The sequence below is a fragment of the Panthera tigris genome, chromosome E1, assembly GCF_018350195.1.
Source record: "Panthera tigris isolate Pti1 chromosome E1, P.tigris_Pti1_mat1.1, whole genome shotgun sequence".
NCBI classification, from domain to species: Eukaryota; Metazoa; Chordata; class Mammalia; order Carnivora; family Felidae; genus Panthera; species Panthera tigris.
In genome coordinates, this window is record NC_056673.1 from 1862551 (window position 1) to 1925647 (window position 63097).

Below are 63097 nucleotides of genomic sequence, written 5' to 3' on the forward strand. Positions count from 1 at the left end.
ATACGGCCTTTTGAACGGTACCTGATTGTATGCTAATGCAGTGACTCTTGGCAGCTGATGGCTGGCTTCCAGATTATTCCCCGGGGAATGACTTCCTGCCTGTCTGGATTGTGTAAGGACACCTGTGGTTGTTCCATAGGGAGCTGTGGGTCCCACATCGCCCCAAACATGCTCTCCTACCCTGCAGCATTTAAAACCAAAGATAGGGGGCGCCTGGGTGGCTCAGTCGGTTAAGGGTCGGACTTCGGTTTCAGGTCATGATCTCAGGGTTAGTGAGTTCAAGCCCCGTGTTGAGCTCTGTTCTGACAGCTCAGAGCCTGGAGCCTGTCTCGGATTCTGTGTCTCCCCCTCTCTCTCTGACCCTCCCCTGCTCACTCTCTGTCTCTTGAAAAGAAATAAATAAGTGTTAAAATTTTTTTTCAGAACTCTTTTTAAAATTTCATTTTAGCTATTATAGATGCAAACCAGGGGATTGTGTATTTCACTTTCTTTTTCTTATTAATTTGCATTTCCTTATGCAGCCAGTGAACCAGCTCCCTGGAGCCTACTTGGAGTTCTGTCTCCCTCTCTCTCTCCCTGCTGCCCCTCCCTTGTGTCTCTCTCTCTCTCTCAAAATACATAAATAAAACATTATAAAAAATGAAATAATTTTTAGATTTATAGGTGAGCTACAAAGACAGAATGTTCCTGTACCCCTTCACCCATTTTCCTTTAACGTTATGTCTTAAACCACCACAGTGTGTTTATGGAAACTGAGACATTAGCACAGACGCCATACCGTTAGCTAAATATAGATTTTATTTGGGTTCCCCAGTTTTTTCCACCAAAGTCCTTTCTTTGCCCCAGGATCTGACCCAGGATACGTCATCTTTAGACATCATGTCTCCTCTGTCTCTTCCAGTCTGTCAGTTTCTTGGTCTTTCCTCGTCTCTGGTGACTTTCACACTTTGGCAGGAGTGGTCATGCGTTCTGTAGACTGTCCCACAGGATTCGTCCGATGTTTTCTCAGGATGAGACAGAGCTCAGGGATTCTTAGGAAGAACACTAAGGTGATGGGGCCTCATTGCAACAAGTCGGGGAGCACATGACGTCAACATGACTTACTCACTGGGGGCAAGTGGTGTGTGCCAAGCTTCTGTTACTTTTCCCTTTCTGTACTTAGCCACGGAGGCACTAAGCCCAGCCCACACTCACGGGGATTTTAAGAATGGAGGAAAGGGGATTGAAGCAGGGGACTAATGCCGTAGAGGGAATTCTCTGCCTGGTGAACGAACAGGTGAACCTGAATGCCTTTGGCAGGCTGACTCAGAAGTTGGCCCTTCAGTGGATATGCTGAACGAGAGAAGGTGGAGACCGGACGAGGAGGGCCCAGGGTTGGGTGGCCTGGGGCCCTTCGCTGCCTCTAAACCACGGGGTCTGTGCGCCCCTCGGAGCCTGTATGCTTTTGCCCTGCCTGCTAGTGAGAAGCCACTTTCCCCTTCTCGGGTCTTGCGTTGGGGCAGGTCCCCGAGGGTTACAGGGGCCTGGAAATGACTTACGCCCCCCCTCCCCCCACACACCAGGAGTTTGGGATTGCCAAGGAGGGTCGCAGCCACGGGGAAGGGAGGCGACAGCCATGGCGGGGCGGAAAGAAGCTGGAGGAAAATGAGTCATCCCGAAATCCTTTCCTCTCCTCCGCGTTTAAGGACCCCGTCCAGGGCGTATAACCGGAAGGCGCGTGACTCAGTGGTGTCAAACGAGCCCTTTTATTTACCTCCGCGCGATCCGCCAAACGCCTCCCCCCGGCCGTGCGCGGCTCCGATCTGCTTTCGGGGGCGTGTTGGGCGGGGTGGGCCGGGCGGCCACACCTGGGCCCTCACCTGCGCCGGCGGGCCCCCCGCCCAGGTTTCTTCTCCCCTCGGCGTCTGCGGGCGGGGGCGGGGGGCGCGGCGGGGGGCGGGGCCTGGGGCGCGGGACCCGGCGCCGGGCGGGCCCCGCCCCCCTGCGGGGGCTTGTAGACCAGGTGGAAGATGAAGGCGTTGCAGTACCTGAGGGGGCGTGGCGCCGTCAGGGAGGGGCGGGGCGGCCCGGGCGGGGGGCGGGGCGGCCATAACGGGACACGCCCCCGGGGCGGGGCGGCAGGTGCAAGCGGCGGAAGCCCGCGGGGGCGGGGCCGGGGGCCGGGGGCCGGGGGCCGAGCAGGGGGTCCCGGGAGGAGGGCGGCGGACCCCGCGGGGGTCGCGGGCAGTTACCAGGGCATGCAGTTGTCGGCCGCTCGCAGGCGAAAAGGGGAGCGGAAGGGATTGGGCCTCGGGGGGCTGGTGCCCCCTCCCGTGGCCACCGCCATGGTCTGGTCGTCCATCACACAGCCGTACTCGCTGCTCTCGGTGAAGAAGGCCGGCACTCGGAGGGACTAGGGGTGGGGGCGGGGCGCGGGCCTCAGACTCTCCCAGCGGCGCCGCACCCCAATCCCTCCCCCGGCGCCAGCGGCAGAGTCAGGTCACGAGTCAGGCAGACACACAGACAGACAGACGGACAGACAGGGCCAGGAGGACCCTGGGCGCGCCCCGTGTCCGGAGCGGATGGTGGGAAGAAGAGGCTTTCGGAAAAGGAGGAGGGGTCGGGGCAGGAGGAGAGAGCAGGTCCCTTTTGCCCCATCCCCCACCTGGAGCCGGGGCAGCGAGCTCAGCCAGGTGTCCTTGAGACCGAAGCCGGAGTTAAACCCTGCAGATAGAGGGAGAGCGGGCAGATGCTGTCGCCCGTGGCCTTCTCCCGCCTCCCCACACGCCTACCCCAGGCTCTTACCGATAACCACGTCAGGTTTGGGCCCCTGGAGCAGGTGGTAGGGCCGTGCAGACACCTTGATCTGCAGGTCCCTGCGGCCCCCCTTCTCCTTGGTCCCGGAGCTGAGCCGCCCCGATACCCCGGAACCAGGACGGACAGACACTTTTGGGCCATCCTGGGGAGCCAGGAGCGGAGTGGAGAAAGGGCTAGACGTTAGGGCACTGGGAAGCTGCCTTAGGCAAGACAGGGGAGAGCAGGCCCCACCCCCACCCGCCCACCAGCCCTCACCCTCTGCAGGGTAAAATGCTGCTGGTCACTCTCGGGGGGCAGGCCGTCGCCCACAAACTGCAGCTCTAGGGCCACGTGGGGGAGCAAGACCAAGAGCTCCTGAAGGACAGAGAAGACAGATCAGGGGCTCACCTTGCGCGCACCTCCACGTACCCAACCTTCTGTCCCGGAGGGACTTACCCAAAACACCATGACCAGGTCAAACTCCTTCCCGGCCTCCACCACGTGGATTTTCAGTGACTGCTTGTTCTGGATGTTGAGCTCAGGGACTGGGGGAGAAGCTGGCCACTTAAGAAGATGGTCTCCCTTCCCCTCGTCCCCCTCCAGCCCCCTGCCCCCCTGCCCCCTGCACTTCTGTCCCCCTGCTCGGCTCTCCTTACAGGACTGGGGCACCAGGTGGGTGATGACATAGTACACAGTCAGCGGGTAGGTGAGAAGCACGGCCATGGGCGAGTCCAAGCCGAGGCCCCTCCACGTGTAGTAATCCTGCCATGAGCCTGGGGAGAGTGGGTTACTGAGGGACCTGGTCCAGGCCTGGACCCCAGCCCCTCCAGTCTAACAGCCCCCTTTTTCTCCGCCACCCAGACTGCGTCCTCCAGTCTCTGTCTCTATCTGTGGCTCCCTTAAGGCCCCCCCAGCTCACCAAAGAGGCTCCTGGGCGGATCTGGGGGCACAGGAGGCATCAGGGCAGGCCCATCCCCCTGGAGAAGCTGGTAGGGATCTCCTGAGAGGAAGGAAGGAAGATGATCCTGGTGTCAGAGAGACCCCCGTCGAGCCCTTCCCCCTCTTCCTTCCAAAGGAGTTGTATTCCCTGGAGCTGCAAGCAAGAGCCGTGGACAGTGGCCTGTGGGCGAGGCTCCTGGAAGGGGCGGGCAGGGGTGACTTCCCTGAGGACTGGGGATAGGTCTACGATAGCCCTGGGGATGATGGTGGAGTCTGGTGCTTATGCAGAGGCGTTATCTGGGATCCGGACAACTTGTTTCTCTCCCGTCCTTCCCTCTAGGCTGAGGGGCCCGTGCCTGAAGAGAACCCCACAAACCACTGAGAAGAAGGCTGAGGGATGGCGTGCTGCCCCGGGGGTGCCTGGGCGTGCCAGGGCCTGGAATCAGCATGCTGAGCTGGGTCCAGTAGCCACGAGTGAGGCCCCGTGAGGCCAGGAAGGCCTCCTTGTTGAAGGTTTCACTGGTCACCTCTGCAGAAGGAGGAGGGGAGGGGTTGAGGGCCTGGTGGCCAGGACCCCAGACTACAGCTCTGCTCCGTTTCTCCCAAGGACCCTGGGTCTGAATCTGGTTCTGAGTGTCTACAGCATAGCAGGTGTGAACACCACAGAATCCTTAGAACGATTTTCCGGGCTTGAGCATTTGTTAATATACTTATATTGCAGATGGGGAAACAGAGGGTCTAAAAAGTAAAGTCACCAGTTAGGGGTGGAGCTGGGCTGCCCGGATCCCCTGAGCTCTCTCAGGGACCCGGGCACACACTCCTCAGCCCCAGACCCCGTGTTCAGCTCCAGGGGTCTAGTCCCCAGCCCTTGTTTCTGGGATCCAGCCCCCAGCACTACTAACCCGTCAGCCCCAGGACCCCGTAGCCGGGCACCCGGCCCCAGTTCCTCCCACCCCATCTTGATCTCCTCGTGGTACCTGTGGCGTAGGTAAAAGGCAGAGTTGCCAGTTCTCCGGCACGTTCCATGAAGGCCGCGAGCCTCGGGCACCAAAGCCGGTGGCTCACGTCATCCGGACATCGCCGCCAGTCGGCCCGGAGACAAGACTCTCCGCAGTACAAGACCGCACTACACTGGGGGCTGGGGGTACGGGGGGTGGGGACACCCGGCGTTAATCTCTGGAGGCCCTCGGCCTGCTGTCTGTCCGTCCTGCAGCTGCCCGTATATCACCTGGTCTGTTTTCCTGTATATTCTGCTCTTTCCCTCCTTTTACTTCCCTGTCCCCCATTCTGTCTCCCGGGCCCCCCAGCGGCCAGCTTTGTCTTGTTTGCCTGACTGTTGGGGTCTTCCTCCCTGTCACCCCATCTTTCTGGCTGCTCACCAAGGTGTCAGCTTCACTTCAAAGCTATGTCTGTGACAGACGTGGCAGGTTCGAGCCCGAAGGGAGGCAAACGTGAAGCCTGGCCGGGGACCCCATGTCCGCATCGGCGTCTTGGCTAACTTCACTCCCAGCCTCGGGACCAGACTCTCCAGCTCTCTGAGTGGGGGTGGAGACGGAGTCAGCCTCGGGGTTGCTCAGGAGTCCAGACCCCTAGCTCCCCCCACCCCTCGGTCTCAGATACTGGATTTCTGTACCGATGCAGCTGGGCATCTCCCACAGTCAGCTGTCGGGGCTTTCGAGGGTCTCCGGAGCCCATGGGGCAGGCCATGCTGTGGCAGAGGAGAGCATAGGCCCGAGGGGCCAGGTTCTCTGGCCCTGAGCCCTTGCCTGCACTGCCCTGGGCTCCATCCATTAGTAGGTCAATGCCCAAGATGGTGCCGTGTTCGTCTGTTACCAGTAAGAGGCAGGAAAGGTGCAGGGGGGCAGCCTCTGGGGAAGAAGGGGAAAGTCAGGGGTGTGAACATCAGGCCTAGGGGGGCTGGGCAAGTCAACAAAATGAACAGGAGGGACCAGGGAGAGAGGACGTGACTCATCTGCCGGGGCCAACTGCCGCACAGGCAGAAATGCAGGCCTGCTGTTGCAACTTTAAGTGTTTCTTGAGTTTGTTTGGCTTTTAATTTCGATGTATAAATGTTGACTCAAATTTAAAAAACAACAACAAACAAACCAAAAATGAAAAAACATTGTGGGTCAATGAAAACACCTTTTCGGGCGACATCAGCCTGCAGGCCACCGTCAGTGACTCCTGGCCAAGCTCTGAGAGGTATAGGAGGTCTTCCAAAGTGGGGGGGGGGGGCGTGCAGAGAGGAGTCAGGGCAGGGCCAGGCCCCCACCCTGGGGTCTTACCACTTCTCCGCCCCTTCCTCCTCTCAGGGACTGCTTCGTCCTCTGCCTTGTCTTCTCGGCAGCAATCCTGGCCACCTCCTCCACCTCCTGCCTCTTGCTCAGGCTCCTCTGGCCTCCCTGGAGGGTTTGCTTCCTGGGGGGAGTCCCTGCTGGTAGGGGCAGGGGCCCCATTTTTGTCTGGATCTACCTTCTCCAAGCCTGCACCCTCCTCCTCTCCATTCTCTTCCTCCTCCTCCTCCTCCTCTGCTTCCTCCCCTTCCTCCAGGCTGACAAAACTGACATAGGGGCTTAGGTCTCGCAGGTGGAGTGGGGGCTCATCTCCCAGGAACTGGGCAGCCCCCAGGCCCGATCCAGGGCCTGGCTCTGCTCCTTGCCCCAGGCTGATGCCCACATTACGGTTGGGCAGAACATGCAGCACCCAAAGGGCGGGGTCCTGGGGCAGCCTTCTGATCTGCGTCTCCAGCTGGCGCCAGCGGCCCTCAAGGCTGGCCCCCACAGCCCTGCGCTCGGTCGCGAACTTTCGGAACCAGCCAAACAGGAGGGCAGCGAAATCAAGGAATTCATCCCGGTATCCAGATACAAACTCCATGTCTTCAGGGCCACAGGGGCCTGGGCCCAGACTGAGCAGAGGAACGGATGTACGGTGAGGGGAGTTTGGGGCCGGGTCACAAGACGGGGAGGAGGTGGGTCTGAGGGTCACCTACGAGGGGAACCTCTGGATTGGAGGGATGTTAGGAGCAGAGGCTAGTTTTCGGGGCTCAGGGTGGGAATGGGGAATAGACTTGGAAGGGGGCGAGGAGGCTTTAAGATGAGTAGTCACGAGAGAGGCGGTATTGGGGTATTGGGGGTTCAAACCCTCAGGACCGGGGTTCGAGCGGTGAGTAGGTTTGGAGGGCTAACCCGAGGGGAAGGGTTTGGGCAGGAGGCAAGACTCTGGGATCCGTCTGAGCCGGGGCATCCCTCCGGCTTGGATCGGTTCGGCGGGGAGCCCCAGGGGACCCAGCCCCTCCCGGCCGCTCCGCTCCTCCGGTACCTGCAGCCGCCACCACTTTTCGAAGGTAAATACCTCGGGGCTGGCTGGGGGGTGGGGTGGGAGGCGCGGGTGTGACGTCAGGGCCGCCCGAGCCCGCCCTCGGTGGCCACGCCCCGCGCGTCGGGAGCGCGCGCCGAGGGGGCCCGGCCGGTGTGCGGCCCCCGCCCGGACTTCCCCGGCCGGCATCACCGGCATGTGACCCGGGCGCGCCGGGAAGCGAAAGCGGGTCGGAGTCCTGGCGTTCGAGGCCTGACCTGGGCGGGCGGACGGCAGCCGGAGTCAGCCCGTCGGGCCTCCCGCCCCCCGCGCAGCCGGCTTTTCCTTTGCTTTCGGCGCGCGTTCCCGGCGGGCGCGGGGGCGCGGGGGCGCGGGGGCGCGGGGGCGCGGGGGCGCGGGGGCGCGGGGGCGCGGGGGCGCGGGGGCGCGGGGCCCCGCCTCCGGGGTTTTCCCCGCGGCGGGAGGCGCGGTCCGCGCGGTCCCCGCAGTACCGACCGCGCTGTCGGTTCGGACGGTGCGTGCGCGGCAGGAGGGCGCCGCCAGCTCGCGCAGCCCCCCGACCCGGACTCGCGCCCACGGGACCGGGAGGAACTCTCTGGACGCCGCGCTCCGGTGCCGCCGGGTCCCCGACATGAGGCGGCCCTGGGGACTCCGGTCCCTCGCTCTCCTCCTCCTGCTGGAGCTGCTGCCTCGGCCAGGTTCGTCCGGAGCGGGGTGGCGCCCAGACCCCCGAGTCCGGGAACGGGACGGGAGGGGAGGGGGGCGCCGAGGACCGCAGGGTTGTGGTGGGTAAGTAAGTGCCGAGCCCGGGTCCCCAGGCCGTCGGGGCAGTGAGGGGGCCAGCTGCCTGAGGTTGGGGACAGGCTGGGGGACACCTGGGCTGGGGGACGATCAGGGACGCGTTTGGCGGTGTGATGGCTGGGTTGTGCCCGGTGGTCAGATCCCGGGATCTAGCGAAGAGGCTGCAACGGAGCAGTGGGTTGGAGCTTCGGTGCAGCCGGGGGAGCCCCGCCGGCCGGAACCTGTGCCGACTACCTCTGTCCTGTCCCGCTCAGGCGATGGCAACGAGGGCAGCGTCACTGGCAGCTGTTACTGCGGGACAGCAATTTCTTCCGGCTCCCCTCCAAAGCGTCAGTTACTGGCACATCTCCGAAAGCACCTGAAAGTCTATCATCGCTGTAACTCCTACATCCGGTAACCTCACTGACCGCTGGGGAGCGCAGCGCCTCCGGGGGGCGCGAGGACCCCCTCTGGCCAAACTGGAACCCCTGGGAGCCCCCTCTCTGGGTTGTGTTTGTTCCACATTGTCCACAGCTTTGTTTTTCCCTGTCTTATATACGTGGGAATTTCCTGTTCTGGGAAAAAGGCCTCACTTGCTCTTGGCGATGACCTCACATCTTTGGAATGAGGAAAGGGTTGGGAGAAGGGGTGCAGCTTGGGAGACCCCGCCTTTCCTCGGCAGGTTCCAGCTACCTGCCCGGAGTGTGTGTGGGGGCAGCAGAGACCAATGGGTTCAAGAACTGATGAACTGCTTTGATCTCAGAGGTACGAGCTTTCCCCCCTCCTCCCTGAGATCTGTTTCCAGGGCTGCGTCCTCCCCCTTACAGTCTTCTTTACCTGGCTCCTCTCCTGTGACACCTCACTTTTCTATGGTTTCTGGTGCCGGCCAGAGCCCCTTCCGTCCCAGTTCCCCCAATATCATTCACTGTGACTTTATTAAGGAAATTTAAAGATATACACAAAAGTTGAAAGAACTGTATGGCGAGCATCCAGATACCCATGGCCTGGGTTCTACGGTGTGTGGCTTTTGTAAATTTATATTTTATGCATTTTGTGTAGTTTGTACGCATAAATATAGCTTATATTTTACAATATCAGGTTTCCAACACGGAAGCCATATTTGCCTTAGTGTGTGTCCATCCGTCTGTCCGTCCTTCTGTCCACCATCGGCCCACCTTACTTTCCGATGCATTTCCAAGTCTGCTGCAGGCACGACGTCACATCATTTCAGCATGTACGTTAGGCTCCAGAGACCTACATTATTGCGTTTAAGCCTCCTAGCTACTGCGGCTGTCGGTACTAACGTTATCCCTGCTTTACGACTGAAAGAAAGGAGTCCCAGAGAGGCTGAGAGGCAAGGGACAGGTCACACAACTGCTTTGTAGCAGAGCCAGGGTCCCCCCACCCCCACCCCTGGGGTCGCTCTACCTCCCAGTGCACAGCGCATGCCTGTTCCAGTGGTTCCCTGTTGAGGTCGGCTTACTTCCTTGCCCCCCACTTTCCCTTCTGCCTCTGCCTTCCTCTTCTGGCCTTCTGCTGTTACCTTGATGTTCTCCTTGATCAACCACGCTTCCCTCTGCGTCGTCACCTTGTCCCTCATCTCAGAGCCCTGATCCCTTACTTCTTGCCTCTCCAGAATGTGGACATGTGGACGCTGGGACCGCGGCCTCCCGGCAGCACTCACCTCCCCCCAGCAGCCAGGTTCCTGAGCCCACAGAAACGGCCCCTTTAGACCTGGGCTCCCCTGCCCAGACGCACCTGCCACCTGCCGTGTGGTCCACCCAGGCACCCACGCTTCCAGGAGGAGCGCCGTCCTCGGATGAAAAGCTCGCCCACATCAACGAAACCGCTACACCCACTGTGGGCCACGGGTTCGGGGCTGGGCCTGAGGCTGGGGAGAAGCAGAAGCAGTTGGAAGACAATGTGGGACCTACATCTGGGACATCAGCTACGATCCCTGTGGTATCCCTCCTGGCCATCACCCTCGCTCTCACCGTTGTCCTCTTGTACATCCTGTGCCAGAGGAGGAGGGAGCAGTGCCGGCAGCACCCTCCAGGTAAGCTGGGCCTCTAGGCCCCTCTCCTGGGGACCCAGAGCCTCCTGGGCAGGGATCCTGCCCCTGGTAGCTCCTAGTTGGCTGGAAACCTGCCCCAGGCAGTCAGTTCTGAAGGCTGTCTACACTGTGGATCATAGGCAATGAGAGAAGAGTCAGCTAGAGACTATAGACTAGAGAGGGAGATGAGGCAGGGTTGGGGCGCCTGGGTGGCTCAGCCGGTCAGGCATCCGACTTCGGCTCAGGTCATGATCTCGCAGTCTGTGAGTTCGAGCCCGCGTCGGGCTCTGTGCAGACAGCTTGCTTTGGATTCTGTGTCTCCCTCTCTCTCTGCTCCTCTCTCACTCGTGCTGTCTCTTTCTCCTTCAAAAATAAATAAAAACATTAAAAAAAAAATTAAGACAAAAAACAGGCCGGGTTTGGAGCAAGATCAGGAAGATAGCAGAACGTGGGAGCCATTCGTTTAATTCACAGATCTTTACTGAGCACCTGTTGTGTCACTAGGTCGTATGGCTAATGTTTTGGGCTCGAACTCCCCAGGTCAAGCTATTCCCCTAAACTTCTCTTGATCTCAGAGCTCATCTCGAAATCTCCTTATCTTTTCCAGATCTACAGCTTCATTACACACCTTTGGCATCAGACTCCAACGCTTGAGCTAAGAATGGAAATCTCCGAGGGCAGCCATTGTGATTTATTCAGCCCCCTGTGCATTGAATTGATACATTAGAATGATCTCTGGCGCCTGGTAGGCACTCTAGCTGTTTTCTGGTTCACGTGCAAGTAACCAAGCACTGCCCTCTTGTGGACCCTTCCTATTTTTTTCTACACAATCCTGTAAAATCCATCTTCTAATGTGATCTCTTGGATAAAGTCTTCATGTATGTTTTTAATTACTAAAGATTATTTTTATAATTACTGACTCTTCCTTCTGCAAACATGGCCTTCAACCCCTTGCTCCCTCACCGCAGTTCTTGGCTTCAACTTCTCCGCTGAGGGTCTCCCCACTTGCCACCGTCTCTCTTCACACACCAGCTGTTCCTCCCTCCTGCTTCCTCTCCCACAGTGCGGGCCTGGGCTTTCCCACCCCTGCTCCCCGGCGGGGGGGGGGGGGGGCCCACGCAGTTTTGTTTCATTTCCCCCAATCCCTGTATCACCCACGTATGTTCCAGTGAGAGTCTGGGCTCCTTGCTTTTCTTGATACTGTTTTTATTATTAAAACCCCTAGTTCTTGTTTTTGCTTCTTTCAATGAAGAACGTGTCTTCATTGGTCCCGTCTGCAGAGGCCTGCGACAGGGTCACACGGTGTTGGAGGAAGTGGGTTTGGTGTCTGAATCTCCGTCTGTCTGAGCTCGCCAGCACTTTCATGGAGGGCAGGAGCAGGAACCAGGGCAGAGTTGTGGCAGGCTTGGTCTGCCAAGTTTCTCCACCCCCCACTTTCAGTCCCTTTGTCCCCATATCCTCTGGCCAGCAGGGCGTGTATGTGGCGGCCCACACTACCCATTGCACAGGTGTCTGGGTTCTGTCCCGGGTGCAGAAAGGCCCTGTCCCGGGTCCTCCTCCGAGCTCTCACTCCACCTGCTTGGCCTAGTTTTCCAGCATCTGCTCACAGGTTCGGGCCACATCACTGAGCTTGAGGCGAGCGTAGTCCACTCGCTTCAGGGCCATCTGACAGTCCTTCCTCGAAGAGTAGCTGGAACCCTCATGGGGCTGCCCCGTGGCCACCTAGGGGACATTCACATTGATCGGTGAAGCACCCCTTCCCTTCCCCATCTCCCCACCCAAGCATCCGGTCTCCTGTATCATTTTCTTCCTTGAGTGTGAATCCATTATGGCACATGGGCGGTGGCTGGGTGACCTCGGGTAAATCACTTAACTTCTTTTAACCTCATCTGTAAAATGTGGGTAACAACAACTACTTCCTAGAGCTGTTGTAGGAATAGATAATGCAGCGTCTGGCATGCTGCAAAATCTTAGCAAATGGTTGTTGCTGTTGTAATGACTTCAGAACCCTCTCGACCCTGTCCCTTTTCTCCACGTAACCACTTCAAACCCACGAGGTCAGGTCAAGTTTCTAAGTGCAAAGTCCTGTGGGTTTGGCATTGTTTACAAGTCCTTGGGAATTCCCTGTCCCAGTAGCTCATGTGATGCAGAGCAGTGAGGCAGGCGGGCCTGCCTTCAGGACTTTCTTTTTAGAAGGAGAAGCCAGCCCTGGAGAGGGGAGGTTCTGCCAAGGGTCATCCGGCTGGGTCGTGGGTGGTGCCAGTGTGGACGGCCAAGTCCCGTCTGGCTCCAAAGGTCAACGATCCCCGAAGGCTAACGCTTAGGCGGAGGGCCAGGCGGGCGCGCAGGACCTCCCAGCACACACACCTGGGTGAGGTAGCGGATCTGAGCCGACAGCTCCGCTTCCACGTGTTGCACCGACGCCGTGAAGGCCGCCGCCTGCCGGTCCAAGAGCCGCTCGTTGCTTTTCTCCTTGGACAATTCCAGGATCACGGTACCTGCGGGGCGGAGAGAGGGCGGGGCTGGCCGGGTGCTGCCCCGCCCCGGGACCCGCCCCGGGACCCGCCCCGCAGCGCGAGCACTCGGGCTCCCTCCCGTCCCCACTGCCTGGCGGCGGGCGGCGCAAGTACCGCCGTCGCGTCCCGAACCTGCATTCTGGAGGATGGCGCCGATTTCCCGCTCGATGTCTTCCAGGGCCCGCAGCCTCTCGTTCGCCAGGCTGTAGGTCGCCATGGTCACTCCGGGACTCCTCCGCGGGGTTTTCTTCTTCGGCGAAACTCGACGCTCGAGCCCGGAAGTGGCTGTCAGCTTGCGCCTGCGCAGGTCGCTCTCTAGCTGAGACTACAATTCCCAGGATGCTCAGCGCAGCCTCGCCTTGCTGGGGCGGGGGTAGTCACCCGGTGAACTACAACTCCCAGGGCGCCGTGCGCACGCCCCGGTCTGCGCCGCCGCCGCCACCTCGCGACCACCTGTGGTAAGAGGCGGTGGTGAAACATTTCGTTCCTTGGACTGAGGTCATTCAGACCTGTCCGCTTTCGCGACACTGCCCTGGGGTATCTATTTGATTTCTTCTATGAGAATTTATCGCGCGTCTGCTGGTGCCGGGTGGCGATGGCGGCAGCTCTGGGGTGTCCCTCCGGACTGGACGGCCGTGGGCTCCGTCGGCGTCCGGCGAGGCCGGGGCAGAGCCTGACTTGGTGAGTGTTGCGTTGTTCGTCCTAGCGCTTCCTCCTGGGCTGCAGCCCCACCGAAGCACAGGCTTGGCAATCTCAGCCTTTCCCCCTTTCCGCTTCCCTATTACGCGGTGGGGTCTGGGGGTCCGGAGGTGAAGGGGATGGAGCCCCACGTGACAGTGAGGTCGATGTTTGCCGAGAGGCACGCTCAGGGTGCACCTTCGGGAGCACAGAGCGAGGATTTGGGGACGCAGCCTTGCCAGAATCGGGTCTTAGGGGTTAATTAACCCGGTGACCGGGAGGTTGGATGGAAAAGGGGATCAGCGCGGCAGGTGCATGGTGCTGAGAAGGGGCCTGCCCGGCCCAGCCCGAGTACAGCAAGGCGTTCGGCCCGGCCCCAGTGAGTGGAGTGTGGCAGCGGCCAGACTGAAGTGCGAGCCGGATCAGGAGAAGGCGGCTTGCAGGCTGAGTAATTTGGACTTTGTTCTGAAAGCACTTGAGAGCGCTTAAAGGATCTCCGAGAAGTGGATTATGACCAGGTTTACCTTTTTTGGAAAGATCCACCTCGACGGCCTATGGAAGGTTGAGAATGAAGCTAGTTCACACGGGGTTAGCAAATGGAGACTTTCAGATCAACTCGGGGATCCGGCATTCAACTCCACTCCTTTTTAAAATCCTAAGGAAATAACAAGGAGGATCGTATTAAGGGGTCAAAGAGAGAGGGGAACTAATTGCAAAACTTTAGATAGAAGCTGGAAAACAGAGGATCAGTGGTAACCGATTTAGTAGTGAAGTGGTAATTAAGCCGGCAGTAAAGAAAACCCTAAAGCAACTTGATTCACTCTTTTTAGTAAATTTTTTAATGTTTGTTTGTTTTTGAGACAGAGACAGAGTGCGAGTTGGGGAGGGGCAGAGAGAGAGAGAGAGAGAGAGAGAGAGAGAGGGAGACACAGAATCTGAAGCAGGCTCCAGGCTCTGAGATGTCAGCGCAGAACCCCACGCACAGGAACCTTGAGATCATGACTTGAGCAGAAGTCGGACGCTTAACCGACCGAGCCATCCAGGCACCCCAATGTTTATTTTTTTGAGAGGGAGAGAGAGAGAGAGCGAGCATGAGCAGCATGAGCAGGGGAGGGGCGGGGGGGGGGGGGAGACAGAGGATCCAAAGTGGGCTCTGAGCTGTCAGCACAGGGCCTGACACGGGGCTGGAACTCATGAACCGCGAGGTCATGACCTGAGCAGAAGTCAGACGCTTTACCGACTGAGCCATCCAGGCGCCCTGTAACTTGATTCACTCTTAAATTAATGGTATCATCATGCACAACTGGGGTAGAGGTGATACTAAAGTGAAGCGGGTTATTTGAGGTAGTTAGGACCCCCACCCCCACCTCGTGCCCCGTCGTTTCCTTACTGCATACATCTCTGCAGCTACTCAGCCCCATCCCGTTACTGGAGGTTTCTTTGTTGAAGATGGAAACAGAGGGTCTTTGGTTCTGGAAGGCGCCCAGGGCACAGTTGTATTGAAAAACAAGATCAGGGGCGCCTGCCTGGCTCATTTGGAAGAGTGCACGACTCTTGATCTCTGGGTAGAGAGTTTGAGCCCCATGTTGGGTGTAGAGATTACTTAAATGGACAAGTGTAAAAAAAAAACTTAAAAAAAAAAAAATAAAACAAGGAAAGTGAAAATAAGTGAAGGTTTATGTACTGAGCTGTTCCGATCTGGGATTCTGTCCTCCAGCTGTGCTAGGATAGAGGCTAAGAATGCAATGACACAACAAAACAGAACTTCCTTTTTCCCCAGAGAACGGTCCAGGCGTGGGTAGTTCAGCACACTCCACGGATCGTCCGAAGATCAAGGCCAGCCCTGCAACTCTGCCACTGTGTATCCCACAGTGTGATCTGCAGGCCAGCAGTGCTGATGGTGTTGTTAGGAATGCAGATCTCAGGCCCAACCACAGAGTTTTGTTTTGTTTTGTTTTGTTTTGTTTTGTTTTGAGAGACAGTGCGAGCAGGGGAGGGGCAGAGAGAGAGGGAGCACAGAATCTGAAGCAGGCTCCAGGCTCCGAGCTGTCAGCACAGAGCCTGACGTGGGGCTTGAACTCATGGACCGTGAGATCATCACCTGAGCCAAAGTGAGATGCTCAACCGACTGAGCCACCCAGGCGCCCCCCCCCCCATTTTTTTTTTTTTTTTTGGTAAGTTTATTTACTTATTTTGAGAGGGAGACAGGGAGAGAGAGAGAATCCCAAGCAGGCTCTGCATCACCAGCACAGAGCCCGAGGCGGGGCTCGAACCCACAAACCGTGAAATCATGACTTGAGTCAAAACCAAGATTTGGACACTCAACTGACTGAGCCGCCCGGGCACCCTCCCCCCGCCCCTCCCCAACCACAGAACTTCAGAATCAGTATCTGTGTTTGAAGGTGCTCAGGGGATGTGTGTGCACAGTGACGTCCGAGGAGCCCTGCTGCTCTGGGGCATTGCCATCTGCCCTGTCACAACTGGGCTGCTGATGTCCCTGGGTCGTAGCCGGCAGCGAGGGGCAAGGAGAAGTGGGGAGGGGGGTGCACCTGGCTCCGAGGTCTGACTAGGAAGTAGCCCGGATCGTTTCTACTCACATTCCACTGAAGAAGACAGTCAGACGGCCTCACCCGGCTCCTGGATGCTAGGAAATCCAGTCCTTCCCCAGGTGGCCAGCTACCGTTCTCGAACATGTTAGGGGAGTCGTGGGCCTCACAACAGCCAGAACGAAGATGGAATAAAGACCTGAAGGTCTCAAAGTTCTCTACCCAGTTCCCTTTCTCAGGAGGTATTTAGAAGAAGACGTGGAAGAGGAAATTACGGGATCCAGGTCGTGGGGAAGGCCTTCAACACTGGAGAGGCGCAAACAGGAACACCAGCTGAGGGGAAGTCTGGGGTGACGGGCATGGAGAATGGCCCGCTCAGCCCGGAGCAGGTGAAGGAGGCTTCTGGAAGGCTGTCTTCATGGAGGCGGAAGAGACAAGCGTCTGTTTTGTTTTGCACGTCCTGAGAGGATATATGGACTTTTGGGGGGAGAGTACAGGGCAGCCTTAGTGATGAATTCAGAGAAAAAGCAGATGCTTGAAATGATAGTTATTCAGGGGAAACAAGAAGAGAGAGATCATCGATATCCCGCGCGTGACAACTGTAGATGACGGATGTGTGAGCATAACAACGGAAATATTGAGTATTGACCCAACCACCCCCCCGAGTATGGGATGCCCGAGTATGGGATGCCCGGGCAGGATGGCGAGGGTTCCCCGGCGGGGGGGAGGGGCAGACGGGAGCTCAGTCTTCACCACGTGTGCTGGGACGCCGGTAGGGGATGCTTACAAATCAAGAAGTAGCAACGGAAGCACATTGTTTGGAGATCTGGAGGTGAATACCGAAAGAAACATCCGAAGGGGGTGCAAGCGGTTGCCCGTGAGGAGAAAGGAGCCGGAGAGGGAAGGGGTATAGGCCTTGTTGCACCCGACTTCCTAAGCTGTGTGCACATATAACTTGGCACATAACAGCGCAGTAAAAGTGAGATGGTAAGGAGGAAATGACTAGGGATTTGCTTCGTGTGGAAGAGTGTCTTTTCTCCGGTGTCCTTCCTCCCTTGAATAGAAGCGACTTGCGAGGGTTTACGGACCTTGGAGGAAGAACCAGTAGAGAGGGGCAGCGGTTGAAGTTGGGGGGGGGCGTGGTTTGATGAATCAGGGTCTCAGACGACTTGGGAGGGGAGAGATCTGAGCACAGGGGGAGGGGTGAGCTTTGGACGGGAGAAGGCAGCTTGACCTCGGCTGTACAGAGAATCGGGATCGATGTCCGTGTTCGTGGGGAGGAGGCGGGAAATTGAAATCATTCGTCCCCGTTAGCCTCATCTCCGTGAACAACCGAAGGTTGTTCGCTATGAGCGTGAGGAAGGTTTGGAATGTAGTGAGTGGGACTCGAGCCCGAGAGGGAGGTGACCAGGAACACGGAGAGGGGTGAAGGGTCATCAGGAATTGAGGGCCCGGCCGAGGTGAGAGACCATAAACTGGCAGTGGCCCCAAATGTGTACCCAGTGCCCCGCAGTGTTGGTACGTAGCATGTGTTAAAAAGCGTTTGTTGAATGAATGAGTGAATGAATGAATGCGTGTGGTTGTGTGATTTTTCTCTGGCAGCGCTCCCTGGCCCTGTGTTGGAGCGGGGCGCTCAGGGTGGTGGGTGGACAGAGCCGGGGGCTGGGTGGCGGCGGGTGTTGAGAGCAGGTGTTTGAAAGAGGTTGAGGGTGCTGATGAGATCCGGTTGGTATCGTGGGCTCCAAGTTCAATCTGGAAAGAAAAGCTCCAATTGCAAGGGAGCAGAAGGGCCAAGAGCTTTGCGACAAAAAAACCCAAGAAGCCATTAAGAAGTGAATTATTAAAAATGTCAGAAGCAGGGGTACCTGGGTGGCTCAGTTGGTTGAGCATCCGGCTCTTGATCTGGGCTCAGGTCACGATCCCAGGGTCCTGGGATTGAGCCCCGTGTCGGGCTCCGCGCTGAGTGTGGATTCTCTCTGCCTCTGCCCCTCTCCCCTGCTTGCTCTCTCTCTCTCTCTCTCTCTCTCTCTCACTCAAATAAAAATAAAATATCAGAAACAAAATACTTTGAAACTAGAGGCGATGACCGCACAACATTGTGAGTGCACTAAATGCCACCGAACTGTATACTTTACAATGGTTAATTTTATGTTATATGAATTTTACCTTAGTAAAAAAAAAAAAAAATCCCCCCCGCCAAAAAAAAAAACAACAACAAACAAACCCTAGAAACAAATTCAAAAGATAATGACAAATCGGGAAAAATATTTACAAGATATATGACCAAGGCTCTATTTTTTTAGTATAGAAGAGCCCTGAGGGTACATTAAAAATGAAGTGCCCCAATAAATTGGGTTTTATCCTCACTCATCATCAAACAAATGCAAATTAAAACTCAGATGATACCATGTCTCTCACCTGCTTGGTTGGTAGAATCCAAAAGACGCTCACCTTCTTTGACCCAGCAAGTCTGCTTTTAAGAAGTTGTCCTGGGCCGCCTGGGTGGCTCAGTCGGTTCAGCGTCTGACTTCGGCTCGGGTCATGATCTCGCACTCTGTGGGTTCGAACCCCCCTGTCGGGCTCTGTGCCGACAGCTCGGAGCCTGGAGCCTGCTTCGGATTCTGTGTCTCCCTCTCTCTCTGCCCCTCCCCCACTCGTGCTCTGTCTCCCTCTGTGTCTTGAAAACAAATAAACATTAAAAAAAAAAAAAAAGAATGAGGGAGATCTATATGTATCGCTGCAGAAAGGAATGCTCTCCCCGCCTCACCACCAGGGAAAAAGGCAGGTGTAGAAAAGGGCTCACGGTATGCTGCTGTCCGTTCAAAACAGTGCAAAATATGTATTTCACTCAGACAGGTGTGACTGAGTCTGAACAGCATCTTCGGAAGAATAACCAAGGAATGGGCCATAGTGATTCCTCTGGGAACGAGGAAGGGGTTGGCTGGGGATCAGGACGGGAGGGAGCCTTCTCTTCACTGTTTAGCGTCGCATACGGTTCCGATGTTTGTTTGTTTAAATCATGTGCCCCTTTTTCCTTTTTAAAAACATTAAAAAACATAAAAAGCTTAAAAAAAAAAAGACACTGTTTCTCAAATCGTGTGTCAGTTCCCCAAATCCACACTGGTGGGTTCCTCCTGGGACCTGCCGAACCAGAGTCTGGGAAGGGAGAGCCTGGGGCACGTTTTCATTGTGCCTCCCAGAGGGCCCGATCCCCCTGAGAAGGTCGAGAGGTCCTTGGGTTGCCAGCATTCCTCCTCTGTGACAAAAGGCCAGGGTGGGCGGGGCGGCGGCCTCTGCAGAGGGGCGCACGAGGTCACTGGCGTTTTGACAGGACTCAGACCTGTGGGTAAACGGTGGTCTGACGTGAGGCGGTGAGCCGTAGGCTAGAGGCCTGTGTGAGCTGCCCCGCCGGCCCCCCAGCCCCATCTGGAACTACTCTGCCCTTGGCCACCTCTGTCCCTCAGTCCCTCTGGCCTCTTTTAGTGCCTGGAACGCGCCCTGTCCCCGCGCTCTCACTCCGTGCCCTGGATGCTCCGGCCCCTCCTCGCCTGTGGGTTCCCTGCTCAAAGGTCACTTCCTCCGGGGAGTCTTCCCCAGACCCCAGCCTGGGTCAGAACTCCCTGTCGCGCGTTCTCGTGGCTCCTGTGCTGCTCCTTGGTAGCACACATGCTGTCATCAAATAACTAGGGAGTGGTTTCGTGTTTGCTTTGGTCCCTGCCACGCCCCTCTCCTCGGCCCGGCACCTAATAGGGACTTAACGCCAAGATCTCGTTCAATCACGGATGATTGGGCCTTAAGAGAAAAAGGGGAGGACGGGTGGGCGACAGAGTGGGTGACGGAGGTGAGGCACGCCAGTGGGGTGGCGCTCAGTCCCCGCCGCCCAGCCTGGGACAGTGGCCAAGCCTCAGGGAGTGCCTGATGAGCACCAGGGGGCTGCCTCTGGGACCTGCCCACAGTGGTGACCCCCGCCGGCCACCCAAACCTTGGCTTCTGGGTTAGAATGAGGGTGGCCAGGCAGGCCCCGCAGGATGTCCGGTGAGGCCAGGGCGGGGGGGCTCCCACCAAGCCCCAGGAACGGAGTGGGTGAGCAGTCACACAGCAGTGGAGATGGACACACTGTCACAGCAGGTCACTGCACGGTCACATGTGTCAGCGGCAATAGGGAAGCGTCTGTCCGCCCAACTCCCAAGGGTGGCTGGTCTACAGGGAAGTGAGGTTTTTTTTTTTTTTTAATTTTATTTCACTAAAATTTTTTTAATGTTTATTTGAGAGAGAGAGAGAGAGAGAGAGAGACAGAGAGAGAGCGCATGAGTGGGGGAAGGGCAGAGAGAGGGAGACCCAGAATCCAAAGCAGGCTCCAGGCTCTGAGCTGTCAGCACAGAGCCCAATGCAGGGCTCGAACCCATGAGCTGTGAGATCCCGACCTGAGCTGAAATCGGATGCTAAACTGACTGAGCCACCCAGGCGCCCCAAATTTTATTTCATTTTAGAGAGAGCAAGTGAGCAGGGAAGAGGGGCAGAGGGAGAGAATCTTAAGCAGGCTCCAAGCCCAACATGGGGCTCGACCCCACGACCCTGTGATCATGACCTGAGCTGAAATCAAGAGTCACGCTCGACCGACTGAGCCACCCAGGCGTCCCAGGAAGTGAGTTTCTATTTCCCCTACAAATGACTAAGTGTATTTCGTGGCTTTACCAAACGGTACCTGTGAGTCTGGACTGACCGAGTCAGTTTCTGTGTTGCCCTTGGAACACAGTCACAGCCCATTCGATGGGACGTTTGTTGACAAGCCTTGTGCCCGGCACTGTGCCGGGACACAGGAGAGGCTGGCTGGGTGCTCGGCCACGAGCACAAGTCACAGACGAGCACCTGTGTGTCCTCACCAGCTGCACAGAAAGCACATACACTCGCGCCTATTAAAACGTTTATTTTCTTCTTTATGCTCAGAAACAAAGAAGTGGCCTTGCCCCCCACCCCAAGGTCTCCTCGTGAAGGAGAAGGAGGCAGAGTGTGTGTGTGTGGGGGGGGGGGGGAGGGAGGATGTCGGATGTGGGAGCTCTCTCCCCTTCTCCCTACTGTCATTCCCCTTTCCAGGACCCCCTCCAGAAGATGCAGGTTTGAGCCACCCGCTGGGGGGGCTGTGGAGGCACAGCTGGGGTCAAACAAGTAATGCCCACGGTCAACAAGAGAAGGGTCCAGTGCGTGTCCGGGAGCCACAGGCGAGGGAGGACGGAGGGGTCCGCCAAGGACTCGGTGCTGAGCGCAGGGAGGGCGGCCGGGCTGGGACCCTCCCCCTCCGGCCCCGCCCCCTCCACCCCCTCTAGCAGAACTGGTCCTCGTAATCCTCGTCCTTCATCCCCTTCAGCCGCAGGCGGGCGAAGTCCTCGAACACGATGTCGTCGTCTGTGGCGTAGCTTGACGGTGGGAAGCAGGGGTGAGGTGAGGGCTCGAGACCCTCTTCTCGGTGCCCCCGCCGCCCTCCCAGAGACAGGGGGGCCCCAGCAGCAACAGGACTGGGCGTGTGGGCGAGAAGGGACAAAGAAGGGACGGTGGCAGGCAGCCTCCCACGGAAGGCTAGGCCCTGGGGAGGTGATGTTTCAGCCCTCGCCCGCCCCCACAGGGGACCGTGGGGAGAGGGCAGGTCTGGGAGTCCCGGAGTCCCTGTCCAAAGGGTTCAGACTAGGAAGGCAGGGGAGGGTCTCTTACTTGGTGTCAAATTCAATGAGGTTGGTGTCCACGGGGGCGTCTGTCTCAGGAGCAGCTGAGGCGAGGAGAGGGGGCGGGTGGGTGGGTGCTGGAAGGGCCAGCTTTTCTCCACCGGCCTGGCTTCAGGCCGTCCCTTTGGGGGCTCGGGGTGGGTGGCATACTCACCTGTCTGGGGCCTGGGGAGGGTGATGTGATCGTGGGGCTTGGGGTGCATGAGGACAAAAGGCAGCTCCACAGAGACATCCCTGGGTTGTGGCGGGGGGGGGGGGGGGGGAGACACAGCATGAGGGGCCAGCACGGCCACGCCCGGGAAACAGTGCGACCCCGCGCTGCCCCGCCGCACTCACCCGCCACGAGCCACCACCAGCTTCACCTTGACCCTGTAGGACACCAGGATTCCCAGCACCTCCTTGTTGGCGCCCTCCTTCACACTGCAATCAGGGGGAGGAGCTAGACCACGGCCCCCCGCACCCCTGCGCCCCGAGGTCTCCCCCGCGGGCTCCCATCAGTGTCCGGGCGCTGGCCACCAGGGCTGTGCTGTCCTCACGGCCGGGCACCCCTCTGCACAGAACCCTCTGGTGGCTTCTCATCGTTCGCAGTAAAAGCTGAAGTCCTTGTGACCTGACAGTCCGCGCTGTCTAGTTCTGTTACCCTGACCCCACCCCGACCCCTGTCCTGTGGTTCGCTGTCACCACGCTGGCCTCCGGCCCGCTGTGTGTGCTCATGCAGTGTGCCCTCGCACACGGGCGCCAGCGCGGGGGGGGGGGGGGGGGGGGGGACGGACCCAGCCCTGACTCTGCGAAGCTGTGGCCGTTGGGGGCTGCCCCCGCCCAGAGGCGCCACAGCCCCTCCCTCTCGCTTCCTCCCACAGACCGGGCCCGGGCCACCTTGGAGTGGGCCTGCCGCTCCCTCTGCCCGGAACACCCCTTCCTTGCGTAGGCACGTCTCCTATGCCTCTGGGTCCTTACCGAATTCACATCAGGGTTATGGCTTCCCCAGCCACCCTGCTTAAAGTTAACACCCCCCTGCCCACACCCCTGCCTTATGTCTGTCTTCTCTGCCTTGCTTTTTCTCAACGCCGGTCTCCGATCTGCCCGCCCGCCCTGCCTAGCATCTCCGGTCTGTCCTGTGCCCGGACACAGCCCTGGCTCCCAGGACAGAGCCCGAGGCGCAGCTGGCACTGACCGCGCCGGTGGCTCCTGGTCTGCAGGACAACCCCCTGCCCCCACCCCGCCCCCCTCACATGGTGCTGGAAGCCAGGTTGGTGTCCTCGTGTTTGAGCTTCCCGTCCAGGGCAAGACCCCGCTTCTCCCGGTTGTCGCTGAGCAGCGGGGTGATGGTGTATACCTTGCAGAACGTGGAGCTGGGCGACACCTGGTCACTGGGGAGCGGGGGCGAGAGGACGAGGCTCCAGGAGGGGCCGGGCCAGGTGACGAGGTCGCTCCCACCCCCGGGGGCTTCGACCCCACGCCAGCCCTTCTCCCTTTGGGCACAGCTCGACCCGCCCAAGGAAACGAACGGCTCAGAGCCACCAGCCTGCGGAGGGAAGGCCCCCGTAGGTGGAGACAGTTGGGCACAATGCCATCCCCACCTCACACCCTCCGGGGCCTGCTGTTCTGCTCTGAGGCGGGGCCCGAGGCCATTCTGATACTCACTCTTGTTCGATCTGAGCCACAGGACACTTGTACTGGGCGGTGCTGAAGAGGCAGATGTCGGCATACTGTCTCACTGTGGGGTGTGGGGGGTCAGCGGCTGAGCAGGGGGCGCAGACTGCCGCCCGCCGCACTCGGACCACCGGCCGGCCCCCCGCCGCCCCCCGGCTGGGCCTCTCACGTCAGGGTATGTCCTGGGGCTGAAAATCGCTCCCCCGAGACCCCCTTCAATCCCCCACCTCCTACCAGAGACTTTGATCTTCTTGACGGTCTTGGTGGAGTTGTTGGTGACGTGGACGTTGACGTTCAGGGGCTCCCCGTGGTAGTACAGCTTTTGAGGGGATGCGGTCGATTTTTGCGGGTCCCTGTTGTTAGCGTGCCCCCCTCCCCCCACGCAGACACGTGGCTCCCTCTTCCTCTAAACCCAGGCCCAAGCCCGGTGGACAGCGTGCTGCCCGGACAAGCGGCTCCAGCCCTCCCCCGGGGATCCCTCTGCACTGTAGCACCTGCGTCACCCTCCTGCACCCCACCTCCTTGTCCAGGGAAGCCTCGAGGTGCAGGGACCGGTCAGACATGAGGAAGTGGCGTGTGGTTTCTGCTGAGGGCTGGGGGCCGGGTTTCTCTGGGGCAAATTGCACCTTTCGGATCACCAGCCGCACAGAGTTCCTGGGGGTGGGGAGGAGGGGTGGGAGGGGCCGGGCCTCAGACACCCAGACCGCCCCCCCCGCCCCTCCCCCCCCACGGGCCTGGGGCTCCTGGGAGAGGGGAGGACGCGATCAAACCATACAGGGGCTCGGTTCCCTCACCTTTTGTGGCTTTTCTCTTCTAGCGATTTGGCACAGAAGGCTCGAATCTCAAAGTCTACTCCACAGGCCTCAGGAGGAGGAGAAAAGGTCACGTCTTACACAAGGTCCCCTCTGCCACCACGCCCTTCCTTCCCTCGTCTTCATCAGGGACTCTTGCCTCATCACAGTCTGAGGAGTGTGGGGCCTGGGGCTCCGTCCCCCCGCCTCTGCTAAAAGCCCAGTACCTGGCCGAGTGAGCCCCCGTACTCCCCGTGGGCGTGCGGCTCCCGAGTCACACGTGAGCAGTGACCCTCCCCCACACACCGTATTTCCACTGGGGACGGTTCCCACCCCGCTCCTCCCTGACAGCCCCCCTCTCGGGTGTGCCCCGGGCTCCTACTGGGCCCTGGTCTGCCCCGGGAGCCCTCAGAGCCCTTCCTGCCGCACCTTCCCCGTGTCCTCTGGGCCCGGCTGCAGCGTGACGGAGCAGGGCAGGTTCTGGGGGATCTGCGGCAGAGGAAAGGGGAGGCTTCAGTTCTCCCAGAGAGCCCCCAGATCTCTCTCCCAGTCTCAGCTCAGAGGCTGGAGGAGGCCGGGGGGTGAGAAGGTAAGAAGGAAGGGGCCCCTGGGAGGAGACAGAGACAAGGGCTTCCTGCAGGCAGGCAGAGGGAGGGAGGTGGGTCTGCTCCCCCTCCCACCCTTCTTCCAGATCTGCACCTGACAGGCGCCTGGCCACCCCCTCCCCCCACCTCAGTCCCAGACCCCTTGCCCTGCAGAGGGTGAGGGACGTCCTCACTGTGAAGAAAAAGGGGTGGGCGTGCTGGCCCAGCTTCCTCAGCAGCCGGTCCTGAAGGCGGGTGGGGGGCCGGGGCGGGTTGGGCATGGGGGGGAAGGCCTGGTAGGTGGCGACGAACAGGTCTTTGCGGAAGGACAGGCCCAGCACGTCCAGGTCCTCGCGGCCATAGCGGAAGGCGCAGGTGAGGGTCACGAACACTGGCGAGGGAGGGCCGGGCGGGGCGGTCAGGACCCCCCCTTCCCCAGCCCCCCAGCACCTAGCCGCAGCGGCTCCTTCCTGGGCAGCGCGAAACCTGCCCGAATCCCACTCCCACTGCCTTCTCCGGCCTCTTTCTGGGGCCCCGTCCTCCTCTGCCGCCCCGACCTCCCCTCGGCCGGTACCTTTGCGGTCCTTCAAGTAGTCAGGGTCCACGAGCACCACGCCATCTGGGAAAGGGACGCCGCTGCATGAGCTCTTTTCCTGTCAGGGCCTCTCCTCCATCCCTCGGCCCCGGGGACTTCTTCCCCTCTTGGGGGATGTGGGCACACTTACCTACAGGGTCCACTCTGTCCAGGTGGTCTACAAAGTCCCGCTTGCCCAAGTACACGGTGAGCTGAGGATGCAGAAGGGACACAGGGAAGACAGGGCAGGTGGGTGCAGGGCAGCAGAACCCTGGAGGGGCCGTCCTGCCCGTGGCCTCCCCAGGCTGGGGTGTCCCCCCGGGTTTCCTTCAGAGCAGGGGACAACAGTGGGGTTTCCCAGACTACCCAACCTTGAGGCTTTTGTCACACCTCTGCCCCACAAGTCAAGCAAGTGTGTGTGTGTGTGTGTGTGTGTGTGTGTGTGTGTGTGTGTGTGTGTGTGTGTGGGGTGGGATGGTGGGGCTTGGGGAGGACTTGCCCCAGGCAGCCAGTTAGAAAGCAGGCTGTGGTGTCACTCCTCTGGGATACACAGGTCATAGCCTGGGGGGTGCTAACTGTTCCCACCCCAGGCACCCTGAGCTCGGCTCCTAAGAGGGTCACAGCTGGGGCTTGGGGCTCCTCCCCCTTCATCTGGCCTCAGGCCGGTCCCCACCCAGCCCATGGCTGAGTGCAGGGGCGAGCAGCCTTTGCGGCGGCAAGGGGCTTCAGGAGGGAAGGAAGTGGGCTCTCAGCTGTCACAGGAAGTGGGGGCTAGAGGTTGGGGATCATCTAGGCGCGGGCCGGGCCTTGCTCGGGCCCACAGAGGGCTGGGAGGAGAAGCAGCATGGCAAACCGACTCACCTTGCAGTTAGGGCTCGACTTCTTGAAGACCCTAACAAAACAGAAAGGGAAGCCCCACTGCCTCCGTCAGACTCGGCAGGGACCTCCCGAGCCGGCCTGAGAAGCAGGGTTCGCCCGCCCCCAGGATTCAGCCCGGAGGCTTCCGGGCTTTGCCAGCCCTACCCCTCCCACTTCTCACCAGAAGGGCGGCCATAGGTCCTTAATGTTCCCGGGCCCCCCTCCTCCGTGCACTCTCACTCTAGGTCCCCTCCTGTGGCAGTCAGTAGTCACTGGTTGCCCAGAAACCACCCAGGCTCTTCCCAGAGGACATCCCCCGGAGGGACCCGAATAGGCAGGCGGCAGTTGTGTTGGTCTAAGACCGAACCCTCCACCTGTCTTCTCTGGGCTCCAAAGACAGCCAGAGTACCTGGAGGGCAGTGGCCCTGGCTTTCGCTCCTGAAATGGTTTCTACCTGGAGGCTCTACTTAAGCGCGGCCCTACTCTGTTAACCTCCAAGGGTTCCCCATCCCTGATCTCAGCAGCCTCAAAGCTCACTTGTCTTTGAAGGCCGAGCCCAGATATCACCTCCTCCAGAAGGCAGAGCCAGCCCGGACTCCCGTTACCCCCCTTTTTTCAGGGGGTTCCCGTCACACTTGATGTTTCACTGGTGGTAAAACTTGTGATAGCATGTCCGGGCAGTTAGCTGTGGACCGTGTGTCACTAGGTAGACCGTGGACGTCACAGACCTCATCCAGTCGGGCATCCCCAGCACAATGCCCGCCGGACCATGAAGATGATGGTGCGGGCTGACATTTAGCGGGGGCATGTGTTATCTCATTTAATAGTCTTAGCAACCCAACGATGGAGGGCCTAATAGTTCTATTTCACAGGTGAGGAAAACGAGGGCACAGGAGAGGGGAAGGATTTTGCCTAAGGCCCCAGAGCAAGTAAATGGTGGGATTCAGATGAATCAGAGGCAGTCTGGCTCTGAGCCCATGCTCTTTGTCAGTAAGCCGTTACACTCTCCTGTCTCTGCAGTTGGGCTTAAGTTCCTTGAGTTGAGGGGGATTCTCGCTTCCCAGAGCTGAAACGCTCGAAGCCCGGACTCTACCCGTTGCTGAGAGGGTAGGTAGGTGTCCAGAGACCCCTGTGCTCTGGCCACTTGCGGGCCTGACATCACTTATCCCAATCCGCTCAGCCGCGATCCCTGGAAGGGTCCTCGGATATCCTGCCAACCTGCCCATCCTTCCTCCAACCCTGCCTTCTCCCCACCTAGTTTTGCTCTTACAACTTCACTTCCCCCTTCTTCCCAGAAGGTCAAGATATCCAAAGGCCATAAGGCAAAGGGTATGGAAGTCCCTGGGTATCCCCATGCAATTAGGGAGAGTAAGCGCTGATACGGCGGCAGCTAGAATAAAGCACCACCTCTTGACCCAACCTGGGGGCTGACTGCCGTGGCATCCAGCTCTCCCTCCCCCTTGCTTCTAGTTTTCCTCCTTGTCCCGGTGTTTCTCCCTATTAGGAGGAAAGCCACCGGGCTGTGGTTTGAGGTAATTGCCCCGGAGCGGCTGCTGGGCACCTGCCCTTTGGAGCCCGGGCTAGGGAGGCACGGCACGTGCACACCGAGGCTGGCCAAGGAGGCAGATCCATGGGGGTGACCGGAGGGGGCCCGCAGAAGCAGATGTTCTCTCCATTTCCTGTGGCCCAGAACTGGATGGGGGTGGCGGGAATTGTGCCAAGTCAGCAGTCCCCCCTCTGGTCCATCCATTCCCCTCCCTGAACCACATAACGGAAATTGGGGGCCTCCCTCAAGTCAGTGACTTCCCCTTTCTCCGGGGGGTGTTTGAGCCCTGATCCGGGACATCAGGCCTCCCTCTGGTCATCTCTCTCCACTACTGCTCGACTTGCTGCTCAGAAGCCTGGGTTCTCCTACTCTGTGGCTGGGGAGCGGCGGGGCTCCTATGATCATCTTTGGCGGAACAAGTGACAGCCCGGTACCAGGGCCCTGTTCCCGATCCCTTCTGGACAGAGGCACACAGCCCCAATCTTCTCCTCTTTTCCTCCTGCTCCCCAGGGACTCAGGCATTCACCCACTGCCCCCTTGGGGGTGCTGGGCCACAACAGGAAGTGGATTTTGCTAGAGACCAAAAAAGAGAACTCGGGGTATCAGTGGAAGGAAGGAGCCTCGATTGCACAGAAAACATCCGGGGAGTGGATGGCGTGCCCAGGGCAGATACTGGCTTCCCTCACCTCCGGGAAGAGGAGTGAGGCCCAGAAGCGGGGAGGGTCGTCATGCACTCCGCTCCCCCAAGATGAAGCTGTTGCTCCTGGCAACCTGGGGTAAGGCAGAAGTTTGGAAGCAGAGCCACCTGGCCCTTGGGACAGCCCGACTGCCCGTGGGGCATTGGACAGGAGGCTTTCCAGCAGCTCGGGACGAGTCTGGGGAGGGGGGATCCCCTCCCGGCATCCAGCCTTCCCATACCCGACCCCTCGGGGCTGGCCACCTGCTCCTCCTTCCTCCGCCCCTGCATCGCAGCCCGCACCGGAGAGCCCAGTCGCTCGGCCCCCACATCCCTGCGAGAACCCAGGCGCCGGTTTCCTGGTCCCCTTCAGCCCTCGCTTTCTGCACAGGGGCCCGGCACGCGTCCCCCTCGTTATCCTCGAGGACCTGGGCGTGCGGCCCCGGATGGCTGCCCCCTAGGGACCCAGGCGTCCGGCCCCCGGATTCTCTCCCGGGTGTCCTTGTCTGGGGACCGTCCCGGCACCAGCTCCGAGCCGCCGCCCACGTCCCGCCGCGTGGCCCCACCTCCCTTACCTGGTGCCCGGTTTCTCCCCCATGGTGCGCGCGCCCGCCGCCTGCCCGGTCCGCGGCTCGCTCGCAGCCTCGCAGCCCTGCTGCCAGGTCCCCGCTCCTCCCCGCGCCACTGCGCACGCGCGGCTCTTTCTCCTCCCCCCCCCCGCCCCTCCGGCCCCCCTCCGGGTCCGGGGAACCGCGGCCAGATGCGTCAGCCCGGCTCGCGCGCGCCGCGCCGCCGCCCGCCCACTCCGCTCAGACCCGCGCGCTGATTGGCTCCGCCCCCGCGCCCGCCCCTCCGCAGCCCCTCCCGCCGTCCCGAGCGGTAGGAAGGGGCGGGGGTCCCTCCCGCGCGCGCGGTCCCTGCTCCCCGCTCTGCCCGCCCATCTCTCCGCCCCTCCGCACCCGCTTGGGAACGATTGGGCCCCCCGGAACGACGGCGCCCGCCTGCCGGGAGCTTAGAGCCCGCTGATTGGCTCCCCGCGTCCAGGACGCGGCGGGGGTCCCCTCCCCTTTGTTTGCTTTCTCGGCGGCGGCGGAGGCGAGGGAGGCGGCGGGGGCGGAGGAGCGGGCGCCGGCACAGTCTGGGAAGGAGGGCTCGGGGACGCACACGTGGGTGAGCGGTTCCAGTTGCGTGATGCTCCCTTCAGCGCGCGCCGCTCGCGCGTGCTCGCAGCCTTGGCCCGCCCTCCCGCCTCTCGGTCGTGGTGTGTCAGCGCCCTCTGGTGTCCGTCTTTGGTCTTCGCGGGGTTCCTTTGCCTAATTTCTCTGACCACCCAGGCCTTTCCATCTGCAGTCTTTGCAGCGAGCATCCGTGCGTCCATCCGTGCCTGTAATGTGCTAGTCACCGTGCTGGGCGACGGGGACACAGACACGAGTTAACATGGCCCCCGCTTCCCTAGTACAGTTCGGGAGACCCATAAACAGGCATCATGATCCCAAGAATGCGAGAAAAGAGGTATGACTCAGAAGACACAGCGCCTGCCAGCGCTTGACTGGGGCAGGGACGGAGGGGACTGTACGCTGTCCGAAGGAGGAGACATTTGAGGACAATCTTTCTGACGGGTGGGCAGAAAGGGTGCTCCCCCAGGGAAAGGCAAGGCGCGTCCTGTTCTGAAGTGTTTGTGGGGGTCGATAGGAGGAGAGCGACTGGAACAGAGTGTGAAGGATTCTGCAGAGCCGGTGAAGGAACGAGACTGAGGTCCTCCCTGGAGGAGGCGGGGCGGGGGAGGACACATGGATCCAGTGGTGGTTTTTTTCAAGCGAAAGACTGGCATGATGAGACTTCTCCTTTAGGAGGATAATTCCGGGCAGGGTGGAGGATGGAGAGAGCGGGGCAGGGTTGTCTAGACTAAAACTAGTCAAGAGATGGTGAATGATGGAGTGAAAGGGAGGAGGGGCTGGGCCGAGGGTCATTTCTAGAGGCGGGGGGGGGGGGGGGGGGGGGCGGGGATGGTAGATTCCTGACATTTCTGGACTTAAGGGGCTCGTGTATTTCTCCTTCTTCCTTCCATCTCTTTTCCCATTCTCCCCCTGTCCTTCCCAGCCAGGTGAACTAACTTCACACTCCCCCCTCCGTTTTCGATGTGACAAAAAGTAATATGCACAATACCACAGTTTCCGAGATCACCTTTAAGGTTCAAACACAGGCTCTCAGTTCCATCACCACCTTCTAAGCTCGCTTTTCACACCTTTCAAGCTGTAGATCAGACACTTCTTTTAGACTCACAAATCACAGGGTGCCTTCGGCTCAGGTCATGATCTCACACTCCGTGAGTTTGAGTCCCGCACCGGGCTCTGTGCGGACAGCTCAGAGCCTGGAGCCTGCTTCGGTTTCTGTGTCTCCCTCTCTCTCTGCTCCTCCCCTGCTCGTGCTCTGTCTCTGTCTCAAAAATTTAAAAAAAAATGTAAAAAATTAAAAAAAATTTAGACTCACGAATCACTTTTGTCAAAGGGTCATGACCAGAAGGTAATGAGACCTATATTGCTACCTCTCTAAAGTGATTTTGGAACTGAAGGGTAGTGGTCTTATGGCACGAACGTGACTGCATTAAAAGATACTAATATAGGGGCGCCTGGGTGGCTCAGTCGGTTAAGCGGCCGACTTCAGCTCAGGTCACGATCTCACGGTCCGTGAGTTCGAGCCCCGCGTCGGGCTCTGGGCTGATGGCTCAGAGCCTGGAGCCTGCTTCCCATTCTGTGTCTCCCTCTCTCTCTGCCCCTCCCCCGTTCATGCTCTGTCTCTCTCTGTCTCAAAAATAAATAAACGTTAAAAAAATTTTAAAAAAAGATACTAATATAAAGAAAATTTCAGAAAGATACTAAAGAAGACTAGAAAGAATGAAAGAGATACACCATTTTACTTTATAATGATGGGAAAAACCATCAGTATAAAGATGTCATTTCTTTACAAGTTGTCCTTAGATTTAACACCATATGAAAATAGCAGTGGGAGGCTGGTCCCAAGGTCGTGACTTATCTCAAGCGATTGTTCCCAGTCTGATCAAACTCCTCATTTGACTCCCTCCCCCCAACCCTTTCTCACTACTGCACCTGATTAGAATTTAAAAATAAATAAATAATGGGAATGCAAGCTGGTGCAGCCACTCTGGAAAACAGTATGGAGATTCCTCAAAAAACTAAAAGCAGAACTACCCTACGACCCAGCAACTGCACTACTAGGCATTTATCCACGGGATCCAGGTGTGCTGTTTCGAAGGGACACATGCAGCCCCATGTTTCTAGCAGCCCTATCGACAATAGCCAAAGTATGGAAAGAGCCCAAATGTCCATCGATGGATGAATTGATAAAGAAGAGGTGGTGTATATATATGTGTGTATATCTATGGAATATTACTCAGCAATCAAAAAGAATGAAATCTTGCCATTTGCAACTACATGGCTGGAACTGGAGAGTATTATGCTAAGTGAAATTAGTCAGAGAAAGACAAAAATCATATGACTGCACTCATGTGAGGACTTTAAGAGACAAAACAGATGAACATAAGGGAAGGGAAACAAAAATAATATAAAAACAGGGAGGGGAACAAAACATAAGAGACTCATAAATATGGAGAACAAACAGAGGGTTACTGGAGGGGGTGGGAGGGGGAATGGGCTAAATGGGGGAGGGGCATTAGGGAATCTACTCTCGAAATCATTGTTGCACTATATGCTGACTAATTTGGATGTAAATTTAAAAAATAAATAAAATTAAGAAATAAAATTAACTAAAAATAAAAAAAAATTAAATAAATAACAATGGGACTTTTTGGGGGGAACTTGATTCTAAACAGAAGAATCAACTTGCAAGTGTAGCCAGGATAATTCTGAAAAAATAAGAATAAAGCAGGCATTTGTCTTACCGCTAAGGTAACTTATTATGTCACAATAATTAAAATTGTGTTATCGGTGCAGTAATACTAAGCAATGAAACAGAATAGAATGTCCAGATACAGACACACAGGGCAGCATTTCCAGTCAATTCGGGAAAGAATGGCATATTCACTAAATTGGGTTGAGACAGTTGGCTATTCATTTGGGAGAAAAAAGTTCTGTCTCCATCTCACACCTTACACAAAATAAATTCCAGTTGGGTTAAAGATCTAAGTGCATGGAATAGAACTATAAAAGTATAAGGAGAAAGTATAGGAAAATATTTTTATAATCTCGGAGGTTGGGAAAAGCCCCATAAGACATCAGACCCCAGGGCTGTAAATAATAACAGCTAGCACTTTATAATACTTAACCACATGCCAAACATTGTTCCAAGCCATTTACAAATATCAGTTCATTTAATGCAGCCCGATGCATTAAGGGTTTATAATTATCCTTATAATTATCCAGGGGGAGGGGGCGCCTGGGTGACTCAGTTGGTTAAGGGTCTGACTCCTGATTTTGGCTCAGGTCATGATCTCATGGTTCGTGAGTTCCAGCCCGGGGTTGGGCTCCCAGCTGACAGTGTGTGGCCAGCTTGGGATTCTCTCTCTCTGCCCCTCCCCCACTCACTTGCCCTAAAAAATAAACATTAAGAAATGAAGAAATGGAGGCTCAGTTAAGGAACTTGCAGGCTCACACAACTAGCAAGAGGCAAAGCTGGTGATTGAACCCAGCAGTCTAGCCCAGGGCCTGTGGTCTGTACCGTTAACACCTTACTTCTAAGAGCCTAAGAGGGTAAAATAAATAAAATGACAAATTGGAAGAAGCCTCTTGCAACCTTGCAACACATGTCACAATCAAGAATAAGTCTCCACATCTACAAAGAGGTCCTACAAACGAATAAACCTGGTATTAATTAGGATTATGTACAAGGCACTATTTTACATGGTCGGTAGGGTGTTAAGTCAATGCAACCTTTCTAGCGGGCATTTGGCCGGTTCCCGTCAAAATTAAAAGTAGGTTTTCTCTTTTATCCAACTCTCATTTACACTCAACAGATATCGAGCACCTTTTATGTGCCAGGCACTGCTCTAGGTGATGGGGAGAAGACTCCTCTCCTGAGATTTGTCTTTTAGCTAGAAGAGATTGTCAATAAGAAAAGAAATACATGTTGGATAGTGTTAGGAGTTAGTTATTAAGAAAAGATAAGCAGGGTGACATGGTAAAGGATGATGGGGGTTGGAGAGCTTCATAAGACATCAAACCCCAGGGCTATAAATAATAAGGGACTACTTTAAAGGAACTACTTAAAAAGAAGCCCTCTTTGAGGATGGGAAGATGATATCAGTCACAGGGAATGAAAGAAAAATTTCTCTAGGCAGAAACAGCAACATGGGCGAAGGTCCTGAGGTGGCAGAGGGCTAGCTGGGGGATAGAAAGAAGGCTAGTTTGGCTCAAGGATCAGAAAAAACCAGGGAAACTGGGGATACTCGTGGTATACTTTGAGGACAGAGAAGTAGGTAGGTATGGGTCAGATCACACGGATTCCAAGTGGCCCAGGTGAAGAGATGGGGTTTCATTCACATCAGATTTGGGAGCCACTGCAGGACTTCAAGCCCGGAGTGACAAGAACTGACTTGACATGTGAAAAGACCCCTTTGGTTGCTTTGCAAAGGGAGTACACAAGGCCAAGAGGGAAGCAATGAGGAGGCCATTGTAAGAGGCCAGATGAGAGAGAATGGTGACTGGGACCACAGTGGCACCGGAGATGGAGAAATAAAAAAAAAGTAGTTGTACTGGGCTAACGTATTTTGGACTTGACGAAGGATTAGACAGAGGAGCAAGCAGAGAGGAATAAAGGCCCTTAGACTAGGATTTTTTTTTTTTTGCCAGTTCAAATTATTAATTATCCTTGTGCACAAAGAGGGAAGTATGAGTGTTCAGGGAAGTGTATTAGTGAAAAGCCGGAGCAGCTGGAAATACCATATCGGGCCACAGAACTAGACCACGGTGCACCCATTTCATCGCACCCCGCAGCTTAAAAAGCGGCGTAAAGGCGCCACGACGCGCGCCTAGTGAGACGAGTCGAGCGCAGACCCTGCTGTTGTGAAACAAACTTTGCGTTCACGTGTCTGTGCACCGACTAAGGTCAGGAGAGCACACACACTCCCCTGGGGCACGGAGCTGGGAAGACCGGAGGCGGCTCGTCCTTCAGGCCGCGTGCTGCTTACATTCGCGTTTGCAGGGCGCCAACGGCCGTCCCAGACTCCAGGCGAGAGGCCGGGTCCCAGGACGCCGGCCGCGCCGAGAGCGGAGGCGCCGCGAGCCCCGGGCACAGCCCGCGGAGGCCCGGGACGCTGGCGCCTTTTGTCCCGACCACGTGGTCCGCCCCGCGAGCGCGGCGCTCCGCTGCCCGCGCATGCTCCCTCGCAGCCCGCGCCGCGAGCCCAACCTCCGCCCGCCCAGTGCGCGGGGCCGCGGCCCCCTCCTCACGCCCCCTCCCCACCCGGCGCCCGTCGCGGTGCGTTTGCGTCATCGCGCCACGCCACCACGGAGCCCGGGTGAAGATGGCGGCAGCCGTTCTCAGCGGGCCCTCGGCGGGCTCCGCGGCCGGGGTTCCCGGCGGGACCGGGGGGCTCTCGGCGGTGGGCTCGGGCCCGCGTCTGCGCCTGCTGCTGCTGGAGAGCGTGTCCGGGTTGCTGCAGCCGCGCGCGGGGAGCGCCGTGGCTCCGGTACATCCCCCGGTCCGCTCGGCCGCGCACTTGCCCGGGCTCATGTGCCTCCTGCGGCTGCATGGGACGGTGGGCGGGGCCCAGGTGAGTGCGGCCCGCGGCCCTGGAGGAAAGCGGGCGCAGCTCCCGGGGTCCGGGGTCGCGGGGCCCCGCGCCGCGCCGGGGAGGTGGCGGGCAGGGGGGGCTGGGGCGGAGAGCGGAGCCCGTGTCGCTCTGGGCCACATTCACGCCCTGGGAAAGCCGTCGGTAGAAACTCAGGCGACAGGAAGGGCCTCGTTTTTCTCCACCGCTAGGCTCTTGGTGGTTCGAGCGGGTTCGAACAAGAGCGGGTTCGAGTCCAGGCCCCGGCGTATCTGGTTTTGGGGATTGTTTCGACGGCGTGAGTGAATGTAGTCGACAGATACTGAGCTCTTACGAAGGGGTGAGCTCAGGGTGCGCCTTTTTACAGATGGCAGTGGCGAGGAGCAAAATGCTTTCAAACGCTGTGAGAATTGTATGGTTGGGACCCCTAAGCTAACCTGGAGAACTACAGAGATTTTCCCGAGGCCCTAAGCTGAGACCCCTCCCCACCCCCCGGATGAGTAAGGGTTGGGTAGGGAAAGAAAATGGGAGAAGCGGTTCAGGCAGTGGAAGGCTCATGTGGTAGGAAGGAACTGAAAAGAAGGGCGTTGTGTCTGGGCCTCAGAGGTGGTGGGGGAAGAGAGTGCACACGATGAGGCTGGTGAGGTGAGTAGGCGGTGGGCAGGTCATGCAGAGCTTTCTAGACTGGCCTAGAAGGGTCCTTTGGGTTATACTAAGGGAAGAATCTAACATCCCTGCAGTTCTGCAAACTAGAAACCCAGATGTCATCCTGAACTCTTGCTCACATGCCTCATATGCAGTCCTGCTGATTTTAATTATTTAACTAGCTTCCAGACCTGCCCACTCCTTTCCGTATCCTTCCCTTTGCCCCCATCCTCGCCTGAACTCCCATCCTCTTGCCCAGGTGAAGGCACTGACTAAGAATGCATAACGTGTCCAACATGACGTCTTCTAACGTCGGGCGCTCCTTTAACATCTCCTCTCCATCCTCTCCTAACCCGCCCCCCCAGATTGTACCCATCCTTCAAGATGGTCTTCCTTGACTGGTCTTCGTTACTGGGACCTTCCCAGCCCTGTGCTTCCTTCCAGGAAGAGGGTGGTCACAACCCGCTGGATGGTTCTACAGTCTTCGCCCCACTTCTTTCAGGGACAGTCTCATCATTGATTTTAACATTACTCCTTGCTATTGACTGTGACAGAACTGGGCCTCTGCTATCTCAGCCCACTTTTGGAAGCAGGAGCCGATGATGCGTTTTCTCTTCTAAGTCCTCCTCGTCTAATTCGTGTGGTTTTAGGTATTTCTGAAATATTATGTATTCTGCCTAGACATGCGTGCTTTCTTTCATTGTCTTTCAAGTTTTCACTCCTCCCTCAAGTGCCCATTAAGTCCATGAACTTACCGTCTTTCTTATTTTCTGCGAAGTGTCTAAGTGTAGTAGAATTTTGAGCAAAGCTGAAAGTGATGCGGAAAACTAGACCCCTTTTAATATTGCTTGTGTTGCCTTTTTTGTGGGGGGGGGTGGCATATTCTGCCTTCACTTTTTTCCTGCTTGTGTGTCTCATATTGGACCCTCAGTACACGGGTTTTCTTAGCTTCCTCGTACACTTGTATTCAACAGACCTTTATCAAGTATCTGTTATGGGCTAGCTATTGTTTCTCTACCCTAGGCAGATAAACAGGCATGATCTTTTCCCTCAGAGGCTTTCTAGCCCAGTCGAGATGAGAACTGAGGGAAAGTAAATGGGCCGGAGCTTATTGGAAAGACGGATAGATCCCCTGATTGGACTGTCTGTGTTGACCCACTCAATGACTCTGCTTTCCCGCAGGTAACCCGGTAGCCCCACAGTGAAGCTGGATTGGTTCACAGTTTCTGGCACCGATTCCAGCCACAATCCCCTGCCTCGTCTCCTTGCCTCGTCTCCTTGCCTCGTTCTGTTGTATCTCAACCGTTTCTCACACAGCAGCTGCAGTGAGCTTTTCTTTCTTTTTCTTTTTTTTTAAGCTAATTTTTTTTTTTTTAAATTTATTTATCGAGAGAAAGTGTGTGTGTGTGCACACGAGGCAGGGAGGGGCAGAGAGAGAGAGAAAGAGAGGGAGAATCCCAAGCCGCGCTGCCAGTGCAGAGCCTGATGGGGGGGGGGGGGGGACTCGAACCCACGAACCGTGAGATCATGACCTGAGCTGAAGTCAGACGCTTAACCTTCTGAGCCATCCAGGCACCCCCGGAGTGAGCTTTCCAAAGTAAAATTCTGATCCCGTTTGCCGTCTTTTAAAATCTTTCAGGGGCGCCTGGGTGGCTCAGTCGGTTGAGCGTCCGACTTCCGCTCAGGTCATGATCTCACAGTTCATGAGTTCGAGCCCCGCATTGGGCTCTGTGCTGACAGCTTGGAGCCTGGAGCCTGCTTCCGATTCTGTGTCTCCCCCTCTCTGTCTGCCCCTCCCCTGCTCATGCTGTCCGTCTCTTATGAGTGAATAAATGTTAAAAAACATTTTAAATCCTTCAGTAGCTGGACTTTCTCGGCCCTTGGCCTTCGTACTTGTAGGTCTCTGCTCGGGATCCCTCCCTGTCCTGCTTCCCCGCTCCCCACAAAAATCGTTTCAGTTCTCTTTTATTTGTCACTGCCTTTGGGAAACCTTTCCAAACCACCCTATGATTCACTGTCCATTCTTAGACCATATTGAAGTGATCTATTTATTCGTTTCGCGTGTATACAATCTCCTTCCCTCCCATCTACACGACTAGGCTTTGATTTTTTTTTTTTAACACGTAATTGAAAAAGATGTAGGGAACTTACTTCAGATTACACAAAAGTAGAGGGAATAGTATTTTGAAGTATCCCATCCTGTGCTGTCCCCATCACCCCAATTTAACAAAGAACGTTTTACCAACATTGCTTAATGGCCACCCTCCCAGCTCTTCTCCCTCCCCCGCACCGGGCATCTTGAAGCAAATCCGAGATCTCATTTCCGATCTCATTTCCCCTATGGCCGCGTGTTCTTAGAAGGACAGGGGTCTTATTCTGCCTTGTACCCCAGGGTTTTACCCTGTTGCGTTCCGCAGCCAGTCGCGCCATCTGCTTAAAAACGTCATCAACAAGGTGACAGCATGCTCGCTCCAAACCATACATTTACCTTTGCGTGAGGCCCCACCCTGTGTGACCTCTGCTTGCCTCTCGGCCTCATCCCGTACAGCTCTCCGTGTGTCTGGACTGTGGCCGCCCACGCTAACCTCTTGATGTGAAACTTCCGGGAAGGTGAACTTCTCCCTTAGGGCTCAGCTTATCTGCCCCTGTTTCGCAGGAGTCTTTCCTGACCACCCTGTGCCAGTCCTTCCCGTCCCGAGCGTTCTCTGTCACCTTGTCCCGTTTCATTTTTCCTAGCACTTCTCACTCCTTGAAAGAAATTAACCTGTTTGTTATCGGTCACATTCTCCCTTCTCTTCGTACCCGGTTTAAATTCCATTATAATCACTTTCTTGCCCCTCTCCCTACACCGTGCTTGCCCCGCGATACCACGTCTGTGTCCAGTTCAACTCTGTTTGTTCTGTGCCTACACCCGCGCGGCTCGGTATAGCTGGAGAGGAACGCGTAACCTTGCTGACTGGTCTCAGTTAAGACTCCTGGCTGTCATCACGGCAAGCGGACCCTTAGTGTTGCCCAGCAGTCCTGCTACGTTTCCGCTCTCCTGGACAACCTCCGATTACTTCTCTGCACCCTCAGTCTTAGCTGATCACCTGCTTCCCACTTCTCCGAGCCGGTAGGCAGTCGGCGGGCAGTCCCGTAGGCTCCCGCCACCACATCTGCCAGGGTAACCGTAGCTGGCTCTCTGCCTTCCCTCCTGGGGCGAGGGACGAGCTGGCCCCGGCGACTGCTTGTGCACTAGGGCTAGCCCGTGCCCCCTCCTTCGTCCGATCTTCTTCTCTGTCGGGGCCTTGCCTCCGCACGCAGCTCCAGGCGGCCTTTAGCCGTCCCCACCTCGTGCCCCATTTCTCCTCTCGTCTTCATGGCAACGCTCCTCAAAAGAATTGTTCGTACTTCCCGCCTCCGACTCTTCACCCGTTTTTCTTTTGTTTAATAATGTTTTGAGATAATTAAAAAAAATTTGTTTTTTTTTTTAATGTTTATTTATTTTTGAGAGAGAAAGAGAGCGTTGAGTAGAGGAGGGGTAGAAAGAGAGGGAGACAGAGTCTGAAGCAGGCTCCAGGCTCTGAGCTGTCAGCACAGAGCCCGACATGGGGCTCGAACCCCCCAACCATGAGATCATGACCTGAGCTTAAGCTGGACGCTTAACCGACTGAGCCACCCAGGCGCCCCACGTTTTGAGATAATTTAAAGTTTATGCTCAATTTGAAAGGATAATAGACTTCTTGTGTATCTTTCCCCCAGATGCCCCAAATGTCAACGTTTTATTTTTTTTAATTTTTTATTAAAGAAACTTTTAAAAAAATGTTTGTTTATTTTTGAGAGAGAGAGAGAGACAGAGCACAAATGGGGGAGGGACAGAGAGAGAAGGGAGACAGAATCTGAAGCAGGCTCCAGGCTCCAAGCTGTCAGCACAGAGGCCGACACGGGGCTCAAACTCGCAAACCGTGAGATCGTGACCTGAGCCAAAATCAGACACTTAACCGACTGAGCTACCCAGGCACTCCCCTCGCCCCCTTTTTTTTTTTAAACTTTCCATGACCATTCAGGCCCTTAGGATTAGGTCTCTTTTTAAAAAAAATTTTTAAAGTAACAATCAGTCTTTTTTTTTTTTTTTTTTTTTTTTTTTAATGTGTTTATTATTGAGAGAGATAGCAAGAGGGAGGACTGGAGAGAGAGGGAGAGATAATCCCAAGCAGGCTCTCCACTGCTAGCTTGGAGCCCAATGTGGTGCTTGAACTCATGAACCATGAGATCATGACCTGAGCTGAAATCCAGAGTTGGACGCTTAACCTCCCGAGGTACCCAGGCGCCCTGAGATTGTTTAAAGTACTCTAACCCCAGGGGCGCCTGGGTGGCTCAATGAGTTAAGCTTCTGACTTCGGCTCAGGTCATAATCTCACGGTCTGTGAGTTTGAGCCCCGTGTCAGGCTCTGGGCTGACAGCTCGGAGCCTGGAGCCTGCTTCGGATTCTGTCTCTCTCTCTCTCTCTCTGTCTCTCTCTCTCCTTCCCCTGCTCATGCTCTGTCTCTGTCTCAAAAATAAGTAAAAACATTAAAATAAAGTACTCTACCCCCATTGTGGGGCTTGAGCTCACAACCCCGAGGTCAGGAGTCGCACGCTCTTTTGACTGAGCCAGCCAGGTGTCCCCTCTTTAGTCTTCTTTAAACTGAAGCAGTCTTGGGGCGCCTGGGTGGCTCAGTTGGTTAAGCGTCCAACTTCAGCTCAGGTCATGATCTCACACTCTGTGAGTTCGAGCCCCGTGTCGGGCTCTGTGCTGACCACTCAGAGCCTGGAGCCTGCTTCAGATTCTGTGTCTCCCTCTCTCTCTGCCCCTCCCCTGCTCATGCTCTGTCTCAAAAATAAATAAAAACATTAAAAAAAAGAAAACAAAAACTGAAGCAGTTTCTTCGTCTTACGATCACAACGGTTTTGGAGAGCCGCAGGGCAGTTCTGTTTGAGGACGCCCCTCGGTAACGGGATTCGGCAGGAATGATGCGGCCGTGTGTCATTTTTGGCGTGTCACATCGGGGGCACATGGTGTCTCTCTGCCCCTCCACCGGTGGTGGTGACTTCGGTCACTGGATCAGGACGGTACCTGCCCGGTTTCCTCACTGTGAAGTGTGGCTTGTCTGTAACTGGTACGTGTGCCGTGCGGAGATCACATGCACGTCTGTGTCTTGTCAGCCTTCTGCCCCGCGATTCAGTGTCCGTAGAAGCGTCTTCTCATTTGAGTCCTGGCTCCGGTGGTCACCTCCCGAACTTGTTCTCCTGGGGCTTTCGGCCTCACCCCTTCACCGAATCACCCCTCTGCAGGGGCCCGTGGCGGTTCTTGAAGACCACCCGTGCTCTTCAGGGTGTGAAGTTCAAAGGTCATTGTTGCCCCCCCCTCCCCCCGCCGGTCCTTTTCAAGGCATTTCATACAGTTGGCCCCTCCTTCCTTCTTGAGACTTTCCTCTGCTTCCGGCACAGCATCCTGATTTCTTTTTACCCGTTCTGCTCACTCCTTTCCAGCCTTTACCGGGTCCTCCTCGCTTCCCACCTCTGGATGATTGACGGTCCGAGAACCCGGGCCGATTTCCTCTGCGTGGGCGCTGTCCCTGGAGAGCTGACCCAGTCTCGTGGCCGACAGCTTCCCGGATCCGTGCTCCGACCCAGCCTTCTCCCTCCCGACCCACCTGCCCGGTGCCTGTGTGGCACATCCATTCTGCTGTTAAGTAGGAAGCCAGGTTCCACACTTGTGACCCAGCCCGCCCCTCCCGCGGGGCCCCTGCTAGCAAACCTCCGTTGTCTCTGCGTCTCCCTGTCTCGCGCCCCTGTCGTTTGCCAGCACACCCTTGGGCTCTGCCTTCAGAGTACATCCGGAATTCGACTCTGTACTGAGCTGGTTAAGCAGCACCACGTCTCGGCCTCCTCCTGTCTGCGTCTGCCACCCAGCGAGGCAGCTCGGCCCTGGGGCTGCGTTTTCAAAAATAAGTCAGACAAGGGGTGCCTTGGTGGCTCAGTCAGGTAAGCATCCGGCTCTTGATTTCAGCTCAGGTCACGATGTCACAGTTCGTGGGTTGGAGCCCCGCATCGGGCTCTGACCGGACAGTGTGGAGCCTGCTTGGGACTCTTTCTCTCCCTCTCTCTCTCTCTCTTTTTTTTTTTTTTAACATTTATTTATTTTTGAAGGAGAGAGAGCGTGAGCAGGGGAGGGGCAGAGAGAGAGGGAGACACAGAATCCGAAGCAGGTTCCAAGCTCTGAGCTGTCAGCACAGAGCCCGACGCGGGGCTTGAACCCACAAACTGTGAGATCATGACCTGAGCTGAAGTCGGACGCTCAACCGACTGAGCCACCCAGGTGCCCCAGCCTCTCTGTCTTTATCCTACTTGCTCTCTCAAAATAAACTTAAAAACAAAACAAAACAAAAGTCAGACGATATCACTCCTCTGCCCAGTCCCCCCCCCCCCCAGTCTTTATCTTCTTCAGAGTAAGAGTCACCAGGTGCCTGCATGGCGCCAGGCGCTGGCCCGGCCCCAGGGACCTGCGTCTTCTATGACTCTGGCCTCGCACTCTCCTTGAGACAGTTCACCTCCTTGCTGTCCTTTACCAAGAAGAACAGGGCGCACCTGTCACCGCGATCAATTTTATTGATTGATATTGTTATCATTAAAGGCTGTATTTTTAAGTAATCTCTGTACCCACCGTGGGGCTCGAACTCACAACCCTGAGATCAAGAGTTGCACGCTCCACTGACCGAGCCGGGCCCGGGCGTCCCCGCTCTGACCAATTTGAGAACACTCCAGAAGGAAGCCCGGTACCCGCTGGCAGTTACCACCCGTTTCCCCGCAGCCCCTCTCTGGCCCTCAGCCCGAGGCGGCCGCTCTCTACGTTTTGTCTCTGTGTTTGCCTGCTTGGACCATTTCGCGTAAACGAGTTCAACAACATGTGCCTTCTTTCACTTAGCGTCACGTTTTTAGAGGTTCACCCGTGTCTCAGAACTTCCCTTTATGACCCTCCGCCGTGTGGGCACGCCACACTGTGTTTCCCGTACAGCAGTTGGCGGGCGGGGGGTGGTTTCCACCTTGCGGCTCTCGGGGAGGATGCTGTGAACCCTCACGCGCAGGTGTGGGCGCGCACGTTTTCAGGTCGCTGGGGCAGGAGCCGAGGAGGGGACCTGCTGGGTCGTGCGAGCCCGCACGACCTCGCGAGGAACCGCCCGACGGTTGACGTTCTCCCCAGCAGCGCGTGCGGGCGCGACCGTGTCTTGCTTTCGCTGGGCCCAGATGGGGGTTCAGCGAGGGCTTCGGTGCCCCCTCCGCACGGAACGCCGTCTCCCTTCCCTCCCCGGCCGCCGCTTTCCTTCCCGAGTCCGCTCTTTCGGGCCCCCTGGTGCTTCGCGCCATCCCGCCCGGTTTCTCGTCTGGGTGTCCGTGTCTCTTATGTCGTCTGCACCTAGAACGTCGGCTCCGCAGCACCGAACACCGCGTCCCCCGTGAAGCGGATGTGGGGTGAATATTTGCAGGATAAGCGAGTAAATGTTTTCTTTCGTGAGAACGGGGCCACTAACTTGTCCAGCTCTGTTCCTCCGTCCGCCTCCGTGCGGAGCAGGTGTTGTTGGCAGAAGGAGCGGCGAGCGCGGTCGTGGGTCCGGGGGCTGTGAGGGGGCCTTCCAGGGGTCGGGAAATGACTCGTGGGAGGGCTGGGGGACACCCCTCTCTCAAGGCCCCCAGAGTACGTGGATGGGAGACTCTGGCCGACTCGGTCTGCGTTGGCCTTAGTGGCTCTCCGGAAGCCGGGAGCAGAAGGGGTTGGGGGTGAAGGAAGAAGGGGGTCCCAGGTAAGCCCGCGTCCGATCAGCAAGCATTTGTGGGGTCTCCTCCGTGCCGGGTGCCCTTCAGGGTGACCGGGCTGAGGGAGCCGCGTCTTGGCAGGCCGGTCGCTGGATGAGTTGGGCTGCCCCCGTGTGGCGCTCCCGTTGTCGGGCGGGGAGCCGGGACGGGACTCGGCTGCTGGAAAGCGGGCAGAGGCTGAACTCCTTGAGGGACGGCGGTCCGGGCTCAGAGGAGGTGTGACGTCAGGAAAGGGTCCGTGGGGCCGAGAGGGGTTGGGAGAATCCTGATCCCAACGCGCTTCCCTGCTTTCTCTCCCCCAGAACCTTTCGGCTGTCGGGGCGCTGGTGGGTCTCAGCAATGCCCGTCTCGGTTCCGTGAAAACTCGGTAAGTGTGCGCCCCGTTCTTCCTCTAGGGGGAGGTTTCCTTAGGAAGTGGGCCGTGCGTCTGTCCTTCTGTCCCTCTATTGTCACCACCCCGCGGATTCCGGAGACTTCTCCGTTCCCAGCGCGGGGAGGACTTCGTTCTTTCCACGGGCTCCCTTGAGTTGAGTGCCCCCCTCCCCCTTCCAGCTCCCGAGTTTCCTCAGCCCCCCCCCCCCCCCGTGGGACCACCCGGGCCCCCGCGTCCCCACTGCGCACCCCTCGCCGGGAGCCCTCCCGGCGCTGCGGCAGTTAGAGCGCCCGGGGGTCTGCGGCAGCGCCTGGCTCTGCCCGGTTAGCATAGGACAAGCTTCCTCCGCGGCCGGGCTTGTCCTCACGCCCTCGTCTCCTGCAAGGTTCGAAGGGCTGTGTCTGCTGTCCCTGCTGGTGGGGGAGAGCCCCACGGAGCTGTTCCAGCAGCACTGTGTGTCCTGGCTTCGCAGCATCCAGCAGGTCCTACAGGTGAGGCTGCCCCCCCGCCCCGCCCCCGCCCCGGCTCCATCCCCGTGCTCCCGGTGCACTGTGGGCGCTGGGCCTGGGCTCGGGCTCGTGAGGACAGAGAGGACTGGCGGTTCCCCGCGAACGGGGAGCACGGCTGCACGTGGGAACGTTGCAGGAGAGCGTTGGATATTTTTATCCACGGGGTTGTTTTAATTCATTTGACCTTTCGCACCCCGCGACCCTTGACCCTTTGCACTTCCTCGCTAGCCTTTCTAACACGTGACATCTCGAAAGTTCCTTTTCCCCGGTATTTTATTTTTGTTTTTATTTGTTAGCATTCTTATTTTTTGCTGCTCCTTTCTTCCTCTCTTAACATTTTAATTTTTTTTCTACTCTTACGTCCTCTGATGGCCTCCCCACCCGGTTCTTCAGTGAGCATGTTCCGAGCACTTGCGGCCGAGTGCCGAGCTCTGGGGGACAGTGGTAAGGCGGACTTGAACCCTGCCTTCATGGTCCCTGGAATCCAGGGGTCAGGGAGCTTTCTGTGGAGTGAATGTCTACAGATGGAGGAAATGAAGAAAAACAGCAACTTTTATTTGGAAAAGACAGCATATAAACCATCCCCTGAGTTCATTCTCATGAGTTGGTACTCATATTTTTAGAGGATGTATTTGGAGCAGATTGATGAATCTTACCTCTGTGGTGGCCTTAAACAGTTTACCCCTTCATAGAAATCCGTGTATCTGAGTGAAGGATGTTCTTCTTAAATAGACTCAGTTGTGGTCATTCTAATTTTCCCCTGAAACCAAAGCATACTTACATCCATCTTGCTCTTGAAACGTACCGTAGTTTGCGGATCCTGTCGTAAATTCACGTGAAAGCTTTCAAATGTCAGCGAGTTAAAATTTTTTTTGTTTTTTATTTTTTGAGAGAGAGAGAGAGAGTGCGCTCATGCACGCAAGCTGGGAGGGGCAGAGACAGAGGGAGAGAGAATCCTAAGCAGGCTCTACACTTTAACCATAGAGCCTGATGTGGGGGCTCGAACCCACGAACTGTGAGATCATCACCTGAGCCGAAATCAAGAGTCGGACGCTGAACGACTGAGCCACCCAGGCACCCCAGATCTCAGCTAGTTTTAATTAGCTTCTGAATTTTTAAACTACTGAAAACTTTCTCAAACACTTACACGGAGTAGATACCAAAGGCCTTAACGTAATTGTATTTCTGTTTCTTCAGAAGCTCTCTAGATCGTGCTGTTTATCGTTAAGAGTTATTTTGAGTGCGTCATTTCAACGTAACTCCTTTGATTTCTCCCTCAACAAAATAACCGAAGGGCAGTTTTTTATCCTATCTTGGGCCACCTTTTTAAATAGTGTTTTATTAAAATATGTATTTCAATAAAAACTTATTTTTATTATTTTTAAAATTTATCTTGCAAGTGAGAGAGAGTGCAAGCAGGTGAGGAGCAGAGAGAGAGGGAAAGAAAGGCTCTCAAGCAGGCTCTGCTCTGTCAGCACAGAGCCCAACGTGGGACTCAGTCTCACGAACCGTGAGATCATAACCTGAGCGGAGCTCAAGAGTTGGGACACTTAACCAACTGAGCCACCCAGGTGCTCCGTCTTATTTTATTTTTTAAGTAAGCTTCACGCCCGCAGTGGAGCCCAGCGTGGAACGTGAACTCACGACCCCGAGACCGAGACATGAGCTGAAACCGGGAGTCGGATGCTTCTCTGATTGAGCCACCCAGATGCTCCCCCGGGCAACCTTTTTTTTTTTTTCCCCCAAACTGTATTATCGAAGTGCGGTTGACCTACAGTGTCGTAGCAGTTTCAGGTGTACCGTGTGGCGGTTGGAAAATTCTGTACGTTCTGTGATACAGATGGTAAGTGTTTTAGGCTGTGCAGACCACACATGGGTGTTGTTACGTTTTGTTCCTTTTTTTTTTTTTTTTTTTTTTTTTTTTTGTTTCCTACCCATTTAAAAACGCAAAAGTCGTTTTTAGCTTGTGGGCCTTGCGAAAACAGGCACCGGGCACCCACAGACCGTAGAGTCTGGTGACCCAAGAGACTTTGCTCGAATGATTGTAAGTCGGGGCTCCCGGCCGGCTCAGTCGGTAGAGCGTATGACTCTCAACCTCAGGGTTGTGAGTTCAGGCCCCGCGTTGGGCGTGGAGCCTACTTGAAACAAAAATCAAGAACTATTCGACGCGCGTGAGATGACGCACGACGGCGGGTACTGTCGGAAGTGAAGGGGACGGTTCTCTTGAGAAGGCGTGACGAGAGTGTGGCCCGGGCTGGGGTGACGTGGGCACCTTTGCGATCAGGGCCAGTAGTTCGGGGAGGGTTTGTCGGAGCGGATTGGACTAGGAAAGGGAGAAAAGAGGAGTTTGGCCCCTCTGAAGGATGCTGAGCAAGCTGCTGTGGCTGGGTGGGGTTGGCGAGGCGTGACTGGGGAGGCAGGCGGGCGGGCGGGCGGGCCCAAACCACGTGTGGCCTCGTAGGCATGTGAAGGCGTTGGGTGTTTATTCTCGCAACGGTGGGAGTTCATGGAAGGTTTTGCGTAGGGGTGAGGAGAAGGAGGCGGTGGTGGCAGTGACGTGATCGGATTTGCATTTGGAAGGGTTGCTTGGGCTGCCGTGTGGAGAAGGGACTAGGAGGGGGCCGGGTCGGAGGCAGGGAGACCACGCAGAAGGGAGACGTCAGGGTAGCTGGGACTGGACAAGAGGCCGTAGACACGATGAGAAGTAGATTGAGTGCAAGAGAGGGTCGGAGGCACAGTGGACAGGTCCCGGTGGCAGAACCCTTCAGGGGAGGACGTGTCCGGGACGACTCCCGGATTTCAGGGCACGGGGGCAGGGGGGGAGACGGGGGCAGCCGGGCTCGTAGGGGACGGGTGGAAGCACCAGGCTCGTGGCCTTGGCCGTCCTCTTGGTCAGAAGCCCTCTTGGCAAGCGTACCCCTGATCTCAGAGCGTGACCCCGGGGGCTCAGCAGGTGCGGGCTTTCGTCGGTGCGTCTTACGAAGGGGAAGAGCCCCCTTCAGCAGTGGGTGGCTGCTGAAGCTGGGTGGGGGGGCGGGTGCGAGTGCCCTGGAGTGCCGACCCGCACGGGATTCGGAGGCGCGCCACACGTAGCGGTCAGGTGGGGGAGGCTGAGCTCGCGGGGACACCCGGACTGCGGGTGGTGTGGAAATGGGGAAGGTGTTTACGCCCCTCCGAGGTGGAGGGAGGCGAGGACGAGTACTGGTTTCCAATCTGGCAGCTTGGGTTATGAGGCCCGGGAAGTGCTTCTGGCCGAGCGGGGGCCTCTGAGGCCGGGTTGACCCGGGGGTGGGGAAGCGAGTGGGAGATGGAATGAAGTCGGGAAGCCGGACGATCCTTTCAAGATGGAGAGGAATTGGGCAGAGCCAGGAGGGGCTCGGAGAAGGGTTTTCCGGTGGGGGCACCCGCGTGCCGCTAAGTGTCCGTGGGAGTCCTTCGGGGGGACTGGCCGGAGATCAGGCCTGGAGCCGGGTGATGGTGTCAGGTTCTGAGAAGAGGGGACTGGTCCTCGCACGGGAGTCGCGGCGGCGGGAAGCCGGGGGCATCCCCGTGGCTGGGCTTCTGTGTCCTCTGTGACGGTGGCAGTGGTGGAGAAGGTTCCAGTCGAGGGGAGGGTGCGGTGGGGTGACCGGAAGAGGCCCCCCGCCATCACTTTCCCACTAAGCGTTCTTACTGCTTCGGTTGCCGGGGGCCTCTGGTCTGGCGGGAGAGAGGTGCTTCCTGCTGCTTCTGGGAAGCCCTTCTAGATCCAGACGGTGTTTTCCTCCGTGAGTCCAGGGTGGGTCTGAGCCAGGCAGGAGCCAGCGTGGCGACACGGGGCGGTGTTGTTACGGCTGAAGCTTCGGTGCGAAGCGCTCCTCTCCGTTCCTAGCAGGGACGCGCAGCACGGGAGGATCTGAGACTTCCGTCAGTGGGCTCTGGAAGGCGCGTTCCCAGATTTCGGGGCCCCCAGACGCCCGTGATGCTGACATGTAGACACGCGTCCTTTCTGTGGACCAAGGCGCTGCCTTGGGGTGCCCCGTGTCGCCAGTGCGCCTTTCCCTGGTGGGTTTGCTGCCGGTGGTGACCTGCCCCGTGGTGTTTCCCAGAAGCCCCGTGTCGCGCCGCCTCCTCTCCGCGACCGCAGAGGTGAGGTTGGGAGCACGGGTGTCGCTGCTTTCAGTCCCAGGACCCACCCCCGACGATGGAGCTGGCCGTGGCCGTCCTGAGGGACCTACTCCGGTACGCGGCCCAGCTGCCCACGCTCTTCCGGGACATCTCCACGAACCACCTGCCCGGCCTCCTCACCTCCCTGCTGGGCCTCAGGCCAGAGGTGAGAGCCCTCACAGCGCTTCCCCTCCGTGGAGCTAGAGCGGGGGGTAGCGGGAGGGCAGCGGGCATTGGGGGGCGGAGCGGGGGGAGCGGGGGCGTGCAGATGGGGTGTGGGTGGGCGCGTCGGGCTCTCCGGCCCGGCCTCACTTTCTGTTCTGCCCACAGTGTGAGCTCTCCGCGATGGAGGGGATGAAGGCTTGCATGACCTACTTTCCTCGGGCTTGTGGGTCTCTCAAGGTAAGTGATCGTGCGCAGCGCGGTGGCTGTCTCACCGCAGACCGTCGGGTCGCGTCGGGTCGCGTCGCGGAGTGTTCTGAGCAGCTGTGACCGTGCCGCCTCCTAGTGCTTAAATGCTCTCTCATCACGTCCTCACGGCTGAAGGAACGAAGTAACTTCCCTGAGGTCGAGGAAGCTCGGAACCCGTGTCTATGGCCGGAGTCTAGGCTGTTAACCCTGACTCGGCCCTTCTGCCCTCCTCCTCTGTGCCTTTACCCTGCCCTCCCCGCCTTCCTACCGCCGTACTCTGTTCCTGAAGCTTGCGTAATCTCCTCCAGGAAGCCTTCCTGACTTCTCGCTTCCCCGTATCGACTTGTATTCCTGACTGAGCTCTCTGTCCCTTCCCCACCCTTTCCCCCAAGCTGTCATGACCCGCGCAAGGCGGCTGTTCGACGAAGCCTTACTAGGTCACGTGGGCAGGGTATCAGTGGGTCAGGGGAGGGGAGATGCCAGGGAGAGAACTGCAGTTTTACTGTCCAGGAGGCACAGTAACAACACGTTGTGTCAGAGCAGTACGTTAAAGAGGGCCGCGTAACCGGCTCGTGTCCTCGGACGCCAGCCTCGTACCCGGGAACAAACGGGTGGCCCGTTCATTGTGGTTTTTCTTCCTTCGTCATACTCAGTGCTGCTCGGCAGACCGTCGGGCGTCCCGCCACTCAGAGGGACGCACAGAGCTGTAGGGAACTGGAATGCGTGGCAGATTGGTGGCTCCTCGTGCGCTCAGTGGTGTGGTTGCCTGTCGGCCACCATCGTTACCAGTTAGGGGAGTTTGCCGTTAGGGGATCTTACGTTGAAAGTAAGATCCCCTGGTTCTGCGAGAAAGTCGAGAAAGTAAAGGAAAGCGAGACACCTGATGGCGGCATCCGCCGAGTGCGGCCACGGGACACCCTGTCACGGCGGTGGTCCCGGGGGGGTTGGTGTCGGTGGGTGAGACAGACGAGGACGCGGGCCCGGAGCGGTTTCACCGACCTACCCGTCAGGTCTGCAAGCCTCGTAGCTCTGAAGCCAGGGCGGGTGCCACGTCGGTCGGCCCTTCGAGCCCATGCTTTTCCCGTGGGAGAGACCCCAGAAGCTCTTAAGAATGTAGCCTGGATGGGCCGATAGGCTTCCACGGGGATAGGCATCCACGGGGATGCTGGCTCCGGTCGGCTGTCTCGGCTGGGGGAGGGAGGGCCACGCGGAGCCCTGGGGGTGGACGTGCCGTGGGCCAGGAGCGTGTCCGCCGAGGCTGGGTTAGGGTTAGGGTTAGGGTAGCACCGGTTCCTCGAGCTGTTTCTCAGTGACACGGGGTCAGGTCCTCATCAGTCTGGGTTTTCACAGGCTACCCTGATGGCAGGTGACGGGATCTCTGGGCAGTCAGGGCAAGATTTTGTCAAGAAGGCCTTTGGAGCAACTGCTAGATTTTTCTAAAGTCGAGTTGGGTTGTTTTTATAAAGTTCAGCCTGAGTTGTGCTGAGTTCAGTAAAAACTGCCTTCCTTCTGGAGCGCTCTGTAGATCAGCGTCTGGAACCACGCAGGCCGTGTGTTTGTCCCCGAGCCCCCACCGGTCAGGGCGGGTGTCCGTTCTGGTGCGGCTCCTGAGGGCCCGCGTCCTCCCGCCCCCTCCCTCACCTGTGCCCCGAGGCGGGAGCTGGGGTGTCGCCGCCTGCTGGACTCCCGCAGTCGGGGGGCTGGACGCCAGGGAACCCTGCGTGGGTGCCTCTGATCTCTCTGTGAGAGGACAGTCATCCACGCTAATCCACAGCCTTGGGGACACGTTCTGGCCTGCGTTTTGAGTGTCTTTCCAAAGGTCACAGCAGGACTTCCAGATGTTCCAGGCCCTGTGTCCCTGCCTCCGGCTCACTGAGAACACAATGTCATCTGGAGACCGTCCCCCCGTGGACGTCACATTTCAGACAAGAATCTGTGAGAGGCTCCAGGGCGGCTTGTACTTGGGAAACTGATAAGTGCTGTTTGGAGTGTCCGTCTGTCCCCTGGCTCGCCCCAGGGCAGTGGCGGCGTCCGAGTCCGGGATGACCCCTCCCAGATGACGTGCCTCTAGCCTCCCGAGTCTGTGAGGTCAGCCCCCCGGAGGCTCTCCTCCCCCCCGCCGAACGGGCGAGTAGTTCCTCGGGATGAGCCGGAACAGTAAGCCCCGGAGAGGCTCCCGCCCTTTGCGTGGGTGCGTGGGTGCGCGCGTGCGCTCTCCCGAGTGAGACATCGTGTAGTTGGCCTGCTGGGTCGTCTGGGGCAGCCTCCTGCTCAGAGCCGCGTCCCTGAGCTGTGCTCTGTCGCGATCGCATACGCAGACTTGCGTTGGCCTCGGCCCGGCTCTTTTGCACCAGCATCTCGGGGAAGGTGACCAGAAGGGCAGGGCGCCACCGCACCTGGGCCTTTGGCCGCTCTCCAGGAAATGTCCTCCTTGGGGGCCGGGGAGTCCAGACCCCCGCGGGCGGTTCCCGTCTTCCGTGAAGTGTTCCGAACCCTCCCACGCCACACCAGCCGTGAGAGCGCCGTCCCCGTCCCGGTGGGACCGGTCAGCGAGAACCGCGCTCGCCGCGGGGCAGGTGGGAGGGAGCCGTCTGCTTGGTTCCCGAACCACGTGCTCTGCTTCCATCCGCGAGGCCCTGCCGAGGGCCTGGCGCCACAGCCGCTCTTTTCTCCCGCACGTTCACCCTTGTGTGCGTGGGGCCCCGCCCCCACAGGACCCTCCGGCCTGGGGCGGAGGCCGCGTCTGCTCCTGACGTGCGTCCCCAGGTGGATCCCCTCCCTCAGCCTGGCCAGCCCGCCCCTGCCCCTGCTGATGCCTTGTGTCCTCCTGACTCTGCCCCTGCAGGTGGGGTCCGTCCCCTCTCTCTGTGCCCTCACGTCAGTGTGTTGTTGCCCTCGTTTGTGCCAGTGTTTTCACAGCCATAAAATACGTGGAATTGCAAGGGAAACCGATTCTGCTCAGAATGGGAGTTTTAAAAGTTGTGATGGAGCAGCGTGTGGTTCGTCGTTAACGCATCAGATAACAGGACCTAATAGCTGCCGATGTTTCAGATCAGCGGAGCGATGTTTCAGGACGCCTGTAAATAGAACGTGCTGTGAAAACAAGCGGTTTCTGCCGGTGACCGTCAGGGGCACTGCCGACAGCACGGTGGCTTTTTGTCTCCTTTTATAACGGAAAGAAACCCTGCGTTTCACTTACGGGTTGAAAATGATAAAGATATTTCTTTCCCTGCCATGTTCCCAGGCCCCGATTCTGGCCCCAGAGAGTTTGTGGCCCCCCAGTGAGGCCTCGTGTGGGCGGGGACCTGGCCCTGCCACACTGCCTTCTCCTCTTGCCTGACCCTGCCCTGCCCTCGCACCTCCGCACCTCCGCACCTCCGCACCTCGGCTTGGGGCCACACTTCCCTGCGTGCACCTGTCGTCGTGTCTCAGCCGCAGGGGTGGGAGTGTGGTGGTTGCCGCTTTTTCAGGACCGCGTCCTTTTGGCCTGAGGGAGAGGACCCTCATTTTGCAGAAGTCAATGGGAGGGAGCCCAGTGTCTATGGGGCCAAACGGGAGGCAGGCTGAGGGTGAGGGCTGTGTTCGGGATGTCTTTGGACCCCGGAGCGGGTGCGCTCCAGGCACGGAGCCCGTTAGCCTGCCTCGCGTCCTGGGTCTGCGGGACGGAAGGGCCTGGGCGCTGGCTCACCAGCCTCTTCCTCTCTGTCCCCTGACCCAGGGCAAGCTGGCCTCATTCTTCTTGTCTCGCGTGGATGCTTTGAGCCCTCAGCTCCAGCAGGTAAAGGGAAAGGAGGGGGGTGGAGACTCTGGGGGCCTGAGCTGGAGCTTTCTTCTCTCTTCCTTGGCTTTTCTTGCTGTCACTGCCATTGGACTGTGACGTCACCTCCCCACCCCATCTGCGTTCCGCCCCACCGTCCCTTCCTGTTCCCCTCCGAGCTCTCTTTCTTGGCCCATTGGGGCCGGGGGTCGGGGGGTGGCCCTGGCGCTGGGCCGCATTCCCGTCTGACTGCTTTCTGGCGTTTCTTCCGCAGTTGGCCTGTGAGTGCTACGCCAGGCTGCCCTCGCTGGGGGCCGGCTTTTCCCAGGGCCTGAAGCACACGGAGAGCTGGGAACAGGAACTGCACAGCCTGCTGGCCTCCCTGCATGGCCTGCTGGGGGCCCTGTACGAGGGAGCGGACACGGGTAGGGGCTGCCGCAGGAGGGGCCCGGGAGGGGCGCCTGGCGGTGTGGGGTGGTGCGGCTCAGCACGTGGGTCACCTCCCGTGAGCGAGAGGGACGGGGACGGAAGAAGGACGTCGGGGTGCGAAGTGCCGATGTTTCCGCACAGCCCCCGTGCAGTGTGAGGGCCCCGGGCTGGATGTGCTGCTCGCGCCCTCGGAAGACGGTGACGCCCACGCCCTCCTCCGGCTTCGGCACAGGTTTTCGGGCCTGGCACGCTGCCTGGGGCTCCTGCTCAGGTGTGTGAGTGAGGGTGGGGGGGGGGGGGTCGTCCTCCCCGGGGAGGAGGCAGAGGACTGGGGAGGGGGTCCCGTCGGGGAGCCCGTGCTGAGGGTGTCCCTGCTCTCGTTCCCGTCAGCTCTGAGTTTGGGGCTCCCGTGTCCGTCCCCGTGCAGGAGATCCTGGACATCATCTGCCGGACCCTCAGCATCAGTGCCAAGAACATCGTGAGTGGACCTCGTGCTCTGTCCGCGGCCCTTCCTCGGGACTGGGGCGACTGGGCGGGCCATGCGGGAGGCGAAGCCCCCAAATCGGGGCCTCCCTGAGGCTGCGCCGGCCAGCGCCTTCCTCTTGTCCAGACGCCACTGCTCCCCGGGCTTCTCGCGACACACGTGCACATCCCAGTGGGTTCGCTCACATTTCTAGGAATGCTTCTGGCACGTGCTTCCCTAGGGGAGGGCGAACCCGGGGTCAGCCGTGCCTCCCCTCCTCTCTCCGGGGTCTGTCTCCGGGGACGGGTTTGTGGCGCGGGGCGGGCTCCTCCCTGTGTGCACACGCGTGCGGTCCCCCTCCCCTCGCGCACGCGCCTTCCCTCTGCCTTGTGTCCTGCAGAGCTTGCTCGGGGACGGTCCCCTGCGTCTTCTGCTCCTGCCTTCCATCCACCTGGACGCCCTGGACCTGCTCTCCGCGCTCATCCTCGCGTGAGTGGGACGGGGCGGCGTGTCGTGAAGGGGCGGGGTGTCGTGAAGGGGCGGGGCCAGAACGGGGTCCCTGTTCTGTCTTCGCCCCCAGGTGTGGAAGCCGCCTCCTGCGCTTCGGGGCCCTGATCAGCCGCCTGCTTCCCCAGGTCCTCAATGCCTGGAACCTCGGCAGGGATGCCCTCCCTCCGGGCCAGGAGAGGCCTTACAGGTGACGGGCGAAGGAGGGGTAGAGAGGGGAGGGTGGGCCGGGAGCCCCGAGGGGACCTGGCCGGCGGCCCCCTGACGGGCTTCTCTCCGCTCGCTCCTCAGTGCCGTGCGGACCAAGGTGTATGCCGTGTTAGATCTGTGGGTGCAGGTGTGCGGGGCCTCGGCGGGAGTGCTGCAGGGGGGCGCCTCGGGGGAGGCCCTGCTCTCCCACCTGCTCAGTGACATCTCCCCGCCCGCCGACGCTCTCAAGGTGAGCGAGGCCCGTGCTCCTGGCCGGGGACCGTCCCCCGCGCCCCTGCTCCCTAATCTCTGTGTCTGCCCATGTGTGTGACTCACGCTTCCCTCCTCCGCCAGCTGCGCAGCCCCCGGGGGAGCCCTGATGGGGGACTGCAGTCTGGGAAGCCCAGCGCCCCCAAGAAGCTGAAGCTGGATATGGGGGAGGCCACGGCCCCGCCCGGGCACCGGAAGGGGGACAGCAACGCCAACAGCGACGTGTGCGCGGCCGCGCTGAGAGGTGGGTGAGGCCGTGCCCAGCAGCCTGGGGCCGTTGTTGAAGCGGTGCCCGTAAGGCCCAGGGCCGGCCCGGGGCTGCGGACGCCTGGGCTCCTGTGTCACATGGGGCTCCGGGCTCTTCCTGCTCCCGCAGGGTCTCTGCTACCTACCCCGTGCTGCTGCAGCACAGGGTGGGGGGGTCCCTGCCCCTCGGAGCTTGCGTCCCCCCCACTCACCACCCCCCCCCCACCCCCCAGCAGGCTGCTCAGCGGGGCTTTCTGCTTTCGTTGTCACCGATCAGGAAGCAGGAGCATAGTCGGTACCGTGTGGCGCGAGGGTGACTTTCCTCTGGGTCTTGTGTGTCGCCTGGCCCGCCACCCGCCGCGTGGAGAGGAAGGTCTCTCTCCCCGCGTCTGCGAATGCGTCTGCGCGTGCGTGCGCAGCGCGCCTCCCCACCTGCCCGTGCTGTCTGCGGCCCTGGGCGCCGGAGGCGCTCCTGTGACCCCCGGTGTGCTGTCGAGAAGCCCAGCGACTCGACCGAGGCAGGCAGGGCCGGGGCCACCGCCCGGCTCGGGCTGCGGAAGCCCCACTGGCCCGCCTGAGACGCCCTCTCCTCCCCCAGGCCTCAGCCGGACCGTCCTCATGTGCGGGCCTCTCATCAAGGAGGAGACTCACAGGGTCAGTGGAGACGGGCGCTGCCGTGCGCGGGGGCTGCCCCCCGAGGTGGGGTGTGCAGACCCGGACAAGGCTCGGGTGGGCTTGGCGACGTCTCGAGGTGCGCTCCGTGTCCTTTTCAGAGACTGCACGACCTGGTGCTCCCCCTGGTCATGGGGGTCCAGCAGGGCGAGGTCCTGGGCAGCTCCCCATATACCAGCTCCCGCTGCCGCCGGGAGCTGTACCGCCTGCTGCTGGCCCTGCTGCTGGCGCCGTCTCCCCGCTGCCCGCCTCCCCTCGCCTGTGCCCTGCAAGCCTTCTCCCTGGGCCAGAGAGAGGACAGCCTGGAGGTAACTGCCCACCTGAGCCCACCCCTGAGCTGTCGGGAGTGTCCTGTTCCTGACGCCACGGGCCCGCCCTCTCTGGGGCCGTGAACCCTTGTCCTGTCCCTGATGCCACGCCTGCCTTCGTCTTTCCTCAGGTCTCGTCCTTCTGCTCAGAAGCACTGGTGACCTGTGCCGCTCTGACCCACCCCCGCGTTCCCCCCCTGCAGTCCATGGGCCCTGCCTGTCCCGCGCCTGCCCCGGCTCCCCCCCCCGAGGCCCCGTCTCCATTCAGGGCCCCACCCTTCCACCCCCCGGGCCCCATGCCGTCCGTGGGCCCCATGCCCTCCGTGGGCCCCATGCCCTCCGTGGGCCCCATGCCCCCGGCGGGCCCCATGCCCCCCACACGCCCCGGGCCTCCAGCCACAGCCAACCACTTAGGCCTGTCTGTCCCCGGCCTGGTGTCTGTACCCCCCCGGCTCCTGCCTGGCCCTGAGAACCACCGGGCAGGCTCAAACGACGACCCCGTCCTTGCCCCTAGTGGCACCCCTCCACCGGCCGTGCCCCCAGATGAAACTTTCGGGGGCCGAGTGCCAAGGCCAGCCTTTGTTCACTACGATAAGGAGGAGGCCTCCGACGTGGAGATCTCCTTGGAGAGCGACTCCGACGACAGCGTGGTGATCGTGCCCGAGGGGCTGCCGCCCCTGCCGCCCCCGCCCCCCACAGGGACCACGCCCCCCCCTGCAGCTCCGGCCGGGCCACCGACAGCCTCCCCTCCCGCGCCGGCCAAGGAGGAGCCTGAAGAGCTTCCCGCGGCCCCGGGGCCTCTCCCACCCCCACCGCCACCCCCCGCGCCGGGCCCCGTGGCGCTGCCGCCACCCCAGCTGGTCCCCGAAGGGCCGCCTGGTGGCGGAGGACCCCCCGCGCTGGAAGAAGACTTGACAGTTATTAACATCAACAGCAGCGATGAGGAGGAGGAGGAGGAGGAGGAGGAGGAGGAAGAGGAGGAGGAAGAAGAGGAGGAGGAGGAGGATTTCGAGGAGGAAGAGGAGGAGGAAGAGGAGTATTTTGAGGAGGAAGAAGAGGAGGAGGAGGAGTTTGAAGAGGAGTTTGAGGAGGAGGAAGGGGAGCTGGAGGAAGAAGAGGAGGACGAGGACGAGGACGAGGAGGACGAGCTGGAGGAGCTGGAAGAGGTGGAGTTTGGCCCGGCAGGCGGCCCGGCCGAAGAAGGGGGCCCTCCGCCCCCCAGCCCGGCCCCTGCCCTGCCCCCTGCCCAGCCCCCTGAGGCCCCGCCCGGGCCGCTGCTGGAGGTGGAGGAGCCCGGGCCCGAGGACGAGCCGGGGGCCGAGGCCGCCCCCACGCTGGCCCCCGAGGTGCTCCCCTCCCAGGGCGAGGGGCAGAGGGAAGCGGGGAGCCCCCCGGCCGGGCCGCCGCCCCAGGAGCTGGTGGAGGAGGAGCCCTCGGCTCCCCCGCCCCTGCTGGAAGAGGGGACTGAGAACGGGGGTGACGAGGTGCCACCCCCACCGGAGACGCCTGCGGCCGAAGAAATGGAGGCGGCGGCAGAGGCAGAGGCGGCGGCCCTGCAGGAGAAGGTGAGGCGGGCGGGCGGGGGGCTGCGGGTGCCCTGGCGACCTCGGCCGCCCCGCTCTTCCCCGTGTGACCGCTTCTAATCGCGCGTCTTTGCCCCGAAAGGAGCGGGATGACACGGCTGCCATGCTGGCTGACTTCATCGATTGTCCCCCTGATGACGAGAAGCCCCCAGCGGCCCCCGAGCCTGAGTCCTAGTCTTCCCCCGCGCCCCCCGCTCCTGTTTCCAATAAAGTCGTGTCTTCGGCTATCGACTGCTGCTGCTTTTGCCTTTTACACCACCGTGTCCCCGTCCAGAAGCCCCGCCGTCCACTGGGCTCCGCAGCGGTGCCCGTAGCGCTCCCCCCGCGTCTGCGCAGCCGTCCTGTGGTCTCCGTTGTCCAGAAGAGGAGCCGCTGACCGAGAGGGCGATGGACTGTCCTCTTGCTCAACGGGGCCGGGCCGGGGTTTTCTGTGATCTGCCCCGCACTCTTGCCGCCGCTGCGCCCGGAGCCGGGCTGCCCGTGTGGGTGAGACCGGGAGGGGTGAGAGGACCCGGCCTTGCTTGTCCGCGTGTGGCCGTCCCACGTGTCCTCGTCCTCATGAGCGAATTTGTAGACGCGCTCGCCTGCACACCTGCCCCCTTGGTCTGAAAGGCTGAGGGACGTGGTAGGACTTGGAGAAGCGGGAAGGGTACGGAGGGGTCTGGTCCGTGCCTTCTAGGAGGTTCGAACCTTGTTGCGGGTCTCCAGTGGCTGTGTCCACCCTCCTCAGGGGTTTCCTCCCCCATCTTGAGACGTGGATGTGTCCCGGCCCGTGTCTGGTCCCCTGAAACACATGGGGCCTTGTCGGGTACACGTGTGAGGGGGCTTTCTCAAATTGCACGAGTGAGATCGTATGTCTTTGACTTATTTCGCTTAGCAGAATACACTCTAGTTCCATCCACGTTGCTACAGTTGGCAAGATTTCATTCTTTTTCATCGCTGAGTAGTATCCCGTTGTGTGTCTATATATGCGTGTATATATGTGTGTACACATACACACAGACCTGGCCCTTCACCTCTAAATTCTTCAACGTTCTCTCTCCTGAGATTTCTCTGTGTAATCACAATACCACTATCAAACCCAAGAAAAGTAACAGCAATTAAATAACAATGTATATAGACTGTGATATTCAGATTTCCTCATTCTTGAGACGTGTTCTGTAGTTGTGCTTTTTCTTTTTTTTTATTTGCTGTTTCAAGTTCACGAGGTTTTTAGGTGAAGGCCGCTTGAGGCTTAGGGACCACTGGAAGGACGAAGGTGCAGGAATCCTGCAGTGGTGATTTTTAACAAATAGAAAGACCCTGAATTCTGGAAACTGTAGATAAGTAAAGTTGTCACTGACTCCGAGGAAGAGGCTGGCACGGAAGTTTTATGATTTAAATTGTGTGCTGAGTAGAAAATACGTTCATGTGGTTCAGAACTCGGCGGGTTCGGGTTTGTTCAAAAGCCTTCTCGTCCCTGCCTGCCCTTCAATTAGGCAGAGGGCAGCCTGACCCGTGCCCTCCCGCCGCGGCCCTGCGCGCGCGTCCCCACCATGACCGCGCGCACGCTCCTGCCGCAACCGTGTGCGCGTGCGCGCTCCTACCGCGCCCGGGTGCGCCGTCCCACCCCCACCGTGACTGCGTGCGCGCTCCTGCCGCGGCTGCGTGCGCGTCCCCACCGTGGTCGTGTTCGCACTCCTGCCGCGCACAAGCGCACGTGCCCAAGCTTCCCTTTAATCTGCCCCCGAGCGGGGCGCGGTCTCACTTAGCCTAAGTGCGTTTGGCCGAGCCGTGGGCTTCCTCGTCACACGCGGAGTGCCAGTCACGTGGTAGGCACCGCGTTCTCGTTGCCGTGTACGTCGGACGTGGTTCTAGACGGCAGGAGGTTCTGGAAGGAGTGCGGAGCGTGGGGGAGCGACGGGGCGGCCTCCCCCGTGTCCCTTCGTGGTTGCCTCTGCGTGACTAGGGCACGGCGTTGAGACCAGGATTTGATGTTGGCACAGCGCTGGGCGCCGTCGCCAGCCGGGGGCACAGACGTGAACAAAACGTCTAAGAATCGCTGCCCTGCTCTCGGCCGTTTACGTTCCAGGTGCGTGTGGGGGGGCGGACTGTAAATGAGCGTGTGTCAGGTGGGGCCGAGTGCAGCGGAGGACAGGGGAAGGGGTGCGGCGTGTGTTAACATTGGACGGGAATTTGCAGACGTTAAACGTGGGGGGATTTATAGAGCGCATCCCCCCATTACTGCGACTGCATGCGGGCGTGCGCAGTGGGAAGCAGGACAGACCGGGAGGGTCTCGCTGAGAAGGCCATGGTCATTACGGACCCGAAGGAGCGGGCGGGCGGCAGGGCTCTTCCGGGGTGGGGAGGTGCTCCGGGCCGAGGGCAGAGGGCACAGCAGGTAAGAGTGTTCTCGGGGTGTTGAAGGAACCCAGGGGCGCCGGAGGGGCCGAGAGAGCGGGGTGAGGCGTGGAGGGTGGGGGCAGGAGCGGGCGGCGATGAGAGGAGGCCGCTTGGAGGGTTCGGGCAGGCGACCTAATAGGATTTGACCGCTCTGGGGAAGTGGTTGCAGGTGAGGGTCCGGCTGGGAGCAGGGGCGCCGGCCAGGAGGCCGAGTCGGTGCGCAAGTGGTTGATTTCTAGGTAACGTCTGAGGGAGGAGTTGACGACGTGCGGATGGTCCGTGCAGAGTCTCCTCGTTCTCTTTTCCAGCTGCCCGGGGTGCGTTTGCCAGCATGTATGCGACCGGCCCCTGGCTTCTGCCGCGGAGCAAGCAGATGACGTGCACGTGTCGTGCCCGCAGTTATTTGCCCGTAGGACCAGGTGCTGGAAAGAGAGTCGCGGAGCCCTCTCGGATGCTGTCCGGGTTTCGGGCCCGGAACTTGCCCACCTGCGCTCTTCTCTGCGCCCGCGTGTTAGACGGGAAACGTCCCTGCCTCGCGTTCTTTTCGGCGTTCAGGGCCTTTGAACTTCCTGTTCTGCAGAATGGGCGTGTGCCTGCGAAAGTGCTGCTTTTACTTGCTTGTGGTTTCGTGGCTATCTTTATGTGGCGGGAAAGTTTGCCCTTCGTGTCCAAGCCTTGCACCAACCTTCCTGACGCTTTGGCTCTCATCTGCGCGTGGTAGTTTCCGACCTGCTGGACGTTTTTAGGAAGTGTGTTTATCATTAAGTCTTTTAGCTCTCGGGTCTTCAGTCCTATTTTTATTATTAATTGATTGTGTTTATTTATTTAAAAAAAATTTTTTTTTAATTTTTATTATTGAGACACAGAGAGCGTAAGCAGGGGTGGGGCTGAGAAAGAGGGAGACACAGAATCTGAAGCAGGTTCCAGGCTCTGAGCTGTCAGCACAGAGTCCAACGCAGGGCTCAAACTCACGAACTGCGAGATCATGACCTGAGCCGAAGGCGGACACTTAACCGACTGAGCCACCAGGTGCCCCTGATGGCGTTTATTTTTGAGAGAGAGAGTGAGGGGGGCAGAGAGAGAATCCCAAGCCCTCTTCCGGGCTCAAACTCATGAACCACGAGATCATGAGCAGAGCCGAAGTGGGTCGCTCAACCGACTGAGTCACCCAGGAGCCACTTTGAGTCCTATTTTTAAAAGGCCGTCACCTCGGGGCAGCTGGGTGGCTCAGTCGGTTAAGTGCCAAATTCAGCTTGGGTCATGATCTCCTGGTTTGTGGGTTCCAGCCCCGCGTCGGGCTCCGTGCTGACAGCTCAGAGCCCGGAGCCTGCTTCGGATTCTGTGTCTCCCTCTCTCTCGGCCCCTTCTCTGCTTGCACGTGCGCTCGTGTGCTCTCTCTCTCTCAAAAATAAAACATTAAAAAGTGTTTAAGAAAAAAACGCTATCACCTTTCTGAGATTTTTAGGAGACTTACTATGTTTTCAGCATTTTTATGCTGCTGCGATCTCATGCTACGGATCCTGTGACAGTTTTGGTTTTTATATGTAAGTCTTTCATCCGTTTGGAATTTATCCCAATATAAGGCTTGAGATACAGATCTGACTTTACTGTTTTACCCAAAAGTCTTTTATTTTTAATTTTTAAAAATTTACATCCAAATTAGTTAGCATATAGTGCAACAATGATTTCAGGAGTAGATTCCTTAATACCTCTCACCCATTTAGCCCATCCCCCCTTCCACAACCCCTCCAGTAACCCTCAGTTTGTTCTCCATATTTGTGAGTCTCTTATGCTTTGTCCCCCTCCCTGTTTTTATGTTATGTTTGTTTCCCTTCCCTTATGTTCATCTGTTCTGTCTCTTAAAGCCCTCATATGAGTGAAGTTATATGATTTTTGTCTTTCTCTAATTTCACTTAGCATAATACCCTCCAGTTCCATCCATGTAGTTGCAAATGGCAAGATTTCCTTCTTTTTGATTGGTGACTAATACTCCATTGTATATATATGCCACCTCTTCTTTATCCATTCATCCATCGATGGACATTTGGGCTCTTTGCAGACTTTGGCTATTGTCGATAGTGCTGCTATAAACACGGGGTGCATGTGTCCCTTCGAAACAGCACACCTGTATCCCATAGATAAATGCCTGGTAGTGCAGTTGCTGGGCCGTAGGGTAGTTCTATTTTTAGCTTTTTGAGGAACCTCCATCCTGTTTTCCAGAGTGGCTGCATTAGCTTGCATTCCCACGAACAATGCAAAAGAGATCCCCTTTCTCCGCATTCTTGCCGACATCTGTTGTTGCCTGAGTTGTTCACGTGAGCCATTCTGACAGGTGTGAGGTGGTATCTCATTGTGGTGTTGATTCGTATTTCCCTGATGATGAGTGATGTGGAGCATTTTCTCACGTGTCGGTTGGCCATCTGTCATCCAAATGTCTTTAATCAGACAGTCTGTCTCTTGCTGCTTTGAAGCCCCTCCCCCCTTTGCCCTGTTCTGCATTTCTACTGTATCTGGGTCTGTTTCTTGACCTTGTATTTATTCCACTCATCTGCCCGTATACACTTCCCCATTGGGGCTTTATGCTATGTTCCAGTATCTGGTCCAAAGAGTAGGTTGTCAGCGTGTTTTGGTTTGACCTTGGAACAGGTCATTAGTAGGAGCCGGAAAGGGTTCACAGTGGAGGACAGGGCCCGGCAGACTAGCCCCTCTGGGGGTGACAGTTGTGGCGATGCGAGGGCACGGGTCTCAGCCAGCCCTTCAGCAGCCCCACAGCGTGCGTGTGGTCAAGGTGGGGAAGGTTGGCCAGATACTAGGATAGCTGATTGAGGTCTCCCAGCAGTTAATAACTGCCCAAAGGGTTAAGAGATCAGGGTTATTCTGGAGAAGAGTGTTTGGGGTGTGCCCTGGACCTTACTCAAAACCCCTGTAAGCAACTGGGATGTGGACCTGTGTTACGTTTTCACGGGACACTGACTTGGAAGGCTACCGCGCGTCTGCGCGGGTTGCCTTCGGGCTCCTGTGTGACAGGGAAGAGGCTGCGGCTTAGCGGAAGGGGGGAATCGGGTGGTTGGGGCACGCGGGAGGGCCCTTCTCCTCCAGGGCAAGGTGCAGGGGCCACGGGCACACCGGAAGGCTGTGCTCCCGAGTTTGGGCGCTGTTCTGCAGGTGGCGGGGATCCCTTTCTTCTTAAATTTTTTTTTTAATTTATTTTTGAGAGACAGAGACAGAGCACAAGTGGGGGAGGGGCAGAGAATGAGACACAGAATCAGAAGCAGGCTTCAGGCTCCGAGCTGTTGACACAGAGCCCGATGCGGGGCTCGAACTCACAAACTGTGAGATCATGACCTGAACCGAAGTCGGACGCTTAACTGACTGAGCCACCCAGGTGCCCCGTCGGGGATCCCTTTCAAGCTTAACCTCGCGGAGAGACAGGACTAGTTGTGTTTTCCGTCGGCCAGTGGAGGAGAGCTGCGCCCGAGGGAGCAAACGGGAAACGGGCAGCGGTCGGCGGGGGCGGGGGTGCCGGAGCGTGGCTTTGCGTCCCGGCCGCCGGCGGAACGGGAAGGCAGGCGGCCCGGCGTCCACGAGTGCCCTTCGACCCGCCGTCACGAATGCTTCCTCGCCGGGA

General features: G+C 58.4%; 5 protein-coding genes across 9 annotated transcripts; 2 read left to right on the top strand and 3 right to left on the bottom strand.

Annotated features, from left to right (window-relative positions):
• Positions 1–811: 811 nt before the first annotated feature.
• On the bottom strand, positions 812–7023 carry ZMYND15 (zinc finger MYND-type containing 15). Its single transcript, XM_042967338.1, has 13 exons — positions 6000–7023; positions 5348–5582; positions 5094–5249; positions 4692–4852; positions 4091–4243; positions 3695–3775; positions 3432–3548; positions 3232–3320; positions 3052–3150; positions 2785–2938; positions 2645–2703; positions 2232–2392; positions 812–2027 (listed from the first exon to the last, which is right to left on the bottom strand). The coding sequence occupies exons 1-13, from the start codon at positions 6586–6588 to the stop codon at positions 1856–1858; spliced, it is 2226 nt and encodes a 741-aa protein (XP_042823272.1). The 5' UTR covers positions 6589–7023; the 3' UTR covers positions 812–1855.
• Positions 7024–7491: 468 nt separating this feature from the next.
• Positions 7492–10774, top strand: CXCL16 (C-X-C motif chemokine ligand 16). The gene is made up of 5 exons (XM_042966786.1): positions 7492–7727; positions 8085–8223; positions 8492–8574; positions 9446–9865; positions 10470–10774. The coding sequence occupies exons 1-5, from the start codon at positions 7661–7663 to the stop codon at positions 10514–10516; spliced, it is 756 nt and encodes a 251-aa protein (XP_042822720.1). The 5' UTR covers positions 7492–7660; the 3' UTR covers positions 10517–10774.
• A 366-nt stretch (positions 10775–11140) lies between these two features.
• MED11 (mediator complex subunit 11) lies at positions 11141–12658 on the bottom strand. The gene is made up of 3 exons (XM_042966787.1): positions 12511–12658; positions 12230–12360; positions 11141–11584 (listed from the first exon to the last, which is right to left on the bottom strand). Exons 1-3 carry the CDS (start codon positions 12593–12595, stop codon positions 11447–11449), a joined length of 354 nt encoding a protein of 117 aa, XP_042822721.1. The 5' UTR covers positions 12596–12658; the 3' UTR covers positions 11141–11446.
• Positions 12659–20609: 7951 nt separating this feature from the next.
• ARRB2 (arrestin beta 2) lies at positions 20610–28682 on the bottom strand. 5 transcript variants are annotated; one of them, XM_042966553.1, is made up of 16 exons: positions 28577–28657; positions 28012–28096; positions 25783–25813; positions 25073–25133; positions 24922–24966; positions 24542–24738; positions 24193–24252; positions 23767–23834; positions 23491–23626; positions 23207–23291; positions 22964–23036; positions 22552–22689; positions 21656–21739; positions 21474–21553; positions 21309–21363; positions 20610–21016 (listed from the first exon to the last, which is right to left on the bottom strand). In XM_042966553.1, the coding sequence occupies exons 2-16, from the start codon at positions 28053–28055 to the stop codon at positions 20923–20925; spliced, it is 1251 nt and encodes a 416-aa protein (XP_042822487.1). In that variant the 5' UTR covers positions 28056–28096; positions 28577–28657; the 3' UTR covers positions 20610–20922. The 5 variants fall into 5 exon arrangements, with proteins under 5 accessions (XP_042822487.1, XP_042822488.1, XP_042822485.1 ...); XM_042966554.1 differs by lacking the exon at positions 28012–28096 and having other exon boundaries at positions 28577–28682; XM_042966551.1 differs by lacking the exon at positions 28577–28657 and having other exon boundaries at positions 28012–28553.
• Positions 28683–34477: 5795 nt separating this feature from the next.
• PELP1 (proline, glutamate and leucine rich protein 1) lies at positions 34478–57312 on the top strand. The gene is made up of 17 exons (XM_042966804.1): positions 34478–34749; positions 43527–43591; positions 43983–44088; positions 48269–48418; positions 48583–48654; positions 52382–52441; positions 52695–52845; positions 52991–53120; positions 53240–53327; positions 53713–53801; positions 53893–54009; positions 54111–54258; positions 54363–54522; positions 55123–55178; positions 55298–55504; positions 55636–57069; positions 57170–57312. The coding sequence occupies exons 1-17, from the start codon at positions 34501–34503 to the stop codon at positions 57260–57262; spliced, it is 3375 nt and encodes a 1124-aa protein (XP_042822738.1). The 5' UTR covers positions 34478–34500; the 3' UTR covers positions 57263–57312.
• Positions 57313–63097: the final 5785 nt, after the last annotated feature.

What these genes read in the sequence shown, in the direction of transcription:
- ZMYND15 (XM_042967338.1), bottom strand. Translation starts at nt 6,588, where the DNA reads ATGGAGTTTGTATCTGGATACCGGGATGAATTCCTTGATTTCGCTGCC. An exon ending in GCCTTTTACCTACGCCACAG is followed by an intron (nt 4,244 to 4,691) that starts GTACCACGAGGA and finishes CTCCTTCTGCAG; the next exon opens with AGGTGACCAGTGAAACCTTC. An exon ending in GCCGACAACTGCATGCCCTG is followed by an intron (nt 2,028 to 2,231) that starts GTAACTGCCCGC and finishes ACGCCCCCTCAG; the next exon opens with GTACTGCAACGCCTTCATCT.
- ARRB2 (XM_042966551.1), bottom strand. Translation starts at nt 28,292, where the DNA reads ATGCAGGGGCGGAGGAAGGAGGAGCAGGTGGCCAGCCCCGAGGGGTCG. An exon ending in CCCACCCCTTTTTCTTCACA is followed by an intron (nt 24,253 to 24,541) that starts GTGAGGACGTCC and finishes CCTCTGCCGCAG; the next exon opens with ATCCCCCAGAACCTGCCCTG. An exon ending in GCCCAGAGGACACGGGGAAG is followed by an intron (nt 23,835 to 24,192) that starts GTGCGGCAGGAA and finishes CCTCCTCCTGAG; the next exon opens with GCCTGTGGAGTAGACTTTGA.
- PELP1 (XM_042966804.1), top strand. Translation starts at nt 34,501, where the DNA reads ATGGCGGCAGCCGTTCTCAGCGGGCCCTCGGCGGGCTCCGCGGCCGGG. An exon ending in GGGCTTGTGGGTCTCTCAAG is followed by an intron (nt 48,655 to 52,381) that starts GTAAGTGATCGT and finishes CCCCTGACCCAG; the next exon opens with GGCAAGCTGGCCTCATTCTT. An exon ending in TCAAGGAGGAGACTCACAGG is followed by an intron (nt 55,179 to 55,297) that starts GTCAGTGGAGAC and finishes TGTCCTTTTCAG; the next exon opens with AGACTGCACGACCTGGTGCT.
- CXCL16 (XM_042966786.1), top strand. Translation starts at nt 7,661, where the DNA reads ATGAGGCGGCCCTGGGGACTCCGGTCCCTCGCTCTCCTCCTCCTGCTG. An exon ending in CGCTGTAACTCCTACATCCG is followed by an intron (nt 8,224 to 8,491) that starts GTAACCTCACTG and finishes TTTCCTCGGCAG; the next exon opens with GTTCCAGCTACCTGCCCGGA. An exon ending in GTGCCGGCAGCACCCTCCAG is followed by an intron (nt 9,866 to 10,469) that starts GTAAGCTGGGCC and finishes TATCTTTTCCAG; the next exon opens with ATCTACAGCTTCATTACACA.
- MED11 (XM_042966787.1), bottom strand. Translation starts at nt 12,595, where the DNA reads ATGGCGACCTACAGCCTGGCGAACGAGAGGCTGCGGGCCCTGGAAGAC. An exon ending in CGCCATCCTCCAGAATGCAG is followed by an intron (nt 12,361 to 12,510) that starts GTTCGGGACGCG and finishes TCCGCCCCGCAG; the next exon opens with GTACCGTGATCCTGGAATTG. An exon ending in AGATCCGCTACCTCACCCAG is followed by an intron (nt 11,585 to 12,229) that starts GTGTGTGTGCTG and finishes AATGTCCCCTAG; the next exon opens with GTGGCCACGGGGCAGCCCCA.